Here is a 72089-nt window from a genome sequence, read left to right as displayed (position 1 = left end):
CATCCTCTCAATCAGGATAGAACAAGTACATAATTTGTTGAGAATTCTTTTGCACTAGAGATTGATCTTTTCTCCCATGTATTAATTTATTAAATAATTTGTTAGAATGGACTTGTGATTTTTAATTTATACTGTGGATGGATCCCGGCCTGCAGTATCCATCTCAGCTGTGGATGTTCGTCAACATGTGAGAAAAACATACACAGAGACAATGAGGTCCTGTGGAGGAATAGGAATAGCAGGGCCACTCCTCACGTGGGGAGCGCACCGCTTGGCCACCCTCCCTGTAGGGAAGAGCGCCCCATTCCCCCTGCAGAGAGGCTTTTTATTGGTTTCATTTGAATAAGAATTCAGATAAAAGCTCATTACTCATTGCTAGGAAGTAAGGATCAAACAATAGATAACAAGGAAGTCTGAGGGCCTATTTTGAGTCAGGGTCAAAGAGCTGTAAAACTTTGAGGAACAAACTTACTTCTTCCTTGGACCCTTATCATTCAACTGAGAGCATTCTAAACAAAGCAGGTTTCATAGGATTTTACATATTCTTTCTTAGGCCTGATCACCCGGGGACTCCGCCCTTTTCAGCACAGAGCTGCACCACCCTGTCATTGTTGCAGGCTTAGGTGAAGCAAGGGAACTAAGGCAACCAAGAGATAAGAAGATTTTCTCCCAGACTTGAGGACTCAGGTTATGTCAAAGCCGAGGAGCGAGGGTCCATCACCCCCTTTTGCTGTAGCCCCCAAAGACCCCTCTTGGGGGCCTCCCACGTGATCGTGCCTGTCTTAGATCGTCCCCCCTTGGGGAATATTACCCATCATTGACTAACTGACCAAGCTTTGGAGTTCAGTTATGAATGAAGCAGCAGAAGCAGTGCTCCTGCCAGAGAGATAAGCTTTTATCTCCTTGCTGGCTTATGGTTCCAAGGGCGTTCCCTTAGCCTTAGCCTAGGCAGGGGTTACAGCTTCTGATACCAGGCAGGGCAGTTCCCAACATAATACTATTGGTTTTAAATCAATACTACTGCACTGATTTTTGTTGATCAAATCATTAAAAATTTGGTCATTTGAGAGCTCTCTCAGTTGACTCCTATGTCCCTTTGACAAATGCCCATCCATGTAGGTGAGTTTTTTAAATCCTTACAGAAGTGATTTAAAGAAGTGATTATTTTTTTAAATTACTTTCAAGAAATAATTTTATGTCTATTTTATATGGATATTTATTTTTTAAATACACACAGAGAAACACAAGGATAATTTTTATTATTAATAATGTTTATTTTAACCAGGAATTAAAAAGATGGATTATCAATTATGAGATAAAGCATTTTCTTTATCAAACTTTAAAACTTTTACTCACAGGGGTATAAAAGACAGCAGGAGACTTAACTTGGGGGTGGTGAACCCACGATATAGTGCACAGATGATTGTGTTGTGCAACGGTGCACCTGAAACCTGTATAATTTTATTAACCAGTGTCACCCAAAAAATTCAATGAAAAAGGAAAAGGTATAAATATTTTATTTCTCTAGCAAGAATAGAAAGTCCCCAACTATGTTACATAATGCTGAAGGGCCATTATTGTGGTACATGATACAAATTTTTAATGGCTATAATTTTTGTCTATGTGTGAATGAATACTCTTAAAGATAGAATGAAAAGAGTATTATTTCAAGGTTGCAAATAATTTTGCCCTATATCACCTGTAAGCTACAGAGTCAAAGAATGCAATCATTGCTTATGTTCTTAAGGGTTTTGAATTCTAAACTTTAAAAGTTTGACACAAGAGAATTAAACAATTCAGAGGCTAGGCTCATAATTAACTCATGTACAGTAGATAAGAGTAATCACTAATTAAATTTAATGGCTAGTTTAATTTCTCATAACAAGATATGAAAGCTAATATCAGGGTAAATACTTTTATATTGTTAATGTTAAATTCATTAATTAATTAGCTTATTTTTTATTTAATTTATGGGGATGACATTGGTTAATAAAATTATCTAGGTTTCAGATTTATAGCTTTAAAGTGCATCATCTATATTCTGTATTGTGTGTTCACCACCCAAGTCAAGTCTCCTTCTATCACCATTTATCTCCCCTTCACCCTCTTCTACCTCCCCCTATTCTCCTTTCCTCTGGCAGTCACCATACTATTGTCTGTGTCAATGATTCTTTTTTTTTTTTTTACCTTAATGGTTAGTTTAACCATTAAGTAAAAAGTAGAGGTCTTTTTCTTCACCTCTACTTCCCAGTCATTGTTATGAAATTCTAATTTAATCTAGTTGTTTTATTGTAATGAACAACTTAAAAATAGTGTTTTAAATAATTAAGAACACAGATTAGTCAATCAATTACAACTGTCAGCACATAGTTAGTAATCAATTACAACTGGCAGCACATATTTAGTAATACGCTCATATGGATATAAAGTAGTTACATTCTTCTGAATTACACATCTGACATCAGTCATTATCACTCAAATATTTGCAGAGTGTTCTGAGTATTCAGTACATGGTAGAAATAATGTTCATTGGTTCAAAAAGCAGTAAGTACAGTGCACATGGTTACTTTCCTGAAAGAAGCACATATTCTTTGAGTGTGATAGGAACTTTGTATATTTTGTTTGCTGTGAGAGTTTATGTCAGTATAAGTGCAGTCTCATTCCTAAAAAAATGATCAATTAAACCACTATTTTAGCTTCTCTGCATTCTACTGTATTCTCCCTTCAAACCTACGATTATTCCCTAATTTGAATATTTATTGCTATACTATTTAGATAGTGTTACCAAGTGCTCGAATTTCCTGTAAATTTCAAAATTAATTTTCTCTTTTCACCATAAATCATCATGGGCAGAGAAGTCCAGTATTTTGGATTTCTAGTAAACCACTTATGTAGGGTTTGCAGATGATTAAACCTAGTTCAAGCACTTACTTTGTGATCTTTACTAAATTATTTAACCTTTCAACAGTCCAAATTGCGTTACCTGTTAAATGGCCTAATTAGGAGTTTTGTAAGGATTAAATGTTGTACTCTCTGTGAAACACATAGTGCAACGCCAGAAACCTTCCCTGTAAAACTCTCAATGGGAGGTCAGTCCTGTACAGAAAGTGTGTGATAAATGGTAGTTACTGTTATTATCAGCATCATTATTATTCAAAACATTGTGCTCAGATGCTCACAGCTAGACATAATATACAATTCTTTAGGAAGAGCATTTCTCAAGTTTTGATTGAGACTACATGATTACCTATACCACAATGAAAATGAAAGAGATTTTATTTCATTTATAGATTGCTTTAGAAACCTAAATTCAAAGGCTGAGAGAAGGAGTGATGGGTTGCCAAGTAAAATGTTAAAATTTGTAGAAGACTTTCAATCTCTAATATGAGTCATGGCAGATTTACAATACTTGAGTTCAACCCAGCAGATAGAAATAGGGAGACAAAAGTAGTCCAAGGAAAATGCATAATTTTTTACATGTTCCATATCTGAAAAACACTAGACAGATGTGTGTTCTTGAAAGAAGCCATTTTATGGGCTAATATATAAAATATGACCTTTATATCTACAGCTTAATATACAAACTAAAGAGCTCAAAAGATGCTATCCTAATCAAAATGTATGGATATTTTCTAGGTAATATATTAGGATTGAAGCTCTAAAATTGAATAATAGTTTCATGGACAATGGATACAATGAGGAAACTTACCTATTTAAACATTGCTAGGTACGGATCTAGTTTAGAGGTGGATGGGATCTTACAAATCACTTTATAGGGGAAAGCTGGTAGCTGCTTAGAGTCTTACAAATCTGGTTAGACTTCCCATGCTAGTCCCACTGCCGTTATTTGATATTTTTCTTTGGTATTTATAAAATAAATTTAGTAATCAGACATTTAGAGACATAGAAAATAAAAATTTAGAAAACAAATGATTAAACTACACAAACTTTTTAGAGAAAAGAAACATGAAGAAAATAAACCTGGAGTAGAATTTTGAAAGAGAAAAGAAGATAGAGTGTGATAGGAAGTAATTCCAAAGGAAGAAACCCCAAACACCTTACTAAGTGGTGTAGGTGCATAGAGGTTGGTTATACGTCTGTCTTGAAGAGCTGACTGTATAAGCAAGAGTGAAACAGGTAAGGTAATAGTGGAATAAAAGGTCAAGCACCTTGAAGCAAGAATCAAAAGATGAGACTTGCGGAGAAACACTATTGGCAGCTACTTCAGGATAAATGAGGAAGAAGGTCATGTTGCTTTGAGGGAAATATTTTCAGTTGCTGAGGGTCGAATAAATTGGATAGGAGAGAGGTTTAAGACAGGTATCTACCTAGAAGGCAGTCTCAGTAACCCTTGCACAGGTAAATTAAATCCCGATGAAGACTCTGGCAGTGTGAATAATGAGTGGCTTTCAGGAATGCCCCAAAGGGCAAAGTGACAAGATAGTGATTGACTGAATGACCAACTAAAAGAGTAGAGTGAGAAATCAAACGTGATTGTAGTCCTGTGGCTCTCAGGACTGCTGGTACGAGAGAGTTTCTTCGAGAAGTATACTTAACTGAGAGCTCTGTTTTTGTCATGAGCCGTATCTAACAGACTCTGATAAACATAAGGTGCTAGAGGCTTCTGGAAATGTGGGTAGATTTACCAGGAGAATACAAACATGTTAGAAAATGGTAGAAAATGATGAGGCTGCAGATTTTATAATTTTTTTTTAAAGATTTTATTTATTTATTTCTAGAGAGGGAAGGGAGGGGGGAAGAGAGGAAGAGAGAGAGAGAGAGAGAGAGAGAGAGACATCAATGTGTGGTTGCTGGGGGTTCTGGCCTGCAACCCAGGAATGTTCCCTGGCTGGGAATAGAACCTGGGATGCTTTGGTTCCCAGCCCACGCTCAATCCACTGAGCTACGCCAGCCAGGGCTGAGGCTGCAGATTTTAATATACAAGATGACATTATACCCACAAACCCAACTTCATGTATGATAAATTACCTTCTGGAGAATAGATTTATTTTTCTTTTTTGGTCAACTCAGATTTCTATGGCTGCTCAAAATATTTGTTGATTAAGATCAGTATAATTCTTGATTTCCATATAAAATTTTCATCAAACCAGCAAGTAATTAGTGTGAATAAGATGTGTGAAATGTGTGTGTGTGTGTGTGTGTGTGTGTGTGTGTGTTATAAAAAAAACTAAAGGAAAGGATTAGTTTTTAAGAGAGGGTAAAATTCTCTCTCCTAATTACCAACTAGGCAGTTTTCTCCATAAAACAAATCTGCCTATTGACTAAAATGGCCGTGAATTTCCTTCTCACTCATAAGTTAGGTGAACTAAAACTCAACTTAGACTTTCTCAGGATCAATACTATTTTTCTAGGACATACTGTACATATATTTCACAGCTTACACAATTTTTTTTTATTTAATGGGAAAAAAGTTTATAGGCACATTTTTAAAGACATTATGAAGGAAATTAATATAAAAAGTAAGATTATTCAGGAATTTCAATAAGAGTCAAGGAAATGCATATTCTGTACTTTACTCTTCCAGGTACGTCTTCTTTCTCTTTCAGTGTGCCTGCTGCATTGCAAACGAGAAATGAGGTGATAAAGACAGCAATTTTGATCTTCATTTTTAGAGACCTCTGTGTAAAGGAAATTGAAAGAGCAGTCCTTGGAAAGGAAGTGCATTAATTTCGAATAGTTATTGATTTTGGAAATCAACATAGAGCTAATATTAAAATTATATTCCATTTGACATGCCAATTAAAATATTACACTGTCTTCTTTTCTAACATTTTGATAAAATTATAATAATCCTACAATGCAAAAAATGTTTATATCTTTGAAATTGTTTTCAATATTTTACAGGGAAAAAAAACCTCCTTTATTTTGATATATATTTCTTTATAAATTACATGAAATAATAATTAGTTACATCAAAATCTATCAGTTATATCTAAATATAAATTGGTTATATTTAAATCTCTTATCTTGTTAATCATAAATTAATGTAGTTATAGCATAGAATCATCTGAAACTTGTAACTCAATTTAAAGGCAGTAAAAAGGAAAAAACTATCAGACATCTTAATATATCAGTTTTTGTACCTTTTTTAAAACAGCAGCTCTATTAGGTAAGCACCACAGCTTTCACTAGCCAGCCCCCTCTTTACTGCTACAGCTCTCAGTGGACATTTGTGATGCTAAAAATTACAATTTCGTCCCCTTTCCATTTCACCCCTAAGCATGATAATTCTTGCTTTTTCCTTAACCCTGCATACATTTGTACCAAGTAGTCTCCTCTATCATTGAACCTGCCTGGATCCAATTGAAAGAGTGGTTGGTACCAGAAATAGCCTCAGAAAATACACCCTTCACACAATCTTCTGGTACAAGATTTCACACATATTTAAGATATACATGGATAACCTCCTTGCCAGGGGATTTTCAGCACTAGAAATACATGCCACTCTATAGTCATTTTGTTTTCCAAAATTATGACTTTCTAACATAAATATCATAAATCCTTTTGTGCAGACTTGTTTTTGAGAAATCGTAAATAAATCCCCTTTCCTCAAAACACAAATCTTCATCAAATCTGTCACATCACCAAGTAGGCTAATGAGCAGCTACTATTGATATGTTAGAAATGCTCTATTTTGAGTTTTGATGGGTAAGAAAGCATAAGATAATGACATCTAAATAAACAAATATCCAAGTTTTAAAATGGAGGAAGTTCAATGCAGAAAATAAAAACTGTTACATGAAAATATCGACGTGCATAAATGATACATCTGTTTCTCTTTATAAGTATTATGGCTTGAGCTATCTTCTTTAGATTTCACATGTAGATGATTTATTTATTCTTTAAAAATTAGTTTAAATCTAATGCTCTTCCTGATGATAAGACATTCGGCTAAATGAGGGTAGGAGAAAAAACAGAGCTCAGAGGCAGGTTTGTGGGCGAGATAAGCAGCGTTAAGGTGCTCTGGCAGATAAGCTGACAGCAGATGCATGCGTGTTAGAAGAAGAAGGATGGTTCATGACAGCTGAGCAGCAGAGATGAACGAGGGAAACATGGTTTTAACCAATGGCAAACTGGAAGGAATCTATTTCCTCTTTTCTCAAATGCCATAATTAGCTTTATGTACTCCTGATTAGAAGGACAAAGTAGGTAAAAAATAAAGTAAGGCAAAAGTAAAGTTTAAAGTGCTGTTAAAAGTTAAAAGAAAGAGAAGTAATCAGTCTAAAGAAAAATCTAAAAACATAAAGTATTTTTCATATAATATTTTAGAAATGGATTCTGTTTAAGTCATAATTTAAATCTCAGTAGAAACATAAGTACAGAAAAAAAGTTTAAAAAAAATGCAACTGAAAAATGTGAGTATATGCGAAGAGTCATTATATGGCTCTCCCACCACTCATGATGAAGGCTGGCCAAGGGGCTCCTGGCCAGAACAAATGTGTATTGTTTTGGAAATGGATTGTAACTCCCTTCTTATCTCCTTTTGGGAACAGCTTCTGGTTCTGTGACTGATTCTTGACCTTTCCTTCTGCACATACACACTTAGGCAATGTAGCTCTGGGCTATACATAGGTTTGTGCAACCTGGACCCAGGCTGCCTTTGTCTGGGACGCCTTTTAATGAGCCTCAGAATAGAGGAGGCATGGTCTCTCCCACATCAGCCTGCTGCTGTTGGTGCACTCCCCTGCAACGTGAGCAATAAACAGTGTGTCCGCATCAGCTAGTCTGCCGGTGGTTTTTCTCCAAACATCATAAACACTTAAGCAGCTCTCTGGTTTGGAGTTCCTGTGCTGCAATACATAATGTAGATATATAAATGTACATGCACATACATATATTTTACATATATGCATGCATACATATGTATATGTGTGTATGTACCTATATACTAAACAACAATTGTCATCAGGGGATCTGACTTAAAGTTCTAGCATCCCTTTATATTTTTATGTCCCACAAGAGTGCTATTTATGATCTTGATTCATGATTTTATGTGTAACCCAAACAAAACTATCTTCTTCCTCTTTTGTTAAATCTCAGCATATCTTCACATTAAAAAAAAAAAAGTGCCTTCCTGCAAAAGCATCGGAAAGCCATGGAAGCCTCTACTGAAGCTTTTGTCAGAACATCAAGGAGGAGACGGCAGCACATCACACTGTGCTGTGCTATGCTATTACAATTGTTCCTGCTCTTGCATACTTCTTTAAAAGTGTAAGTAAATGTTTCTTCTCACTAAGGTTCTACTCATTGAGGAAGACTTTTAAATTTCTCTCATTTCTCTTTCTTCTCACCTTACTTATCCTTAGTTAGACTTGTAACTTATTTCAGATCTCCTTGCTTTTTCCATACCTTTGCCTCTATTTTTCTATCACTTGTTCTCATATATAAAGCATAACCTCTCAGTTACACAAATTTTGTTTATCTATCCATTATGCTGCCCTATGAAATGAAAACTTAATACCTTAAAGCAATAAATTATATTCTCTTTGGAAAATGATATTCTGTTGTTATTACTATATAATTAACATCTCTAAAACTTAGTTGATTGAAACAACAATCATTTAATTGTACCTTGTGTGAATTAATATTTCTGGACAGAAAGTGTCTGGGTGATTGATTCTAAGGTTTCATGTAATGTCAAGTGGAGGACACTTAGAAGTATTCAGCTGGTGTCTGCTCCAGTCTTAAAGGTCCAGAAAGTCTTTCCATACATATATGTGTCTTTTCAGTATCAATGGCCTAGACAGTTGGGCTTTGCTGGGATGCCTTTCCACTCCTTGTGATCCCAGGGCCTCTCCTTATATGACAGAAAGAGAATCAATTCCTTACATGACAACTCAGGACTCTAATACCATGTGTTTCTAGAGTGTCAAAGGGAAGCTTTAAGACTTCATATGACCTAACCTTGAAAATCCAAGAAAATTACTTCTGACACATTCTATTGGTCAGGAAAGTCACTAATGCCAACATGACTTAAAGCAAAGGGAATTAGACTCCAACTTTCAATGGAAGAAATTGCACAAAATTTTTTTAAATTACCAGAGAATATAGAGAAAAAATGGATTTAAATCCCTGTGCTTTAATATGTCTCATCTCTTTAACACAGTAAAAATTCTGCACAAACTGAAGATGCATGAAGCAAGGAAAATTATATAGCCTGTCTCACATGTCATCGAATAAACTGAAGCCACTGGAAAGGAAAATAAAATGTTGTTTTCCAACATGAACCAAATTATTTGCATAATTTAATTTAGTTTCATCTTTTTAAACCACTTTATAATTGACATACAAAATATTGTAAATATTTAATATATATAATATAATGAGTTGGGAGATAATATATAGTCTGGTGAAATCATCATTCAGTCTATGCCATAAACCTATTTGTTCCTCCCAAAAGTCTCCTTATGCCCTATTTATCATCATCATCATCATTGTCGTTGTTATTATTATTATTATTTTGTGAGAAGAATATTTAACACAAGGTCGACCCTCTTGGCAATCTTTTAAGTGTACAACATAGTATTTTTAATTATAGCCCTATACTGTACAGTAGATCTCTAGGACTTACCTTATAAAAATGAAATTTTATGTCCTTTACCTAATACCTTCCCCAGTCCTTGGCATGCATCATTCCACTTCCTGCTTCTATGTTTGAAGGTTACTCATACAAGTGGTTTTATGTGCATTTGTCCTTCTATGTCTGCTTTATTTCACTTAACATAATGTCCTCCAGGTTCACTCATGTTGTGGCACAGTAGGAGTTTCTTTTATTTTTAAATTAAATGATATTCTATTGTATGTATATATCACATAACACACCAAGGTAGACAACATCATATGTGTGTGTGTACATATATGATGTACATATATATTATATGTTTCACATATAAAAACTCTAAAAGAACTAAAATTCATAAGAAAGGCAATAAAAAGATCAAGTTGATTTCTTTGAATTAATGAAAATTAAGGTCAGTACACTGATCAATAGAAATATGTGAGCCCCATATATAATCGGAATTTCTTTAGTGGCCACAGTAACAAAAGCAAAAGTAAACAGATGAAATTAATTTAAATAATGTATTTTATTTAACTTGACACATTCAAGAATGTTATCCTTTCAATATGTTGTCAACATAAACAAGTTATAATAAACATTTTACTCTACATAAAAAGTCCTTGACATCCAGAGGATAGTTACACTTACAGCACATCTGCATTCAATCTTGCCATAATTATAGTGCTCATTAGCCACACATGCTTACACTGCTTATCTTAACAGACAATGCTGGTCTAGACTCTTGCTCCTGAATGTGATCCTCAAAATAGCAACTTTGACATCACCTGCAGTCTTCCTAGAAGTGTGGAACTTCAGACACTACCTCTGACATACTGGATCAAAACCTGCATTTAAATAAGATCTCCCAGTGACATTAAAATTTGAGGAGCATACATCATTACTCAAGCTGCTTGCTTCCTCAACCTGGAATAAGCTTCCCCCTCTCTACTACTTTGCTAAGGCTGTCCTGCCAAAATACCGTAAACTGGTAACTTAAACAACAGAAATTTATTTTCTCATGGTTCTAGTGGCTAGAAGTCCAAGATCAAGGAGTCAGTAGGTTTGGTTTTCTCCTGAGGCTTCCCTCCTTGCATGCAGATAGCCTCCCCTTCTTGCTATCCCCTCATGGGGCCTTCAAAATCTCTGTATGGTCACACCCCTGCTGCCTCTTCCTCCTCCTGTAAGGACACCAGTCTTTCTTTCTTTATTTTAATCTTTATTGTATTTTTTTCCCATTACCACTTAGTCCCTTTATACCCTCCCTCCCAGAAATCATGACACTGTTGTCCATATCCATGGATCTTCTTTTCCTTTTTGTTCAATCCCTCCACCCCCTGACCTCCCACCACCATCCACTAGCTGTCATCCTGCTCTGTATTTATGAGTCTGTCCCCATTTTCCTTGTGAGTTCAGTTTGTTCATTAGGGTCTACATATGAGTGAAATCATATGGTGTTTGTCTTTCTCTGACTGACTTATTTCACTTAGCATAATGTTCTCTGGGTCAGAATAGCTATCTTCAATAAATCTGCAAACAACAAGTGCTGACAAGGATATAAAGGAAGGGGAATCCTTTTTCACTGTTGGTGGAATTGCAGATTGGTGCAGCCACTGTGGAAAACAGTAGGCAGATGTCTAAAATAATTAAAAATTGATTTGCCTTTTGACTCAATGATCCCACTTCTGGGAATACATCCAAAAGAACTCAGAATACTAATTTGAAAGAACATAAGCACCCCATTGTTCATTGCGGTGTTATTTACAATTGCCAAGATATAGAAGCAGCCTAAGTGTCCGTCAGGATGAATGGATGAAAAAGCTGGGTACATTTACACAGTGGAATACTACTTGTTCATAAAAAAAAGAAAATCTTACCTTTTGCAAATGGACCCCAGTCTAAATTGAATGAAGTTTCATTATAATGGTCTCATTTTAGCTTAACTCCCCCTTTAAGGGCAGTATGGTCAAATACAGTCACATTCTGAGCTTATGGGGTTTAGGACTTCAACATATGAATATTGGAGGAAACAATTTCATGTCTTCATAGACATCTACTCACCTCTGACCACTTCATTTCTCAGATCATTTCTTTTCTTTCTCAATCTCACCAAGGCCTCACTCCTCTCATAAAACCAAACTTCTTATCACAATTAGAATATTCTATCATATTTTATAATATTCTGCTACAGTTTAACCTCCTCCGCCAAACCCTGTAACATGAGGGGAAAGAAATGGCTTCTTTTAATACTATCCTTAGAACAAATTGCAATGCCTGGCATGTGAAATAGGAATAATACAAACATAATTGAATGAGTGAATAAATAAATGAAAAAAATAGTTAACAAAACCTAGAACAGCATTAGATAATTAGCTTCAAGTGTTAGTTAAAAAACAATTACTAAAAAAAATTACTCTTAGCATTTGACCTCATTTCTTCCTTTTCTGGCTATTTGAAGGAAGTCATCCCAATTTCTTAGCAAAAAATTTTCAAGCCCATGTACAACTGAATTTATCAATGCTTTTTGCTATTTTCCTTTGAAGAAGGGTCCTCTGTCTTATCTAAATTCAAATCTTTTACATATGCTATGGATCCATCTGTCTCAGCTACTCAGGATAATATTCTTTTAATTATTCTCTCTCTCTCCTATAGTTTCAACTCTTCTCTATTTTTCTCTATCCTAAAATGTTCAAGTATCTTACATCTTTAGAAAAAAATCTTTCTGGGCTAGCTCTAACTACATTACCCTTCCCGTGATCCTTCAGGGATGAAACTACATTCATGATCTCCAGTCCTCAATTGATCCTCACACTTGAGGAAAGAAGTCTTTCACTAACACAATTCTGGAAGAAAACATCCATTTTCTACGTGTCATTAAATCAAATGAGCAACTTTTAAACTCACTTAACTTTTAACAACATTTAACACTGACTTGATTCCACATTCTTGACAAGTACCACACCCTGTGTCCCTAGTGGAATTAAACTACTTTTCCTCCTACCCCTCCACCTGTTCTTTCACATTAACTTAGCCAGGTCTCCTTCCTCTGCCCATCCATTGAATACATGTGATCTTAGTCTGTGTTTTTCCATGTGACATGTTATTTCAGGGCAACTTTATTAACTCCCCTATCCACTTATTATCTGCAGTTTCACTCTGCCTAAGGGACATAACTGCCTAGGGACATTTCCTCTTGTAAAACCCACAGAATCATTAATTCATTATTTTTTCCCTTAACTTCCATTCAGTTGTATTTATATTTCCTATGTGTTTTCTGAATTGTATAAAAACACTATATATTCACTCAGTTGCAGTAACAGAAGCCTAGGGATCATTTTTTTTAAATTCTACTCCTTTTTTTTATTCCTCAAGTCTCATCACTGGTTTGCTAAACAGATTTCAATTTCTAATGCAGACCAGTCTTAGCTGGCAAACTGCTGTTTAGCTTGTCTTATTTTTTTTCCTATTGCCCTCTAATCTACTCTAGGTGAAATACTAAAAGATCAAATGATTGAAAAAGCCATGGTGTTCTGCCAAATAAGACCAACTGTAGATTGATCTATCTATCTATCAATCAATCATCTATCTGCCCACTAGGCAGACATCTAAGATGGCCCTCAAGATTCCCATACCAGTTGTATATGCCTTGTATAATTCCCTCCCCTTGAGTATGAGTGATACCTATAATTTTTTTGAATAAAATAAGAAAAATAGAATATGACTCCATGGTTACATTATATGGCAGGCATAACTAAAGTCCTTAATCTGTTTGCTATAGGTTTATAAAAGGGATATTACCTTGAATAGGCTTCACCTAATCAGGTGCCCTATCAGAGACACTCTCTTGATGACCAAGAAGAAGCAAACATCTATGAGCTAAAACAGAGAGGGATGCCTGCAGCAGGTGATTGCCTCAGTCCTACAAATTCGAGCAGCTCAATTTTACCAAAAACCTGCATGACCTTAGAAGATCACTAGCTCCAAGACGTTGGTCATAGCCTGACCAACATCTTGATTTGTTGTGTGAGACATAAATCAGAGGTCCCAGTGAAGTGGTGCCTGGGCTAACTTTTGGAAACCATGAAGTAATATATCGTTTTAAGAGGCTGAGTTATTTAACACTTTTCTTTAAAATATTTCAGTGGGGTCTCAGGGTCCCAAAAATAAAATCTTTAATATGGTTTATAAGACTCCTCATGTCCCTCTCTCCAACCTTCCACCCTTCTCTCTCACCAGCCTCTTTCTTGCTGTATAGGAGTCAGTTATTTAAGGCTTCTTTCAAACATTCACCTGAGGCAGACTCTCTTTTGCCTTCATGTTTTTACATCCATCCAATCAACTCTACCACCTCACTGCTACCACTCTGATAAAATGCCACAGTCGTCTTTCATCCTGAATTGCTGCAGTACCCTCCTCACTGGTCTCCTGCCCTTGCTCCCTGCCCTCCCATGACACCCTTTGCCTGACAGCACAGTTAGACTACAACTGTCAAAGCAGTAAGCCCGATAAGGATTCTTCTCTGCTCAGAACTTCACAAATTCTCCCGGTTCTCTTTAGTTTTTACTTTGGTAGAAACTAAAGTCTTCAAAATAGCTTCAAAGGCTTTGCGTAGTCGGAACTCAAATCACATTTCCTTCCTTTCCCACTAGTTCACTTGGCTCTAGCCTGACTGTTTTTTTTTCTTCTTCTTCTTTTTATTCTCCGGCTTGTTCTACCTGAGAGCACTGGTGTCCTTTCTCCCTACAATGTTCTTCCCCTAGGGAGACACGTAGCTTGTCCTCTCACCACTGCCTGGTCCCTCAACTGGCAACTTATCAGTGTGTGGCCAGTATGTTATTTAGAGTAACAGCCTTGCCCAGCAGGTCTTAACTCCCTTTTCTGATTTTTTCCAACATAACATTAATCATGGTCTCTGTATACGTGCATTGTTGGTTTTGTTTTGTTTTTTTTTTTTTTGTACATCTGGCTACTGGAGTATAAATTCTTATGAAGACATGCACTTTTGTCCCCTTCACTACTGTCTCCCCAGTACCTACCTAGAACAGTGATTGGGACATAGTAGAAAGTGAATAAATACTTGTAAAGTAATTGGTTGTAAAAATAACAGTTTGTTTTTCTAACACAATATCCTTGGCCTTCTCCCTTCCCCCATCGACTCCTAAGCACACTCACTTTTATCCTTCCTAATGAGCTCACATGTGTTCCTTTCACTCTCAGAACAGATTTTGTGTCTCTACAAAACATTTTCATAGAATCTTGTATGTAACCCAATTGCAGTAATAATGATATTTAACTACTAATGCTATTTAATGACTTAGTTTTAATTGCTGAATGTGCATTTTAAAATACAGGGAAGATATTGTATTCATTACTTTATTTCTTGTCTTTAATATATTACCTGTGACATATTATGTGCTGTATCAGTGTTTGTTATAAGCAGTAAGGTGTATAGCATATAATATGTATAAGCTAACCAGTGAATCTCTTTTCTTTCCTCCAGTTCTTACTTTCACTCCATTTTGCCTAGTAGAATGCCAACAATGTAACCAGTTCTAAATGAATATTTGTTGTTTGAGCCATCAATTGATATGGAGATCTTTGACGTGTACTTATCTACATAAAACTAATGCTTTCACGTATTCACCGCTGGGAAACACTAAGTGACTGCCTCAAGTGTAACAGTAACACCTGAGAGTCAGAAAATGAGCACTTGGGGAGAACAGCCAAACTAAGCATGAAGCAATCAGGCAGAGCCACAGACTTCAGCCCTGTGCGGAGATAACTAGATGTCTTCTTGTTCAAAAGATTATATAAAAATTAACACTTAATGAATTAACTATACCTTTGGCAGAATATTTGTATGAAATGAATGCTTCCCAGTTCAATCACAGGTTTTTTGAGATTTGAACACTACATATGTGTTTAAGAATATGCATATACATAGTCTTTAAATATATGTATAATGTTTCTCAATAAAATTGTTCAACAAAATTATTGAATCATGAATTATGACCTTAGGACAATATAGCTTTCTTTTAAAATGGTTTTTAAATTCTATTTTCTCTTTAGATATTTTTACAAGTGAGTGACTGTTTTGGTTACTTAATGAAATCCTATTTCAAAAAATTTTAATAAAAATTTCCACTTCATTTGAAACAAACATGGTATGTCTACTTATAAACACTTTGCCACACGTTCCCCTTATTTGTAAAGTGGTGAAGCACAGGACTGTTGGCTGGAGCTCCCTTTCTGCACCTCCGACCTCTGTCACAGAGTTTTGTATTAACATCTAACATACAACAGAATAGATTATTTTCTGCTGTATAAATTCTTTATCATGGATCTATTCAGACCCCTTCAAACCTCACATCAATTCAAATAAACCATTTAGCCAATATTAACTTTTTAATAAATCACTTAAATAATTAATGTTTTCTATTTTTACTGCTCTTTCTACCATTTTTATCCAATAGTTAAAATATTTAATTCAGAAACTCAAAAATAAATGACTTATTAGTAGATATGTGAAGACAAAGAATATATTGCTTAATGAAAAGTACTTTACATAGTCCAGCTTTTCAAACAGAAGTAATTTATAGATACTTATGCTTAGTATACACATTGCAATTTTATAAACTTGCCTATAATATATTATACACTCATATTTAGTGGAATGCTATTTTCCAGCATCCATTGCTAGCTTCATTTTGTGGAGCAGGATTTATTTATTCCAATGCTGTCAGTTTCATAATAGTTGTTGTGTGTCATTTGTAGGCATCCATCCAATATAATGACAGATTTTGAAGAAACAGGACATAAGAATAAATGGCCATGTTAAGAGAAGGTAAATGTAGCAAATTCCCCTTCTAGATTCTCTTAATCATAGTTAAAGCTTCATTTTCTATGTAATTTATTTCATCTGTCATTAGGCTCTATGAATGAAAGAGTCATAAATGAAACCATACATGCTTCTTTCCCTCCTTAATGAGAAACATTTAATGAGGAAAAAGTAATGTTGTGGCTTTGGATTAAAAAACAGGCTTCTAAGAATGGGAAAATGAGTGACTTTGTTGTATTTTCATTTGTTTTTTCACACCTTTTCAATTACATAGTCCCTTCTAAACCTGATGAGAGCCCACGTGTTTCCATTGAAGTATGTGAATTGCTGTTTACTGCATAACACACCGAAAACGTGAGTCCCACCACCCCAGCTGAAAGGAGAAAGTGGACAGCGTGAGGACACTAAAGGCAAAACCTACCGAGAGGTGCAGACACGGTGGCTCTAGGCTGACAGTGCGCATCTGCCAACATTCACGAATGGTAAATCCTCCTTCGAGGATTGTTATTGTAGGGTCACACAGGACCTCACTAGAAAGTTAAGAAACATAACAAGGAAAACATCTCCAACATTCCACTTTGCATGATAAAATATTTTCATTCATTCAGCTCAAGAGAAAACTGATTAGCATTTTGACTTTGGAATGGCTTGAGGCCCTAGGTCAAAAGAACACTCTTCACTAATGTCAGCTATTTTACAGGTCTTATTACTAATGTTTAATCCTTGCTTAAAATTATGATACAACCTTATTACCTGAAATTGTGATTTATAAATGATAGCAGTGTAAAAGTGTCACTAATTCATAATTTTCGAGAGTATATAGCTCGTTGAAATTTTCTCTGCTATGTTTTATGAAAGGGGAAAAACTCAAGCCCTTCAATTAATAGCCTGCCCTGGAAAACCATCTTTCTAGAAGAGTACTGAAAAGACTTAAGGATAGCCAATAATAGACTGACATCCTGTTTTATTTCAAAAGGAATCATTTGCTATTAATAATGGTAAGCAGGGTTTGGGGACATTTTATGGGAGCATTATTCCTCTATCTTGTCATTTAGCTTTATGTTATAAAGAGGAGGGTGATGGGGTGAACCAAGCTCACAGGCCATGCATAACATTATAGAATGTGAAGAGTATATGACATTTCATTACAGAAGTCATTTCCTTTTGTCTTCGAGTTATAGGAAAGTCATGGCCATCTGAAGAATGATTGTAAAGTTATCATTTGACTTCATAGTTTTTATAAAACTATATACATGTGTTAACATTAGTGTCTATAATCACATCATACAATGGAAATTTAGATGGAAATATTTAAAGCATTCTGTTCCATTTTAAAAATTAAATGTATACATAGATTTTAATTTTGTTTACATATTTAGGAATATTATGGTCAATTTTTTTATATTTGACATTACTGATGGCTGGTAAAAATCATTAGAGCTACACTAAACATATTCTCCTCTTCCCCTACTTGAATTCTCTCCCTCCCAGCAGTAGACAAAACTTCTAGAACACTAAGGAGCATCACAACAACAAAGAATCAGGATTTAGCACCTTTGGATGGACAATAGAATTATAGGTAATATTTGGATAGCATGCCTTCAATAACAAAGTCTCTAAACAAAATAGCAAGAGATTATTTCACTAATATTTTATGAGGTTTAATATGAGAAAATTTATCATATTTAATATTATAAAAATAGTTATGTGAGACAGTCATTCATTCCAAAAAAGTGATGAAGAGAAATTGTTCATTTTGGTAGGCTATGAGTAATGCAGCTTTCACTTAAGCTATCTTCTCACATTATAGTAGATAATGACAAATAAAAAACACATTTAGGTAGTACTTTAATCAGACACATGATAGGTAGAATTACTTGTTTTAAGGAAGAAAAAAAAATAGGATCCTGACATAGAAAGTATGTATGGAGGATGTGGCTGTGTTTATGGAATATCTTCTCAACAAAATATTTGGCTGAAATCTCAATGATGACAGTAGAATATGCCAGCAGTCACTAAGGGGAAGCATTCCATGCAGGAAGAACAGTAAAGGATACTTTTCTGTTGCCACCCTTACTCAGGGCTGAGATTCCAGGGTTTCATCACGCATTTGCAGTTTCTCAGCACTATCAGCTCTTTAACATCTCCCTAAATATTGATCATTTGGGCCTTATAGACTTTCTAATCATCAATCTTAAAACTCAAGAAAGCTGAATTTTTTTATGTTTTTCTGTACTCTAAGTTTTAACTACTAGTACTTAACTAAGCTGAAGCATTTGAACTCAGCTATAGTTAAGAAACAAAAAAATACAAGATGTCTGAACATTCAGAATTGTTTTGCCTTGAAATGTCTCCAGCAGTGAGTAGACAGTAGAACAACACTTGAGGTTTTCTGCTTTCTCTGATTTTATTTAATATTAAACCTCATGCTTAATATTATATTTCAAAATAACCACCAAGAAAAATCCCAATGGGAAAATTATCATAACTTTATAAAATGAGAATACATGTCATGAGGAATCTTAGAATGGGTTCATGGTTACTTAGCATCACAACATCTAAATCAGAAAATCTCATCCCAGAGGGTGTATCAAATAATGAGTCTGATCTGGGTTCAGTCTTGAAGCCCATTACATGCCCTTTATTAATAACTGCATTTGCACTATCCACAAAGTCCTTAAAGGAAGTGGACTAGAAATCAGTGTTTCTCAGCGGACACAATGTTGGTCTTTGGGAATGAGGGGGTTGTTGTGCAGAAATGTCCCTCTTACAGTGTTAAGGATACCTGACTCTCACTCAATAAGTGTCATTGCCATTACCCAGTCATTGTGATAAACAGAAAAATGAAATGTTTCCACACATTTAAAAATGTCTATTGGACTAGATAATAATTTCTTAAACTCTGTTCTGGATAATAATCTACTGTGTGGCATTAATTTGTGTTACAAAAAGGAAATGTGTTCATAGGTCAAGCATTATGCTTGTCACATGCTGTATCAAATCATAAAACAGAGTGATTTTGTAGGCATTTTCCAGAACTTAATATGTTAACGACAACTGCACATTTCAAAAGGATGGGGATGGGGCAAAGTGTTTATAAAGTATCCTATGCTGATGACCAAAAAAACGTTTTTTCAAAAGTCACTTAGGGGGAATGAACTAAATCATCTTTCAAATTCTTACAGTATGTTAACTATATAGCTGAAAATTTTATTTATCTTATTTTTCTTTTTAATTATATTTTATTGATTATGCTATTATGTCCTGATTTCCCCCCTTTGCTCTCCTCCAACCAACACCCCCCCACTCCCTCAAGCAATCCCCACACCATTGTTCATGTCCATGGGTCATGCGTATAAGTTCTTTGGCTTCTCCATTTCCTACATTGTACTTTACATCCCCATGGTCATTTTGTGACTATCTATTTGTACTTCTTAATCTCTTCACCTCTACACCCATTCCCCCAAATTCTTTTCCATTCTGGCAACCATCAAAATACTCTCCATATCCATGATTCTGTCTCTGTTCTTCTTGTTTGCTTAGTTTGTTTTTTAGATTCAATTGTTGATAGATATGTATTTTTTGCCATTTTATTGCTCATAGTTTTCATTTCCTCTTTCTTAAGTAAGTCCCTTTAACGTTTCATGTAATAGTGGTTTGGTGATGATGAACTCCTTTGTTTTTTTTGTTGTTTGGCAAGCTCTTTATCTGCCCTTCAATTCTAAATGATAGCTTTGCTGGACAGAGAAATCTTGGCTGTAGGTTCCTGCTTTTCATGACCTTGAATATTTTTTGCCAATCCCTTCTAGCCTGCAAAGTTTCTTTTGACAAATCAGCTGACAGTCTTATGGGAACTCCTCTGTAAGTGACTAACTACTTTTCTCTTGCTGCTTTAAAGATTCTCTTTCTCTTTATCTTTAACCTTTGGCACTTTAATTATGATGTGACTAGGTGTGTTCTTCTTTAGGTCCAACTTGTTTGGGACACTCTATGCTTGCTAGATTTGCATGTCTATTTCCTTCACCAAATTAGGGAAGTTTTCTTTTACTATTTTTTTCAAATAAACTTTCAACTTCTTGCTTTTTTTCTTCTCCTTTTGGCACCTTTATGATGTGAATGTTGGTCGACTTGAAGAAATCCCAGAAGCTGCTTATATTATACTTATTTTTTAATTAGTTTTTCTTCTTGTTGTTCTGATTGATTGTTTACTGCTTCATTATGTTCCAAATCATTATTTGATTCTTGGTTTCATCCACTGTTGTTTCCCTATAAATTGTTCTTTATTTCAATTAGTGAATCGTTCATTTCTGACTGAATTTTTTTATGCTGTTGAGGTCCTCTGTAAGTTCCTTGACCATCCTTATAACCAGCATTTTGAATTCTTCATCAGATAAATTGCTTATCTCCATTTTGTTTAGTTCTTTTTCTAGAATTTTGATCTATTATTTCATTTGAGCTATGTTTCTTTGTTTCATCATTTTGGTAGCCTCCCTGTGTTTGTTTCTATGTATTAGGTAGAGCAAGTTTGACTCTTTGTCTTGGTAGTGTGGCCTAATGTAGTAGGTATCCTATAGGGTCCAGTGGCATAGCCTAGACTATCACCCAAGCTGGGTATTCAAGATGTGCATTTTGTGTGGGCTGAATACACCCTCCTCTTGTAGTTGAGCCTTGGTTGCTGCTGGCAGATCAATGGGAGGGATTTACCTAGGCCAGTCAAGGACAAGGATTGGCTGGGACTCCTGACCTCCAACCTCTTCCCTCCATGGAGGATAAAAGCTGGGAAGGGACAGGGTGGTGGTGCTCTGATGTAGTTTGTATCTGTCCACTGGATGTGATGGGCCTTGGGTGTCCTGGGTGGTGCAGGCCAAAATCAAACCCCACTTGTGTTTTGCCCAGGGCCATGCTCTCTGAGCTATAAAGCAATCTTAGATGGTTGCTACTTCTGCTGGGCTTGAGGATTCCCAGGAGAAGCTAAGCTCTGAATTGAGGCTGGCTGCTGTTAGTGCCAGGCCTGGGGCTCACTGAGGCTAGGTCTTACTTGTTTGAGAAGATTTAGGAAGTTGTGAAGCATGATCCAAGACCAGCCATTCATATGGAAAAGCAACTTAGGTGGTACCATAATTGGGTGAGTTAGAGTCTCTGGGGGTTACCAAGGCAGGTCAGACAGTGTTAGCCAGGTTGATGGAGTCATCTCAGATATGGCACCCACTTGCTGGCTCTGTGGGGGAAGTATCTAGAAAAGGGACAATAGCCTCTGCTCGCCTTGCTGACAGACACTTCAGTTTATCCCTGTATACCACTGGTGCCTTTCAAGCTGCTACTCCAGTGCTGGAACTCAGAGGGAGTGAGTTTATGTAGGTAAGTCTCAGTGTGGGTTCTTTAAGATGAACTCCAGAAGTTTCGTCCACCAACCCAATTGCTGCTGGTTTTTTACTTATCTTCCTGGCATTGGAATCTTGGTCTGGAGGGCATGGTGTGGGGCTGGGACTCTTTGCTCCTGAGATATCCCTCCCTAATTTTCATCTACCACACATGGGCAGGAGACCAGCCAGCTCCACATCTGTGCCCCTCCTTCTGGTCTGGATGGATGTGATTTCTTTAATTTCATAGTTGTCAGACTTCCATTCAACTTGATTACTGATGATTATGAGTGATGGTTGTTCTATATTTTAGTTGTAATTTTTGATGCACTTGTGAAAAGAGATGAACCTTGTCTGCCTATGCCACCATCTTGACCAGAAGTCTCTATTTATCTTATTTCTAGATATTAGATTTGAAAAACTGACTTTTTTCTCTTTTCCTGAAGAAAAGAAAGTAAATATGCAAATATTTTATGTATAAAAAGTCAAATAAATAATTAAATGATAATATGAATTGTTCTACATTCAGAGTAGAATGGTTACATAATGTGTCATTCTCTATATTAAACATTTTTTATGCATTTTCTTTTGATAACAACTTTATACACAATTATCTTTAATCTACTACTGGGAAATTGGAGACAGAGAGAGATCACTTGTGCTATTGTGGAGTAGGCTAGTTGTTGTGGAAATGATCCAAAATTCAGTCGTTCAAATAAAATAGAAATCTATTTCTCCTTAATGTCACAGGCAAAATTAAGATGAGTAAATCATGGGTCAAAATCACCCAGGAAATCAGTTTTCTTCCACCTTATTTCTCTGCAGTGTCCTACTGTTTCTTTTATTGCATGGTTGAAGCTAGATCATCAATACCATATCTATATTCCAGCCAAGGAAGTGGCAAATGCTGAAAGGAGAGCAAGCCTTAAAGTGAAAGTGACCTAAGTGTTTGAGATATTAGGTATTGGCATGAAGGTCTCAAAAAGGTAGCTACTAGATTTGTTCCATGCTAACACTTGGTTAGGCAAGGGAGAAGTTCTGTAACCAGAAGGAATAAAGGGAAGTGGGTACTAGAAGGAAATATTCAATTGCTGCCAGAAAGAGAATGGGAGGGAGAGTGAGAGAGAGAGAGAACGAGATAGACAGTAAGACCCAGAAACAGAGGAAGAGTGAGAGGTAGATACAGAGGAAAAAAGAGAGAGGCAAAGAGACAGAGAGAGATGTATTATTTCTTTTGAAATATAGCATTCCTCAGAGACTTCTGGTCAAGATGGAGGCATAGATAGATACACCTTGCTTCCTAGCACAACCAAAATGAGGACAACAACCAATTTTAAAACAAAAAGTGACCAGAACTGCCAGAATATCAACCTGTGTTGAAGTTTGACAAACAAGGATTTAGAGAAGATACATTCATCCAGATGGGTAGGAGGGGTAGAGACGGGCAGCTGGGGTACAGAAGATCCATGACAAAGCAGCAGCTGGCAGACTGGGTGGTCCCACACTAGTGCATGGATAAACTGGGAGGAACAACTGGGGAGCAAGGCAGGCCATATAATCCAGGGTTCCATGAGGAACTAACAGCCCAAAACTTTTGCTGCTAAAACCTGTGGGGGCTGTGGTGCCAGGAGAACCTCCCAGTGTCACAGGAGAGTCTATGGGAGAGATCCATGGGGTTCTAGAATGTATACAAACCCACCTACTCAGGAATCAGCAACAGAAAGATACAATTCACTTGTGGGTAGAAAGGGAAGTAACTCAAAATGAGGTGAGAGCTGATCAAGCAGCATTGGTCCATATGTGACCCCACCCCCATATATAGTACCACAATTCAGCAAAGTGGGTTCCCCCACCCACTTCAAATACCTAAGGCTTACAACATAAGAGGTGCACTGAGAAAAAGAAATATGGCCCAAATGAAAGAACAGATAAAAACTCTAGAAAAAAAGAACAGAACTAAGCAATGAAGAGATAGCCAACCTCTCAGATGCAGAGTTCAAAACACTGGCAATTAGGATGCCCACAGAAATGATTGAGTATGGATGCAAAATAAAGGAAGAAGTGAAGGCTATACAAAGTGAAAAAAGAGAAACATAATATACACAGAACCAACAGTGAAGGGAAGGAAACTGAGACTCGGATCAATGATTTGGAACAGAAGGAAGAAATAAACATTCAACTGTAACAGAACAAAGAAACAAGAATTTGAAAAAATGAAGACAGGTTTAGGAGCCTCTATGAAAACTTTACTGTTTTAAATGTTTTATATATTTTTAGAGAGGGGAAAGGAAGGAAAAAGAATTGGATAAAAACATCAATGTGTGGTTGCATCTTGCATGCCCCCTACTGGGGACCTGGCCTGTGATGCAGGCATGTGCCCTAGACTGGGAACTGAACCAGAGACCCTTTGGCTCACAGGCCAGCACTCAGTCCACTGAGCTACACAGACCAGAGCATAACTTTAAGTGTTCCAAAATCTGAATCATAAGGATGCCTGAAGAAGAAGAGGAAGAGCAAGAAACCGAAAACTTATTTGAAAAAATAATGAAGCAAAACTTCCCCAATCTAGTGAAGGAAATAGATATGCAAGTCCAGAAAACTCAGAATCCCAAAGAAGTTGGACCAAAGAAGGAACACACCAAGACACAGCACAATTAAATTACCCAAGATTAAAGACAAGAAGAAAATCTTAAAAGCAGCAAGAGAAAAGGAGATAGTTACCTACAAAGGAGTTCCCATAAGACTCTGAGTGATTTCTCAAAAGAAATCTTACAGGCAAGAAGGGGATGGAAAGAAATATTCAAAGTGATGAAAAGCAAGGACCTACAACCTAGATTACTCTATCCAACAAAGTTATCATTTAGAATGGAAGGGCAGATAAAGTGTTTCCCAGATAAGATCAAGTTAAAGAAGTTCATCATCACTAAGCCCTTATTACATTAAATGCTAAAGGAACTTATATAGGAAAAAGAAGATCAAAATTATGAACAGTAAAATGACAACAAATTCACAACTATCAACATGTGAACCTAAAAAAAAAAAAAAACGAAAACAAGCTAAGCAACAGGAACAGAATTACAAATGTAGATTGCATGGAGGTTCATTAGCAGAGAGGGGGGCAAGAATGGGGGGAAGGTACAAGGAATAAGAAGCATAATTGGTAGGCACAAAATAGATACAGGGAAGTTAAGAGTGGTATAAGAAATGGAGAGGCCAAAGAACTTATATGCACAATCCATGGACATGAACTAAGGAGGCAGAATGCTGAAGAGATTGGGGGTAGAGGGTGGAAGGGGATCAAGGGGAGAAAAAATGGGACAACTATAATAGCTAATCAATAAAATATACTAAAAAAAGAAATATAACATCCCTCTATATGTACACCAAAATGCACAACAACAATAACAAACATTCATAAAAGATTTACTTTGTGCTGTTCAATGTTTTAAATACTTCACATACATACATAAACTAATTTAAATCTCACAACAGCTCTATGGGGTGTGTACTCTTATTACTGCCACTTCACAAACAACAGGACTGAAACAGAGACTCAGTGACTTGTGCACAGGCACACACTAGTAAGTAGTGATGTAGAGTTCTCACACTATCTCAGCCTGGAGGCTATCTGCCTCCAGGACCTGTGCTCTCAGTGTCTAGCTCTGCTGCTTCTCTGTGTCCATTTTTCCATGAATACAAGTGTTCTTTACAAAATTTTGTCATTTCTATATTCTTTACTATGTAGTAATTTAAATTAATGATGGTTTTGTTTTAAAAAGTGGGAAAATGAGCATTCTAGTATGTAATAATTTATTTGTATTGCATAGAAATAGTGAAGAATAAGACTTAACTTATCTAGATGACAATACACCGTATTAAACACCATACCATGATATTTCACCATGATTGTTTCAAAATTCAATGCAATTTGTTTTTGCTTAGAAAAAATCATCATTTGTAACATTTCTGTTGTGATAGACTGTGCTTATCAACATTATAAACACATCTAAGACCTTAGATAGTCTCAAAACAGATATAATCCTTTAGATTCTAAGTAGAGCATTAATATGTAGTTATTTTGGATACCTTGAAAAGCCATGAACAGTTGATAGTGCTGGCCAGGAACTCAATTGATTAGAGCATAATCCTGATAGCCAAAGTTGTGAGTTCAGTCCCTGGTCAGGGCACATTCAAGAAGCAATCAAAGTGGAACAACAAATCAATGCCTCTCTCTCTCTCTCTCTCTCTCTCTGTCTTTTTTTATGTCTCTCTCTCTCTGTCTCTCTCTCTCTGTCTCTCTCTCTCTCTCTCTCTCTCTCTCTCTCTCTGTCTCTCTTGCCCCCTTCTCTATTTCCTTTCTCTAAGATCAATAAATAAAAAATTTTAAAAATAAGCCATTCATAACTTAAGGGAAATATAACCAAAACCACTGGAGTATGTTGAATTCTATACAGAAAGTATTTAAATATTAGCCAGACAAAAAATTTATAACTGCATAGTACATTTCTGCTAATCGTAAGTAAACAGAAAGTCTAACAAACCTAAATTTTGAGTGATCCTGTCACACAATGTTATGGGATAGTATCAGAAGGACATACAGATTTTATTTTCCTTTCTTCCTAAATTTGGGTACTTTTTTTTTTCTTTTTTCTTTTACTTTTTTTATTGTTTTTCAAGTACAGATTTCTGCTCCCCCCCAACCTCTTCCAACCATCCCTAGGTACTTTTTCTTAATTTCATTTCTTTTTTTAGTGATAATGGTTTGCTCATAACAATGAAGCTTTATTATCATAACTAAAAATAATCTTTTGTTAAACATATATTTTGTCTTCATCTGAGATGAAGAAAAGTAAAAGTGCCAAATTAAATGAATTATAAATTTTTTAACAAATGAGAATTGACCTGATAGAAAACCGATATCAGCTTCCCAAAATTAGCAAGATAATATGTATTTAGGTTTTTCTAAATGGCTGTGATTTCTCATGATGTTATGTTTTCATAAAGGTGGCTTTTTAAACATGTTTTAAAGGTGGCTTTTTAGACGTATTTAAAGCCTTTTCCAGGCATTTTTTTCTATAAAAAATTCACATATAAGAAAAATACCTTATAAAATGTGTTCTGACCATCAACTGATGAGTAGATAAAAGCTTTGGCACATTTACACAATGGAATACTACATGGCCATAAAAAAGAAGGAAATCTTACCTTTTGCAACAGCATGGGTGCCTGGGAGATTATGCTAAGTGAAATAAGCCAGTCAGAGAAAAACAAATACTATATGATCTCACTTCTCTATGGAATCCAATAAACAAAAATAACCTAGGGAACAAAATAGACACAGAGGCATAGACACATGGAACAGACTGACAGCTGTCTGAGGGGAGGGAAAAGGGGGCGCTTGATGAAAGAAATGGAAGGAATTAGCCAAAGAGCATATACGTATAACCCATGGAAATAGACAACTGTGTGGTGACGGCCAGAGGGAACGGGGATTAGGGTAAATGGGGGTTAAGGGATGGGCACATATGCAAAAGTGTCAACAATAAAAATAAAGAAAAAATTTCAAATAAACCTGTTTTCCACACAAAGAAGTTTCTGATCTAGATTATGCATGAAAATATTTCATTATAATATATTAAAGGCTATGAGTAGTATTCTAGGGAACCTGGTAAAAATATCCCTACAAAATCGCAAAAGAGAGAAGTCTCTAAGGACCAGTAAGAACAGGTCTAACTAGTGAGAGAAGTCTCTAATAACTAGTGGCAGCAAGAATGAGAAGTGAAATTCTACCAGTAGAGATGCAGGAGCTGGTTAAAATAAGGTTTCAGGGAGATCAAAAGCAAAATGTGGAAAAACAAAAGGAGATATCCTAGGACTTTCAGTTATTTGACCTGAAGATAAACATTTACCAAAAAATCTAGGATGAAGGTTGAGGCAGTTTGTGCTTCATCTTAAAAGTTAGTGAGTCTGTGTTTCTGCAGAAAACTAGACAAGTATGTCTCACCACTTAGAGACAACAGTGTACATATTTTATCATTTCTCTACAGAATACCTATGACTGAGATTATCTCAGTTATTTTTTATTTTTATATTTTCTGTCTTTGATGTTTTTTTTTCCTATAACCATACAAAGAATCTCATACATGATGGCCTGTGTTTAAAAATATAATTTTCAAGTGTGACCTAGCATTCTGCTAAGAACACTGGGAATTCTAACTGAACGTATTTGAAAGTCAATATAGTTGACAAGTGAGATCCACTGAAGATTTTCTGCTAAAGAAGATGGTATAATCAAATAGTACTTAGGGTAGCCACTCTGGTCAGTGGAATGGATTAGAATAAAGAGATTAGGGAAGTGGTTGAAACAGAAGGTCTTAAATGTAATGAAAAAGAAGCAGTTATGTTCAATTGGAGGAGAAGGAAATTGACATAAAAAAGAACATTAAATTGATATTAAATTATAATTTCATTCCATCATGATTTGTTTACTTTTCCTGAATCAAATCAGCAACAAGTTACTGGTAATAAAACTTTTATATATTATTTTGCCAAGTGTTTACTACTTTTTTTAATATGGTCTTTCTTTATAATTCTGCAGAGTATCCAGAAGCAACATTACTTAAATTATTAATAGTCAACATTAAAATAGAGAACTGATGAAAATGCAAATACTCAAATTTAAAATACCACAGCAATAAAAATATCCTTCTCCTGTTTAATAAATTTGCAAATGTGAAATAGTGAAATATTAGAGAATGGCACCTTTGTTCAACCATTGGACAAGTCATAAAAATATATAATACTTATTCTGGACTCATTAATTATTAACAAAAAATAATGAGTAATCAGTGATTGTGCAAGTAATGTATTACTCTAATTTTATTCATATTGAAACAAGAGGCCAGCAGTGCTATATGGAAACATATAAGACAGAGTGAAATAATGTTTGTTAGATGTTATTGACAGGAATATTATAATACTCCATGATCTATGGTATGTACTGTAGATATATTTATCCTTAACTATAGCAGTTAATATGAGGTGTAGTGTTTAACAAATTTACATATTCAAATGATCTATAGGTGTATAAGAAACTAATGTGACCTCAGATAATAATTTTAAAATCTAAGCTAAAAGTACCAGGTATAGGGTATAATATTACATAATGATCTTACATAATCATATTTCATAACTTATGTCAATGTTTCTCAGTTAGAGGCTATAACTTTCTCCTTGTTTTTCCCCACTCCCACTCAGGACACAGCTGGCAATGTCTAGGACATTTTTGATCATGATGCAGTTGGGGGCTGGGGATTGCTATCAGCAACCACCAGGCTGAAGCCAGGAGGTTTAGCCGCTGAATATCCTACAATGTAAAGGACATAGCATCCCTGGCTAACGTAGCTCAATGGATTGAGCGCAGGCTGCGAACCAAAAGTGTTGCAGGTTCGATTCCCAGTCAGGGCACATGCCTGGGTTGCAGGCCACGGCCCCTAGCAACCGCACATTGATGTTTCTCTCTCTCTCTCTCTTTCTCCCTCCCTTCCCTCTCTAAAAATAAATAAATAAAATCTTAAAAAAAAGGACATAGCCCTTCTATACCAAAAAAGAATTATCTGTCTCAAAATATCAATAATAGGGTTGAGAAACCAGGACTTATAGCAATGATTTATAATGTAAACTGTAAAAAAACAAACTTACTTAATTCAATGCATTATATGATTATATTTTGATGGGTGGAAAAGAGATCATGAAAATAAAAAACCATTCTTTATGCATAAGATTTCACCTTATTTCATTTGACAGTGTTTTTTTAGTGTATACATAAGGATACAGTGACTGATAATATTCATTCTGTGTTTATGTGCAAGCTAAAATTCAGTAAAAACACTCTCCTACTCAGTCTGAATGTATACAAATACTTTTTAAAATGTTATTTCAAAATGAGAATTTCTCTCTATATGCCAACAAGAGAAATTTCATTAACCAGTTCTTAGTACAAAAATGAAGTCATTACCAAAGAGCAAAGAAAGCTTACATTTAAAATAAGAATGGTCCTCTTTTGCAAGATGGCATGGCTCCATTTTTCATCAGTTTAGTATCATACAAAAGGCTACAAACCTGAAAATGCTGAACATAGAGTTTTGAAATTATTAGGTCAGAATTCCCTTATTGCTATAGATCTATCCTTAATTGTCTTTCCTTAAAGGAAATTTCAGTTTTGGTATGTAGTTTTGTTTCTTTTCATGTATATTTCATACTTTCTACCCACACATTTCCTATATCTTAGGGGAGAGTTATAGGAAAGTGTAGAATAAATTTAGTATGCCATCACCAGAATAATGATAAGCAGTAAGGCACAATAAAATGAGTGCTATTGGCTAGATCTGTAACTGATAGAAGTTCATTCCATTATTTCTGATTTAGAGTCAATCATGCAAAATATTGTAGTTTGGTTGCTAGGATTTTCAAAAATGTTTTAAAATATGTGTCCAGCAGTCTTTTGATGATGGTAATAAAAGATAACAGATGATTATGAGAAGAGATAACAGAGGGGGCAGATCTTTTAAGGATGAAACACAAAGAATATTTATTCTTATAGTATTCTGTAGAATGAAGTACAAAGCAAAGTAATAAACTCTCTACTCAGTATAGTCTGAGAAATCTGTAAGGGACAAAAATCAAGCAATAAGAATGAAACGCTGGTAGTGATGGTCTGTGAGATAAGCATCCCACACTTGGCACTGCTTAAAGCCACCAGGACTGCCCTTTCCAGACTGGGGCACTAGAATTAACAAGGAACACAGAGAGCTTAGAAAGTCTTTTGGGAACAATGACAAATACTAAAGTATAAACAGTACACAAAAGTGTTAATGTGGCTAAGGTTGAAGAGTATAATAAAATGTTACTATGATATGGGTAAAATACTTATTTTTACACATTACTGGTAAGAATATGAGTTGACACAGCCATCTAGAGAAATATTCTGGTAGCACAAATCAAAATTTAAAAGAATACATCTTAAAAGTTGTTTGTTGACTGAACCCTAATTGTGACAGTCTCCAGGATAAATTTGGGGTTATATATGACATACATATTAATTAGATACATATATTTAATTATATATACATATTATAGATCAAGAAAAAGAAATACTTATATGTACAAAATTATAATTTAATCTACTATATGTACAGATGCATTGACTAAGCAAAGCCTCCCAGAGAAGTTGTTTTTAATTTTTAATACTTCATAAACATCTGAAATTTATTTCTATCTTACTACAATGTAGTCATTTGGAATAATTACTGTGAAATAATATCAGTATTTTTTTTACAAATGTATTATTAGTCCCCTCTAATTTAAAGTTTTCCTTTACTATTATTAATTTCAAGATAAGTTTTAAAAAGACTGAAAATAAAGAGAAATTCCCACTTATTATTAAGATAAGTATTTTGGTGAGAATACTTCTGTATCACAAATATTTTCTAATACTGCTATGAATATAATCCATCTGTATGAAAATCAAAAAAGTGGTACTTGCAGGAACATAATAGTAGTATAGTAACATATTGGTATAAACTAGTCGATAACAAACAACCTTTCAACAAATTAATTCTGCAAATACTTGTTGAGCTAAAATGTATGCAGTATTAATCTCCACTGGCTAAAATCATAGAGTTTATGATTTTCATGAAAAAGAGATAAATATCAAAGAATTAAAATTATATATTATATGTAGTTATACATAAATTATATATAATTATATATAATTATGTATAACTACATGTAATATATAATTTTAATTCTTTGAGTAAAATTTTAATTATTTAATTAAAATTATATATAGCTACATGTAATGTAATTTTAATTCTTTGATTATAATTATATATAGATATATACTTATTTTATATAGTGATAAGAGTTATAGGGATTAAAAATAAGGAAAGTGGGATTGTCAGTTTATAGGATTATGGCAATGAGTGGGAGATTTTAAATAAGGCAGTCAAGTAAGGAATTACATAAGCATTGATATTTCAGTAAAGATCTGAAGAAGATTGCAGTAGGCTGAACATGCCCTCTCCCCAAAAGATATGATGTCCTAATCCTTGGAAACCATGAATTTTACCTTATGTAGCTAAATGGAAGAAAGAAAAGGTCTTTGCAGGTATGATTAAATTAAGGATTTTGAGATGGCAAGATTATGCTGCATTATCTTGTTAGACCTTATATGCTAAACTCACTCATGTATCCCTTTAAAGTGAGAGTGGAAGATGTTTTACCCATAAACAGAATAGGGGAAAGCGAGGTGATCACAGAGGCAGAGACTGGTGTGAGGTGGCTACAAACCAAGGAATGCCGGTAGACCCCAGAAAGCTAGAGGAAGCAAAGAATGCATCTGCCCTCAGAACTCCCAAAGGAAGTGCAGTCCTGTCAATGCTTTGAGTTCTTCCCAGTGATACTGGTTTCAGACTTCTGGACTCCAGAACTGTGAGAAAATAAATGTGTATTTTTAGCCACTAAACTTGTGGTAATTAGGGCAGCTCTGGGGAACTCACACATGGGTGCAAGCAGAGATTTCTGAAGAAAGTTTGTAGGGTAAATAACAAGAGCCACATTTTGGGTATGTTAAGTGATTAAGTCTACTAGACATTTGAAGTAGGAATGTGGAAAAAAGAGCCAGGAAAAGTTCAGAGGAGAGTTCTCAGTCATGTAGGTAAATTTGGGGATTACAAGACAGTTGTTTGTAGCAAAGACCAGATGACTGAGATATTCAGAAAGAAAAGTCATGTCATAGAGCGCTGGACTTTCCAGAATTGGAGATTAGAAATATAAAAAGGAACCAGAAAAGAAGGTTGAAAAAAGAGTGCACAGGATGGCAAGAGGAAAATCAGGCAAGAATTGTGCCCTGAAAGTTGATGAAGACAGTGTTTTAGGGAACACTGCACCATCAACTGAATTAAAAGCTTAGGGACAGGTTAAGACATGGAGTCTGGAATTACTTTGCCTTTAGCCACTAGCAGATCATTGATAAACTTTTTAAGAATAGTTTCAGTGGACCAATGATAGCAAATATCTGGACTAGGTTCACTAAAAATTTAAGGAAAGAAATTGATGATTACAAATGCAGTCAACAAATTCAAATAACATCCTTTTAAATTACATGGATTTCTTCCTTTATTTACTGAGTTTAATCTATACATAAAAAAAATGAGGCTAACAATAACCAAATATGGTGATATCATGTCCAAACGAAATTAGCCATGCAAATATTTGCCCGTAAAGTCTTAAGCCCAAACTGAGCATGGTGCAAATCTATTATGTTTTTAGGCATAGTATTTTCTTCATTTCCAATGCAATCACACTATAAGGTAGTCAGTTAGTATAGATAAGTGAAATAACTCTTAGTGATGTCACTGTGTAGATCACTTAGCCTATTTTCCTGGGAATATGTGTGGATTTTACACTATAAGTGCTTATACTATAAAAGTTCATAGTTATCCATTTATTTTTATGGTTTCTCCTCTTTTATTTTGTTCAGCATTGTAATAAATATTTAAGTTAAAGTCAGAAAACTATAAACTCAATGAGAGGAGAAATCCTATTTATCTTACTCACCATAACACTCCCACTCTGTAGAACAGTGTCTGCAATGTGGTAAATGCTCAATAAACACTTAACGAATGAAAAACTGAAGTCGTTGAAAGATGATTCATTTATTTTTAAGGGTTTTGGGGTTTTTTTTGTTAATTTAAATGGCCCCGTGGCCTTAGATCTCAAAGCCTCAGATTTTCTGCTTTTAAAGTGGAAACAATTCCACTTACCTTACAAGACTGCTGCGGGAATTTAGGGAGGCAATAATAAGAAAGCATCTTACCATTATAAAAATATTCAAGTACATTATTCTGTAAAGAGCAAAATGACCATAATCTCCACTGGGGCACCTTCATGACATTGTCAAAACTGTTTATGTACCACCTGCTTCTTTCAACTTCCTGCCTTAAGGTTTCTTCAACAAAAATATCTAAATCTTCAATAGTGTTTTATACCACCCACTGAGCCCATTCATTTTGCCTGTGTGGGTTTATTTCACTGTAGATTATTCTATCATTGGGGTCTCAGAAAGGATTTTAATGAATTCATATACCTCAAGTGGCATCCTGTATTTGAGGTCCCACACTCTTTATTCTTGTAATATTATCGAGTAATGAGTTGTGTAGCCTAAACTTTGCCATCTTACATGCTATGGATCTGGTTTTACTCTTGTGAAATAATAAAAAAAAATCTCTGCTTTATCTAATTTGTTACTTGTATTTTCTCATTACACTTGTCACACAGAACTACTTTTATTGTACTATATCTAATAAACTCTAAAATGATTGGAAATTATATTTACATACATAATGTCTTACATAATTGTTGGCTATTAGTAAACATTTAATAAATATTTGTTAAGTAAAAATACATTCATTAGTGGATTTGTCCTCAGAACATACCTTTATAGTTGCTAAAGATATTACTATTGACATTTTGTAAATGATTCATCAGAAGCACAAGCTAATCATTTACCAGAGTAAGGTAATAGCAAAATTCATATCCAAAAATCCTAGTCCAGTCCTCATATAACTGAATAAAACTACGGTTTCCTCTGGAGATATAAAAAATTATCTCTTAAAGATTGAATCATTCAGTGTCTGCTTTCCATGTACTTGATAGAAAATGTCTCATTTGTACAGAAAACATAAGTCAAGTTCATGCAGTACAGTTATTAGTGATTTTTGAGATACAGTAATGCTATATCCCAAGGGTGACAACTATTCCAAAGCCACATTATTATTACTTTACTTATGACAAGAAGTTAGCAAAGAACAAGTTGCTGTGCAAAATGTCTCATTCCTTGATAGCTGAGGATATTAATTCATGAGCTACAGGCAAGTACATTGATCTTTCTAGCCATGCAGAAATAAAATGTCATGTAGAACAACTACTTCTTCATTGCTATTCCAGCATAGTTTTTCCCCTCCCTTGAGATTTTTTTTTACATTAAGAATAAAAATGTACCCACGCTTTTCTGAGGAAATAGGGCAAATACAGCCACAAGTTTGGAGGTGCTCAGTTTCATTAGTGTCCTGTTTGATGAGCAATGCAGTGTGCCTCAGGTAATAAAACTACACTATGGTTACAAGTTCCCTGGAAACAGAATTTCTTTTCACCTCCTCTTGTATTAAATTAATGTCTCCTCATATTGACCCCAGAGACACCATGGCTGGGCTTGGATGGATGCCCAGTCATGCATATGTTGCAAATATGGATGAAAGGTTAAAACAGACAAGACCTCTCAACAAATCTTTTTGAGTTAAATTCCTAAATAATAGACTAGTGAATTAACATGCAGCCTGAATTTATTGTCTGAATTATACCCATTTTCACAGACAGACTCGATATTTACAAAATATTGTCCTGGCTGGTGTGGTTCAGTTGATTGAGAACTGACCTGCAGACCTAAAGTTTGCCAGTTTGATTCCCAGTCAGGGCACATGTCTGGGTTGTGGGTCAGGTCCCCAGCTGGGGGCCTGAGGGAGGCAACCAATCACTGTTTCTCTCACACATCACATCTCTGTCCCTCTCTTTCCCTTTCCTTTCCCCTCTCTTTAAAAATAAATTAGTAAAATGTTTTAAAAAAAGAAAAAGAAAATAGTGTGATAAATGGACAGGAGCACACACACACACAAACAAATGTATTTATTTTTCCCATAAACATTCCAGAACACCTGCCAAGTCTAAAACACTCTATTGAGCAATACAAAAGAAAGATGAGCTAGGAGAATATGATCCAATCACTAAGAAAATGCCAGATTAAGCAGGAGAAGAAAAATGCCATATATAAATACATATATATGTGATGTTCCTCTATATATATAACCAATATGGGTGTAAATAAAGAAAAATTTGGATTTCTGTCAATTCCTCATTTTATCAGTTTGGTCAATTACATGTCCTCCCCATATTAAGGCTGATAAAATCCAAACCCTTCCCTGGCTGGTGTAGCTCAGTGGATTGAGCGCGGGCTGGGAACCAAAGTGTCCCAGGTTCGATTCCCAGCTAGGGTACATGCCTGGGTTGCAGGCCATGACCCCCAGCAACCGCACATTGATGTTTCACTCTCTCTCTCTCTCTCTCTATCTCCCTCCCTTCCCTCTCTAAAAATAAATAAATAAAATCTTTTTTAAAAAATCAAAACCCTGCCTATTTAAAGGGTCTTGTGAGATTTAAATAACATTGTGTATAATGTCTGAAATACATTATCTGAAATAATTACTCAACATATAGAAATAAAATTATGGAATTAGACAAGTGCTATTTCAGGCCTGGCTTTGTCATCTTTTAGGATCTTTAAATATATTCAACATGTTATTTAACTTCTCTTAGCCTCAATTTTTTCATCTGTAAAACAGAGTCAAGATGCAATAACTCTTTCAAAGTAACCTTGTATTTACTTTTTGTCATAAAATGTTGCACACAAATTATGTTATTACACCTTTATTCTTCTTCATCTACTACTAGAATAAATGCTCCTGTTTTCAGGTATTGTGTCTTTGTCAGCAATGTACACCTACAGTCAATTACATAGTAATTGTTTGATATAATAGGGGTGGACAAAATTGGTTTATAGTTGCAAGTATATAAAACAGAATTTATTCTTGTATTACTGTATATTAATTATTGTATTATTTTCCATATGAATAATTGTAAACCTACTTTTGCCCTCCCCTGTATATATACTCAACCAATGGCTAACTTAATAGTATCTATCTCATAAAATTATTGTCTGTCTATGAAATGATGGAATGAAACAGAAAATATTCATAAAGGATGGTTTTGATTATTTCCCTATTTTGAATTCAAATCAATTTTGAGGCACACAAAGCAAAATGAATTTAAGAGAGAAAGAATTAATTTTAAATGAAGAAAAACAAACACACACAACTTTTTGCCTTATCTGAGTGTGTAAGGCTGTCCTAGAAAATAGAGAAAAATGGGATCCAAGGAGATTTTTATAGATGGGCACAGACAAACTCAGTGACTGAATTCTAGAAACCAAAGGGATTAGTAAAAGTGGCTAACCTATACTTACCGAGTTACCTCAAAGCATTGAAGTTTAGGGCTGTAATAATAAGTTAAAAAAAAGACAAGGATATGGTCAAAACATTGTAAAATGTTTTATTCATCATTTTTGCAGTTATTGACCAAGCAAACTCCTCTGCCTTAGGCAAAATTCTAGAAAGAGAGGGAAAAAAGTTAAAGTACTAACTTTATGCTTAAAAATGATTGATTGTAAATTTTATACTTTGTGTTTTTACCACAATTTTAAAAAAGTTAAGTTTAGAAAAAAATACTCTTTGAGTATATTATTTAAAGAAATATTAATTAAATGAAATTGGCCATAAAAAAACAAAGTTGATCTAGATGTACATGGTCATTGCTCTGGTGGAAACTTAAGATCACAGGAACAAATATAGACAAGAAAAGAAAACAATGCCAAACATTAAATGTTGTGATTCAGTATAAATGAGACAAGCAGTGAATGAAAAACTGAAGGCTTGGAGAAAGAGAAACTACACATCGGATAGAGTGGCCGCCTCTTTCTGAGATGGTGATATGTAAGGGGAATCTTATGAGAAAAAGAAGAGTATTGAGGCAAAAAGGAAACTGTATGTAAAAACCATGATATAGCAAAATCTTAACAGGATCGGAGAATTGAAGAGAGACCTATATCTTAAAAATAGAAAATGTGGGGATTTGTTGGAAAGGGCATAAATTAGAAAAGTTAACTTGGTCTCATTTATGCCAAACCTTCTACATACTTAATATGACCTATAAAATGTAAGGAAGAGAGGTAAACACTTGCTCTCATGGATCTCATTCTTATTACGGCACTTAGACAATACTTAACCAACAAACAGCCAAGAAAAGTCTATGTTATCCATAAAATTAAAATTATTTCATGTTATAAAGAGTGACTAAATAGATATTCAGGTTTAATAGTCAAGGAAGCCGTTTCTGAGTTGATAACATTTATGCTATAATTTGAATGACAAGAAGGAGATGGCAAGTCAGCATAAATAAAACAGCTATTAACTTGCTAAGATAGGAAAGACTAGATTTTTTGAAAAGTAAAATGGAGTCTAATGTGGTTGGATAATGGGAAGTAGTGGCAAGATTTAATTGTGAATAAGTAGTGAATAAGACAATATTGAATAGGAAAATGGGACCCAGATCATGTATGGCTTTGAAAGATAGGGAAAGCGGTTGAATTTTATTCTAAGTAAATGGTTGAATGAAAGTAAGTTAAAACAGAGATTTGAGCTCTAAGAATACAAGTCCCATTGAGATGCAATAAGTCCAAAGTATAAAGTAGGTAAGAGGAGACTAGCTACATATTAACCTTTGTAAAAACTTGATGGGAAGAAAAGTGAAATCTGAAATTGAGTTGAGAAGCATGTAAGATTATTTGTGTAATTTCTCCTTCCAAAATAATCTGCTGTTCCAGAGCAAATATGGGGTGACCTATTCTCTCAAGGTTTGATTTTGCTGGGAGAGTGGGTTAGAGAATGGGGAAAGAAATTAAGTATATTTCAGTACATTGAATGATAATAATAGCAATAATACATTATGAAATTCTAGCCTGACAAGTAAAAATCAGCCAGAAAGAGACTATGGATAATGAGAACCTAGTGGTTTCAATGGATTAAGCATTTTGATGTTATGACAATCAATTACTACAGTAAATGAGTTCAAATAGAGTACTGTGGTAGGAGAGTAAAGTTTTTAAATTGTTTAAATTATGCTGTTTCTGGTGACAAGATCCAAGACTTAACTACATAAGTATATGTGTAAGGTAAATTAGAAGGAAAGGTCACTATAGTAGAAGTGAAAAAACCAGAAGCTAAGATATTCATCTGAAAAGTGAATTCACCAAGAATAATACATTAAGGGCTAGGACTATTATATAAATGAGGAAGGATGACCAGGAGGTAAATACTTGACAGCAATTATTCAGAATTTTTATTATGAACATCACAATATTCAAATTATGTTATAACCATCATGTTCTCAAAGTTTGAGTCCATACATTAAAAGCTGAGAGTAGACCTGGCTAGTGCGGCTCAGAAGATTGTGCCAACCTGCAAACCAAAAGGTTGCTAGTTCGATTCCCTGTCAGTGCACATGCCTGGGCTATGGGCCAGGTCCCCAGTTGGTGGAAGGGGGGTGCTGCAAAAGGCCACTGATCTATGTATCTCTCTGTTTCTCTCCCTCTCTTTCTCCCTCCCTTACCCTCTCTCTAAAAGTAAATAAGTAAAATCTTTTTTAAAAAAGCTGACAGCAAACATTAGGTAATTTTTATGATTACACTAAGAATCTAATTAGAAGTTAAAAGTAAGTGTGTGATTACTAATACCAAGAGTAATTATTTTATTGTTATTTAGTGTTTATGCCAGGGTAATTGTTGTATTGAATATAAAGGTTGTTTAAAACTATAGATACTAACAACAGGATGGTGGTTACTAGTGAAGAGAAAGGGTGGGAAGAGGATGAAGAAGGTAAAGGAAGTCAAATACACAGTGAGGGAAAGTGATTATGTTTCAGGTAGTGAGCACACAATGGAGTATAAAGACGCTGTAGTATAAAATTGTACAGATGAAATTTACAAAGCTATTAACCAATGTTGTCCCAATTTTTAAAAACAAAGTTGTTCATGGCACTCTTACCTTTTCCTTAGCTGTTAAGAGAGTTTAATTGAAAAAATTAAACTGAACAAAAAATATTATCTGCATTAAACAAATTCCCAAAGATCTTTCCTGCAACTTCACACTAAGGCTTCCTTAGCTTAGAAGCACTATGTACTCCTTGGTAGAGAAGTTACCATGTGACATTCTTAGAGAGGGTAATGAATGATAACTCTTAGGCTATAACTTATTAATTTGGACTTCATCCAATGATACCCTTAATTTAAAGGACAGTTTATTTGGGGAGAATCAAATCTATCAACTTCCAGGAATTTAACTGTTTTGTATATGAGCTTTTTCATCATGAGATTTTTCTTATCCTAAAGAAGACACAGTTGAAAAGCATATTGCTACTTTCACGTCCCCAATAGGACATGAAATGAGAACTTTCTTTATTCCCAACCAAATATTAAGCTCTAAGTCACTATATTCTGGAGGGGCATACAAATAATAGCTTTTCATCACTGGAGCAATAACAGTGAGACCATTGCATGTGGATTTAAACTTAAATTCAACTAGTAATTTAAAAAAGCCACTAAATGTTAGGTTCCTTTTTCCTCTGATAGCAATAATAATACTCTGTCATCCTACTCCCAGGGAAGCTGAAGTGAATTAAAATTACTATACACACAGAACTTAACACATGGACTTGTATTATTGTTTTATTGGTAATAACAAAACTTCATCACAAGGTATTGTCATGCAAGTCCTTGTAATTATCATTCCTTACCACAAAGCTGAAAAAGGAGTCTCACTCTAACAGTGTATACACTGGTTTAGGGAACAAAATTGATCTTTCTGGTATTCCATATTAATGCCTCATATCCTTGAAATAATATAGAAATTCCTCTACTTTATAAAAATTACAAGTCAGAACATTTCCTAATGTGGTTGAAACTGAATGACTGAATTGAAACTGGGATTTTTCCTTTATCTGTGGAAAGAGGGAAGAGATCATTGACCAACGCCATGATTCTGGTTTTCAGCTGTCAGGTGATAAACATACCAAGTTTTACTTTTACAAGCTAGAAACAAAGTTATTGTTTAGACAAGCCTGCATAGGTTTTGGATTTTTTTTTTGTATTTAATAAGTAACATGAGGTAGAAAATGCAAAATAGGCAATATTTTGCTTAAAAAATTCTATTGTTTTGTGCATTGTATTTAGGCTCAATTTTGTTTGAAAATCATTGAATGTTTAAAATAAAAATACTATGCTTAAGGATACACTGCAGTATAATAGCACTGCCATACTCAATCTAGCCAACATAAATAGCCAAAATAACTAAGGCTCAAATATAGTATAAACTGTTATAGATAAAAGATTTCTCAATTATAGTTTTGTCTTGTGGAGCACAAAAGAAGAGAAAAAGAGAAGAGGAAGAAGAAGAGAAAGAAGAAGAAGAAGGAGGAGGAGGAGGAGAAGGGGAAGGAGGAGGAGGAGAAGGAGAAGAACAACAACAAGGAGGAAGAAGAAGAGGAGGAGGAGAGGGGAGGAGGAGATGGAGAGGGAGGGGGAAGGAGAAGGAGAGGAAAGGAGGATTAGAAGGAGGAGCGGAAGAGGGAGGGGGAGGAGAGGAAAGAGGACAAGGAAGGAGAAAGGAGGGAAGAAATGGAAAGAAAAAGGAAGAAGGAATAGGAAAGGAGGGAGGAAAAAATGTGGCTCAGTGATGCATGTGATCCATCTTTCTACTAGATAGTCTTACAATTTGATGCTGAAGTGCTAGAAACAGATATTAAATAGGAACAGGAAGTAATTTGGGATTTGATATAAGATTTTATCTTTAAGGGGAAAAAACAAGCTTTAAAAAGTGATACATTAATTGGATTTTCCCTGAAACACTAGCACATGTAAAACTCTCCAAAAACATGGTTATTATAATATTAACAGTTTTATCTAAGACATTATTATATTTCTTCTTACATATGATAGAAACAAATTAAGTCAATTGAGTGAGACCTGTATCTATCCTGAACAGTAAGACTTGCCTGAAGCCAAATGAACACATTATCCTGTAAGAATAAGGATGACATCAGTTAGAAAAGAGGATGATCAGTCTTTTATGCACAGAGTTAAAAATAATTGGAATCCAATGTTATTTGCACCCATTAACTAACCTGGAGAGAAGGAAGCTTAACTTGTGTATTATAAATTCTTTGGTAAGCCATCACTTGTTTTCTGTATGGGAGGGTGGGGGCAGGGGGATAATGATTATGGACCACCTTACTATGATTTGTCTGGTGGTATACATCTAGTAAGAGGGTGACAATAGCATCTTCTAATTGACGTGAATATTCCAACTTCCATGAGAATAATATTTCTCACTGAGAGTTAATAGATTTAGCATTCTGGATGTGTGTGTGGTATGTGGATAATGCTCTTCTTTGAGTTCTCTTGTGTGAGTTTGCTAAATGTCTTTTATCAAGGCCTCATCCTATTGCATTATGAAGACTTTTTGTCATATTGGAAAAGGTTTGAGTAAAATGTAAAAGTCTATGTTAAGATCATGCTAGCAACAACACTGTAGCCCATTTTTTAAATTGAATAGGTGATTGAAAACCTTCTTTAAACTTTAAAGCAAAATCCTATGAAAAATATTATGAGATTAGGATGTTTCTTATTATCACAAGTTGGGGCAGTACAATAATTTTGTGATATTTTTTCTGTAGGCCACTACAAATAGATTAATTGCCTCCAAATAACAGAACTATTACAAAGATAGTAGGTCTTAATTTCTAATGCAATTAAGTTGATAATAAATTTAGAATAGTAAATGGGTTCTAATATACACTCAAAGAATATTCAATATTTTGTATTTCCATTTTTGGTGTGTCACAACCTTCAAGACTCCGCAACTACAGTAAGTTGGTTGTAGATTGTTCTTTGATTTATCCATCCAACATCCTGAGGCCTCCTATACACGGCACTATTGGTGTTCAGCTGACATCACCAGGGCTGGCCTTGGGTGAGATGAGAGAATTATTTGCTGTAGACACAGATGTTAAGCAGCCACCAAAATCCTCAAATAGCCAAGATGAATAATATCTAATAAAAGTTTTAAAATAAATAAATTTAATGGAAATATTCACAATGAACAAAATATCAAATATGCACAGTATCAATATTACTGATTTCTCCTTTAACCTCAGGCTCCAGTATGGCTAAACACAGACAGCATAATTCAAAATTACTTATTACATTATTTCAAACTCTGGCTAACTTAAATTGCATTAAAAGAATGTATTAGGTGGCTGAAGGAATTGTTAGAAATTTAAAGAACTAGACTCTGAACATGGGTATAAAGCAAAGGTTTTAGGCAGCAAGAAAAGTACCACTGTAACAGTTTGATCATCATGTGATTACTTTCCTTTTTCCTATTGGATACTTTATTACTACACTCTGCAATAAATAATTTTAAAGCCTCCCTGCATTTTTGCATCAGGCCTCAGGATTTAAGGTATTGGATGGAAACAGAAGCTCTGTAGATCCCAGCACTGATGCAGGTGTCTTGTTTTTTAGAGACTAAATTGAGCTAAATCTTGCTTCCTGTCAAAATGCACAAAATGGAGGATCCCATTGAAATAAGAAATATATTCAGTTGTGGGATATTAATAACATGGCTGATGTCGGTTACATTCATTATCATCTGGAGCCCTGGAGTGTATGTAAGTGAAATCCCATTACTGCCAGTTAATCAAGTGGAAGAATAAAAATACAGGCACAAATAAATAGATAAGTGGTATTCTAAGAGCATGAATAGCCTTTAAGCTTGTCGTGTAGATTTGTAACTCTGTAATAATGTCAAAAACTTCATCTATAACAAGAAAAAAATAATTTAAACTAATAAGAAAACAAAAATGTTCCTGGCTGGTGTGGCTTCATGGATTGAGTGCCAGCCTACAAACCACAGTGTTTCAGTTCAATTGCCAGTCAGGTCACATGCCTGGGTTGCCGGCCAGGTCCCCAGGCAACAGGGACCTGTGCATGCAACGGGCAACCACACGTTGACAGTTCTCTCCCTCTCTCTCCATCCCTTCCCCTCTGGCTAAAAATAAATAAATACAATCTTTAAAAAATATTCTTGGAACAGTAATAGGTCATTTTATGGGTATTAAAAATTAGGATTACTCATGTGGTGCTCAAAGAAACTTTGCTTACTAGTGAAAACCCAAATAAACTCAAGGGACTCTAGATAAAGAATCAATAGAAAATACTAACTTTTGTCCACTTATTAGAGAGGTACTACATAGGCCACTCAGAAATGTGTATGTGTATGAAGCAGACTATGAAAAGGCAACCCCTTGACAGTGCAATGTAGGTAAATCTTCTTCCCCAAAACAAACATGGCAGACATTACCCCCAAAGTCAATTCAAGGCCCTTGATATTGTTGAAAGGACATCAATGAGTCAGATGCATTTATTGATGAAAAACTCTTATAACCTTGTGGGGAAAAAAGTTGGGTCTGCAGCCTTCTCACCTGCTCTCCTGCAGTCACCTGAATTCCACTGTTGCCGTAGTGTCATGGTCTTACTGTAAAAATCGTTATGTTGCAGCCAGAGGGACAGCCTTGATTTGGGGTAGAAAGCAAAAACTCATGACTGTCAGGCTTTCCAATAAAAGTAGAAAATACAGCAGGAAATGAGGAAAATATCTGCAGTTCTGTCAGCCTAAAGTTGCTGTCCATGTTTGGGTGAAGAGTGAAATCATCCAATTGGAAAATACTAAAAATGAGACAGCCCCAAAAGTGTTGTAGTTAACCATGTCTGCTTCACTGAGGAAGTGTATTCATGCATGGGAAACCTTAAGAGAGTTCAGCGGAAAGTGAAAGTCAAAGCACCCTCAAGATCTGGCTGAATTTGGAGTGGCTTCCCAGCCTACAGACAGATGTATCAGCAGAGGGTGTAAACTTTACAAGTTCATGGTGCTTGAGTGCAGCCTACACCAAACCATCAGCTAAATATTAAGCTATGCAGGCACAGGATACTCCTTAGTATATTAAACTTGGAAAAAAGAAAAATAAAATAAGAAATATAAATTTGAGCATAGAATCAGTGACTAGTACAAAGAAAACATGTTCCAGAGATAAATACCAGGCAAGTTAAATATAAATCGTAATCCAGATTTGACACAATATAACCAATCCAATCCAAAATATCCAAATGTCAACAAAAACAATGCATACAACCAAACAAAAGCCCCAGGAAATTGTGACTTATAGTCAGAGAGAAAAAAAATAGTCAGTAGAATCTACTTCTGAGTCCAGATGTTGGATTTAGAAAGTAAGTACTTCAGTGAAACTACTATAAATATATTCTAAGAATTATAGGAACTGTGTAAACATTGAAAAGAAAATATGATGACACAACAAATGGAGTATCTCAGTAAAAAAATGAAACTTAAAAAAATTCTAAAATTGGAAAGTTTAATATTAAATGAAAAATTCACTAGATAGGTTGAAAAGCAAACTTGAGGGGGCAGAAGAAAGAATCAGTGAACTGAAAATAGAAATTATCTTATTTGAAGAATAGAGAGAAAAAATATTAAAGAAAAATGACAGACTCAGAGACCTCTGGGAAAGTAGCAAACCTGAGAGTATTTTAATAATGGGAGTCTGCACTTAAAATGAATATATTTTATGGTATGTACATTTTATTCCATAATGTTTATTTTTTATATCTCTAAGAATTTTTTTGTCTTTTCTGCAAATAACATTTATATTATTAATATTCTATATTTATTGCCTATTTTATGCTGAAGAAATATGTTGAGAGAGTGATGAAAAGATAGACATAATCTTTATGAAATTAGGGTGTGAGGTAAATATTAGGATGACCTGGGGCAAGAAGATTTCTTTATCAGAAAGAATGAATAAAAGATTCTTTTTTTTAAAGATTTTATTTACTTATTTTTAGAGAAGGAAGGGAGGGAGATAGAGAGAGAGAAACATCAATGTGTGGTTGCTGGGGGTCATGGCCTGTAACCCAGGCATGTACCCTGACTGGGAATCGAACCTGCGACACTTTGGTTGGCAGCCCGCGCTCAATCCACTGAGCTGTGACAGCCAGGGCCCCTAGATTCTTAATAAACTACAATATAAACTTTGATTTTATGCTTCAGTTACTTTCTTCATATAGGCACAGAACGTGCACAGACCTGGTTTTGCATAAAACTACCCCTCAAAATGAAGTTTTTATTTTTTTTTAGTTATTTTATGGTTGTTCAATTATAGTTATCTTCATTTCCTCCCAACTACTCCCCCTCACCCCAGCCAAACCCACCTCCCTCCCTTGCTTCCACGCTCCCCTTTGGTTTTGTCCATGTGTCCTTTATAGTAGTTCCTGAACACCCTTCCCCCTATTGTCCCCTCCCCCTCCCCTCTGGCTATTGTTGGATTGTTCTTAATTTCAATGCCTCTGGGTATATTTTGTTTGCTTTTTTTCTTTTGTTGATTATGTTCCAGTTAAAGGTGAGAACATATGGTATTTGTCCCTCACTGCCTGTCTTATTTCACTTAGCATAATGCTCTCCAGTTCCATCCACGCTGTTGCAAAGGTAGGAACTGCTTCTTTCTCTCCGCTGTATAGTATTCCATTGTGTAAATGTACCACAGTTTTTTGATCCACTCATTTACTAATGGGCACTTAGGTTGCTTCTAACACTTGGCTTGTAAATTGTGTTGCTATGAATACTGGGGTGCATAGGTTCTTTTGGATTGGTGTTTCAGGGCTATTAGGATATAGTTCCAGCAGTGGAATTGCCTGGTCAAAAGGCAGTTCCATTTTTACTTTTCTGAGGATATTTCATACTGTTTTCCACAGTGGCTGCACCACTGTATATTCCCACCAACTGTGCACTAAGGTTCTCTTTTCTCCACCCCCTCTCCAACATTTGTTGTTTTTTGATTTGTTTATGATGGCCATCCTGACTGGTGTGAAGTGGTATCTCATTGTGGTTTTAAGTTGCATCTCTCTGATGGCTAGTGATGCTGAGCATCTTTTCATATGCCCCTGGGCCCTCTGTATGTCCTCCTTGGAGAAGTGTCTGTTCAAGTCTTTTGCCCATTTTTTAAATTAGGTTTTTTTGTCTTGGAGTGGAGTCATGTGAGTTCTTTATATATTTTGGAGATCAAACCTTTGTTCAAGGTATCATTGGCAAATATGTTTTCTCAAGTAGTTGGTTCTCTTTTCATTTTAATGCTGTTTTCTTTAGCCATGCAGAAGCTTTTTAATTTGATGAGGTCCCATTTGTTTATTCTTTTCTTTATGTCCCTTGCTTTAGGGGACATATCAATGAAGATGTTGCTGCATGAAGTGTCTGAGATTTTCCTGTCTATGTTCTCCTCTAGGACTTTTATGGTGTCATGACTTATATTTAAGTCTTTTTTCCACCTTGAATTTATTTTTGTGTGTGGTGTAAGTTGCTGATCAAGTTTTATTTCTTTGCATGCAGCTGTCCAGATCTGTGAAGAAAGGATTGGGGCACTCTCTTCTTGGGAGAGTGGCCGGGATGGCATGGCTACCCTCTCAAGGGGAGAACACCTCCGATCTCCCAACACCATTTGTTGAAGAGGCTATTTTTACTCTATTTTATGCTTCTTCCTGCTTTGTCAAATATTAATTGGTCATAGAGACTTTGATTTATTTCTGGGCTCTCTGTTCTGTTCCATTGGTTTATGTGTCTGTATTTTATTGTATTTTATTATATTTTATTTTTTTATTATTGATTGACTTTTAAGAGAGAGAAGAAGGTCGCAGAGAAATGGGGAGGGAGAGAGAGAAGGAAAGAGAAACATGTTTGCTGTTCCACTTATTTATGCATTCATTGACTGACTCTTGTATGGGCTCTGACCAGGAATTGAATCCTCAACCTTGGTATATGGGGACAACACTCTAACCAACTGAGCTACCCATCCAGGGCCAGGTGGGGTTTTTTTTTGGGGGGGTCAGTTTAAAAACAAAGGCTAATTCTATAACCACTGCCAGTTCTCTAGTCTCAGTCTTCAGCATGACTATCCTGATTTGTTGCCACAGCCTTCAAACTATTTGTTCATCTGCTTGTCTCATTCTTCTATGTTTGATATCATACAAGTCCTTGCCAAGCATTCTAGCTAATACCGCTTATTTTCACCTTCAAACTCTGTTGTTCAAACTCTACTGAGGTTGTCTTTCAATCCTTGGAAATATGCTTCAGGGCCTTTGCACCACTGTTTCTCTGCTGAGTGTACTATACACTATCATAACTTCCTCTTAGTTAATGCCTACTTCATACTACAGATTTCACCACAAATACCACAGTTTTTAAATTAGTCAAGAATATTTTTGCTCCACCTTGCCTGGGTAGCTCAGTTGGCTAGAGGGTCATCCCAATATGCCAAGGTGGCAGGTTCAATCCTTGATCTGGGCATATACCTGGGTTGTGGGTTCCATCCCCAGTTCAGGCACATGCGAGAGGCAACCAATCTATGTTTCTTTCTAGTATCATTGTTTCTCTTTCTGTCTCTCATTGTACCTTCCTCCTCTTTCCTCCTCTTTCCTCCTCTCTCTCTAAAAAGCAATGAAAAAGTGCCCTCAGATAGGATGGAAGAGAGAGAGACAGAGAGAGAGAGAGAGAGAGAGAGAAGAGTAAATTAATGACTGTTTCTCCCTCTCTGTCTCTCTCCAAAATCAATAAATAAAAAAAATAAAACTAAGAATATTTTTGCTTCATGAGACGTGACAGTGATTAGAAGTCACTGTGAAATGACCAGAGTTGTGTTATAAGTGATTACTATAATAGGTTTAGCATTTAGCAATGCCTTTGATTCTCTCTGTTTATCACCTCAGTGTAACAGTATGGTTCTTGCAACTCAGCCTCAGATCATTTTATAATCCCAAGGCAGGGACAGAAAGGAGGTGGAGAGCTTGGTAGAATTTTTTTTTCCTTTATAACGTAGATAAGAATATTTCTCATAAAACTCCCAACAAGCAACTCATTTTACCTCATTCAACAGAATTCAACAAATGATTACCCCAAATGCAAGGTAATAAACAAAGTAAATTTCTGGCAAAGAGGAATATGCGTCATCATCTAACTGGGTATTTTGCCACCCAGAACAAATTCAAGTTCTCTCATTAGAGATGGGAGAAATAGCTATGAGTTGGCAACTAACTGTGTCTGCCATCAGTTATCAGCATACATCTGTTTTTATAGTAATTTAATTTCTGTGTGCCTTCCCCATGAGACTCTAAGCTCTGCAAGGTCAGAGACTTGCTTTTCTCACCTTTCCCCCAGTATATAACAGTATAAAAATAAAATACAAATGATCTCCTGAATATAGTCGTTGCAAAAATATAAATTTCACACAGGAATACTAATGAACTTGAAAACAATATGCTTAAACCAATGATTTTTTTTTTTTTAAACTGGGAGTATCCCCTGGGGGGATGGTTGGCAATGTCATGAAACAATTTTTTTAAATTTTATTTTAATCATTGTTCAAGTACAGTTTTCTGTCCTTTACTCCCATCGCAGCCCACCCACCCATTCCTCCCCACCTCCCTAGTTTTTGTACATGTGCCCTTTATACTTGTTCCTATAAATCCTTCCACCAGAGGGGAGAGGAAGGGGAATTTCAGGGGAGAATGGGAAGAGTTTTCAGGAAACAATTTTGATCATCACAATGGAGAAAGACAGGCTGCTGACGTCTAGCGGCAGAGGACAGGAATTCTGCTAAAGATGCTACTATGCATAGGCAACCCCCACAGAAAGAACTGCTTTATTCAAGCCGACACATCAGATTGACTCTGACAACAGCACCCAAATAGAAAGCCCCACCTTGAACTTATTTCACTTAATTCATAATATTTTGGAAAAATTGAAAAACAGTTCCAGGAACCACTTATTTTCCCTTCATACCATCCTGTTACCTATCTGTTTCTGATGGAAAGAAAAAGACAAAATATTTGTTGACTACAAAACGATATGGAATGGATACGACATTGCTGCTTCTGATTGAGGTTAGGGAGTTCAGGACCGGCAGGTATTTGTATGACAGGTATTTGTGCAAACAGGCATTTCATGCTTTTGTAAACACTTCCTCACGTATTATTGACTGTATTTGGAAACCTCTGTTCAAGACAAAAATGAGTCTCTTTTCTATCCACAGAAAGCCTGCCTAAGCTCTATTTTCTATTCCAGAAGTCAAGCATAACAGGAAGAACAGAACTAATACTAGCACTTTTGTCTTGTGATAACTATTAATTAATATAGTATGGATAATATTTATTCATATTAACCAGTAAGAATAAATATCATTTCCAACTAATAAAGCAATTTTAAGACAGAAGGCCTTGTAAGACTAAACAGCTTGCCAGAAATATATGCAGAATACTTTAAAATGGATTTTATTCATGCTTGTGATTCCAACTCAGTCTCTCTGATTGTGTTAGCTTCCTATGACTGCTGTAGCAAACAACCACAATGGGGTGGCTTAAAGCAGCTGAGATTTATTTTTACATCATTCTGGAGGCCACAAGTCTGAAATCAAGGTGTCAGCAGAGCTGCACTTCTTCTGGAGGCTCTAGGAGAGAACCCATCTCTGCCTTACCAGCTTCCGGTGTCCATCAGCATTTCTTTCCTTGGCTGTGGCCACATGACCCCAGTCTCTGCCTTTGTGTTCATATCACCTTTCTCCTCTGAGTGTTCTCTGTACGTGTCTTATAAGGATACTTATCACTGGATTCTGGACACACTCTGATAATCCTGGGTGATTTTATCTCAAGATCCTTAACTTAATGAGATCTTCAAATAGCCTTTTTCCAAATAAGGTAACATTCATAGATTCTAGTGATTTGATGTATATATTTTTGGGAGAGTCATTTTTCACCTTACCACACTAACCATTTGAAATTTTTCTTAAATTTTGAATAATGGTTTTTGAAAGATTCCATAGTTTAATCATATGATCCATAGCAAAGATAGTTGTGATTTGTAATGGGGTTCACACAGGTCTGTACCTATATTAACTCTTAGTTGCATGTCTCTACTATAAGTTGTATTGCTATAGAGGTATTTTCCCCTTGTGTTATTTTAGCTGGAAAATACCTTGTTTATTTACTGTTAATGTCATCTGGATTATCCTTTCATATTAACAATATTACAAAGTATTAAGATCTAATATACATCACCGTTTTCCAACGCTGAAGCCTATTCTGGAAACATATATCCTGGCTTGTGAGCTTACAAATGTTCTCTGATTTCCTAATCTCTATTATTGCTAAAAACTACAGTATCTTTGGCTACTACCAAATATGTTTCCTCTGCCACTCTGACCACATGCAAAAGATTAAACTAATTAACATCATAGGTAAATATCTTAATTCTCAAAAGTATTTCAAAGGAAAGAAAATAAGTATTTTATGTGTGAAAACTATGATATGACCAGTTATGTGTTTTTGGAATTTCATTTTTTAAAAAGCCATCACCAACTTGAGACAAACCTGGGCTGTCTAAGATAGCCTGGGCGGTTAAGAGAAGCTTCCTGAGGCTATTTCTACAGTTGCAAAGCAACCATGTGGAATGGGGCAGGGTTCCCCATCAACGGGGAGGGGTAGCAGAGTGGCTGGATGTAAAGTGTTAAACCATGTAAGATGAGAGAGGGATTGGTTAATAGGGCTTTTTCATAGGTGGTCAGCCTTGCATATAGAGGAGCTGTGTCTTATAAGCCTGTAAGAGAACAGAAACAACTTGAGCATCATAGAAGTAAATGGCAGCCTAATATAATAAGGTCAATGGCTTTGTCAATTAGGGTGGAAGCAGTGGCTAGTATGTACAGCCATGGGGGCGTGTCTGAGGCCACAGTGTCTGATTGACATGAGACAGAAGTTACATATCTGAAAATAAAAGGTTGTCCTAGAAAACCTACAGTAATGTTATTATTTTCATGACAACAAAGGAGAAAATGTTTGTCAAAATTGGAGGAGCCAAGAACCAGGAATGTGGGCAATGCTAATTTTAAGTCTTTAAAGGAGGTCATTGCCAATTCCGAGAGCCAAGAAATAAGACCTGAGGTAGCTTCTGGGATGAGAGCACATAGAGGTTTGTTTAGCAAGGGCTGCAAAATTAGGAGTCCATTGGCAACAATAGCAGCTTTCCCTAGAAATCAACATGGCTATTTTCAACAGGGGAATGAACAAGATTGACTCAAGGCATTTTGGGGTGAGTGTTGAGTGCCCTGAGATATCTTACATTCTGGGTAGGAAACAGTTGTCCAAACCCACTGAAGTTTATACCAGGAGGCTTTCTGGCCTTGTTTAGCCACTGCCTTTAGGAGAATTGGAGAATCTATAAGAATATCTTGCTCAGTTTGGTTAGCAAGTAAGAGATCATCAACACAATGAAAATCAGTGGAGACTTGGATAAAGAACAAAGTCTAAGCCAGTTTTAAGAACTTGGGAACATACTGGGGGTAGAGGGACACTCACAATATCCCTGAAGTATGCAAGTCCATGTTGTCTTCTTCTAAGCATCAAGGTAAAGAGAAAAGGGGAGCCCAGTGTAATGGAGTTAGAAAGCTGAACAAGAGTCAATTATTGTAAATCAGGCTATGTCAGCAGTAACTGAGATGAGAATAGTGGTTGGACTAGGGACTAGAGTCTGATAAGGAATTACAACAGCACGTGTGGCTCTTAGATCATATGAATAGAACACAAATGAATAGATTTGATTACTAACTGCACCAAATTTCTCTTCTTTCATTACTGACAAGATTTAGGTATTGCAAGGTGTGAAGTAAATATAAGAACACTCAGCTCACTATAGATTCAATACCATGCTCTGCTTCTTGAGGGAGAGGGCATTCGGGCTGATTAGTAACAAGTCAGGTTTATATTCCTTTTCCAGAAAATGTGCATGGCCTCCACACTCAGTAGCAATCCAGCCTCAATTACATGTGAAGCCCCAGGACTAAGTAGGACATCTTTTAAGGTTGAGTCTTCTTCAGAGGATTTTAAATTGACATAGGTCCCTCCTAAGGGAAAGAAGTAAGTCTGAGATTTGGTCTGAGGGCTGGGAAATAAAAATACCTTTCTCATTACATTGTATGGTGGTATTAAATTTACATCACAAGTGTCTACCTAAAAGGTTTGCTGATGAGGATCCAGGAACTAGAAGGGTAAGTAAGGGAGGTAAGTGGGTCCAAGAATCTTGTGCTTGCTTGAAATGTGGACTACAAAATAGGTTACCTGGAGACCCCAACAACTTGAACAGAATTAAAGGTGACAAGCATGGATAAATCCTCTCAATCCATGGAAGAGAAAGTTGCACTAGAGTCATTTAAGAAATACAGACCCAAAACTGTATTTTACATTTAATGGTGGGTTCTAGGATGCAATTGTGAATTGACTGCCCTCAATCGATGGGTCAGTTTTGTCCCATAAAGAGGGAAATAGACTCTCTGAGGGGGCTGGAATCTGGGAAGATTATATTTAAGCTTTGTTTTAAATGCAGAACAAATGTTTTTTTCATTGGCCTGGCCTTTTAGAATATCTGCAAACATCTTGTGATGAGAAGAGAAGGCTCTGCGGTTGGCAAAAAAAAAAGGTGGGTGTTGTTACTCTTAGAGTCTTATTTCTGTTTTTTAAATACTCAGTCTGCAAGGCAAGGGCTGCTAATTTCAGTATCTTTATCCCCTCTTTTCCTGCAAGCTATTTTCAAAGAATTAGAAAGCAGATTCAATAATAACACTGAGAGATTATTCTGTATAGTCACCAGTCCAGTTTGCACTTGTCTTTTTATATCGGGGGAAGATTTCTTCCTAAAGGGGAAATTAGAAGATTTCTATATTCTGGGGTTTCAGAGTACAATGCAGTGTGCCTTTGGAAGGTCTCTATAAAAGTGTTCTGCAAAGACCTTAGGATGTTCCTCTTCTTTCTGAGTGCATACTTTAACCTTAGACTCATTCGCTTTGGGGAAAAGACATCTACTATTACTTCTTGAATATTGATTTCCAGCTGATCCATTTCCTTGAATATTGGTTTCCAACTGACCATTTCCTAATCATTTGGAGGAGAGGCTGAGAGAAATTCTGACCATCCATTTCCTCTGCTAAGGGAGAAGAGTTTCCCCAGAGAGCTGTGTGGCTTATCTTATAAGGATACTATTTCATAGGTGGGAAGAACACCCTTTAGTAGCCAGTTGAGGCCACTATGAGTAGGGTTGCAAATGTCCACTAATCTTTCCAACTTTTATCTAAATTTGATAGAATATTTCAAAAGTGGGAGTAAAAGACTATGCAATTTAAAAGACTGTCTGCTGTCCAAAGGACTTGCATTCTTTGTGGTAGGGGTCCAGTATACATCTGCAGAGGGCATTCTGTTGAAAGGCCTGGAGCTGATGTGATTTGATTATACATACTGAGAAAGAAGGGGAAATTATAAGAGACAACAAAATGATTCCTGTCATATTGCCCCAGGGTGTTGACCAAAGTTACTTCCTGGCCATCGGCATTTATATAAGTAACCTGTGTACCCACACCTGGAGTGCTTTCTGTAATTTTTGAAGTAAAAGAGAAGAAAACAGTCTTTTGGGTGTTTAGGAATTTTCTAGGGAAGTCAAAGGATTTTCAGAGATTAATAGAATGTGTTGAGACAGCGCTGGATTTGGGGAGGGAATATGAGCCAGGGGTGCAGAGAACCAAATGATCATCTGAAAAACCAGGGGCAGGGAGTTGCGGGTAAATGACAGTGTATTGTGGGCATTTATTGTGGGTGTAGACAGAGGATGCAAAGGTCCTCTTGTTACAGAACACAACAAGGGGGGCCTGGGACGATATACTATTATCGAAAGAGGGCCCCGGGTCCGTTATGTCCGCCGCCCGAGGAAAGACGTCTCTCAATGCCAGAGATTTGTGAAAAGGAAAGGAAATGTTTATTTAATGCTATACAAACTTCAAGTAGTGACCCAATGCCTTTATCAAAAATCCCAAAGTCCCCCAAAACACCCACAAACAGACACAGTCCTTCCTTCCTTCCCCCTTTGCCCAGTCCAGAGTACCGTATCTCAGGAAAGGAAATAGAAGTCCATGGCTCAGGCAGTCCTCTGGTTCTTCCCAGTTAGTCCTCCATCTGGACTGGGAGACCTCCCTGGGTTCCTGGCACCCTCGGCTGAGTCGCCGGGATCTCTGCTAAAACCAGGTGGTGGTTCCCCTTCTAAAGCTGTGGGAGTCCCCACTCTGTCCAGGCCGTGTGGTTCTTTCTCTCAGGGATGCGGGGGTCTTCACTCTGCTAAAGCTGTGTGGCTCTCTCTCCAATGGCTGTGATCCTCTCTGCACCTCCACAGCCACATGGTTCTTTCCTCCCTCAGGGCTGCACATGGTTCTCTCCTCTCAATGGCTGCAGCATGGTTCTCCCTCTCAGGGCTGCACATGGTTCTCCTTCCTAAAGCAGCATGGTTCTCCCTCTCAGGGCTGTGCATGGTACACCTCCTTAATGGCTGCTGCCCTGCCTGCACTGCCACAGCTGCATGGTTCTCTTCTCAATGGCTGAGGTCCTTCCCACTCTGCAAAAGCCGCATGGTTCTCTCTAATGGCTGCCGCACCCGAGTTTAAATCCCCACGCCAAATCTTCCTCTGCAGCCCCATTTCCGACTCCTCCCACACTCGGCTTCACATGCCAGAACTCATATCCTTCCAGCTTTACTGGGCTGCCATCATGAGTCTGGGCAGGTGTGGCCCCATGTCCTGGAGCCAATCCTCTCTGAGCTCCCACACAGGCGCTGTAGCTTGAGGGACCTGCCCCCCCAGTTACGTCTTGGTGGGAGAAGTTACTTCCATTCCCCTGGCTCAGGGCTTGGCCACAGCTATTTAACATATCTAAGTGACCAGCCAAAGGCTATAGATATGTTAAATGACCACGCCAGAGGGTAGCTGCAAGGCTGTTGCTATGCAAAACAGCTCTCAATGGCCCTGCTCCATTTGTCCCTTCCCCCAACCCACACCCTGGGGTGGGGGGGGGGGATGGAGACATCTTAAAATCTCCTGGATACCTTAATTTCTGGACCCCATTTCAAATGCCCATTTGGGGTCCTCCCTCTTGGCTGCACCCTGTAACACTCTGGGAGCTTATGAATGATTCAACTTTCTAATGAAGCAGACTTATTATCCAATTTATCTCCCTATTTTATTAGACTTGGTGTCTGATTCCCTTTACTTCCTTCTTTATTAATATCTAGCTACCTGTTTCTACTAACTAAAGGATCCATCAGCCAGCGGTTAAAGAGTAGAATCTTCAAAGGGTACATCCATTCCAATAGTGACTCAATACAGGAAGGCTTTCCATTGAAAGACCTATAGGTAATGTTCCAGATTTAAAATATATTTTTACCATGAATGAAAAAGACATCCTGAGTGAGTGCAGCCTCCATAATCCAAGAAGACACCCAGAAAGACAGCCACAGATAACAAAGACCCTCACAGTCACCAGTAGTAAGAATGGTATTTGTGAAAACTTGTCCTTTGGTCTCCCACAAAAGTAAGATGGCTCCAATCACAGACCTAATCATCTGTGATACAGGGCACCTGATACTAATATGAGACTTTTCCAGCACTGACAGGACAATAAGGGTAGAGATGACAAAGGCCATTTATGAGCTGACCCTCACTAAGACAAACTCACCCAGAAATGACAAGGTCAGACAAAGAAAATGTTGCTAGTGTACCTTGTGTCTTAGGTTCAGAGTCTGATGTCTCGCCACCCAATACAGGCCCACAACCTGTACCCCAGCTGATAGAAGTCAGGTTACAAGCCAAGCACTCAGGATACAAAACAAGGTGAAAGAATCTCATCCAGTCGTTTTATTGATGATCCCCTACAAAGTTTATCCAAAAAGACTCCACCCTCCAGCGAGAATTCTAAACTCATCACTCTTTGAAGCCAACTCAAATGATAGGCTTGTAAGAGTCATGACTGTGCTCAGCCATATGATTGTCCTTGTGAAAAAGGGCACAAAATACAGACACAAAGGAAAATATTTTTAATAATATCTGAAAGTATTAAAATAAAGAATACTTGCCCTGGCTGGTGTGGCTCAGTGGATTGAGTGCTGGCCTATGGACTGAAAGGTTACAGGTTTGATTCAGTGCTTCTCTGCCTCTCCCCATCCTTTCCCCCCTCTCTAACAATAAACAAATAAAATATTTTTAAAAATAAGGACTACACAAAACAAAAAGCACAAGGCTCATATAACTTTTGCCAGCTTTTTCTCACAAAATTTTCTAGATTTTTTTTTTTTTTGCAAAATCTCAATTGTAGCCTCCTAAATGAGGAGGATGTCCCAGCCAATAATATCCTGTCCCTGTCACCGTAACTGTAGGAGGTAAAAAAAAATTCCTCTCTTTAGGTACTGTGGCTGGGACCTATGAATTAAACTTATAAAAGACAGATAAGGGGGAGAAAAGCAGACAGATCTTAAATATTTACGTGCACACAGGAGATTGTATAAGAAAAATGCAGACATGAAGAAGTAGTTAGTACCAAGAATGATAAAATTGTGAAGAAGTGACAAGATAAAAGGAAAAGAAGCTAAACTTCTAGAGGTGAGAAGTTATGGCAGAATGACTAAGAAATATATGGGGAAAGTAAAGGAAGATGAGGGTTATTTTAGTAGGTTGTTTTGTTTAGATCCATTTTATCATCGCCTCCCAGCCTCCAGTGACAAGAATGTTTTTTCCTCCCTAGTGCAGGAAGAGCACCTTTTGCATGGGAAATTTTGTGATTTGCTTTTATGTAGAAAGAGGGAGGTCTGAGAGTCCTGCTGGCAACCATAGATTTTCAAATGTCTTCAGCTCTTGCCAAAGTGGCATATTTTGGGGTAGCATGTTCTGAACCCCTTGTCAAATACACACATTCTGAGTACTATTGAAGATTTTTTTCAGAGTGAATAACTCAAAAGGTTAATTTGAGTTTCATAGACAAGATTGCACCTAAAAAGGCAGAAAAGTTTGCTCTGGTTTGTTAGCTTCCAAGCAGATATTTTTATAAGAAAGGGTAAGTTTTTAAAGAACTGCGAGGGAGTTATGTGCCAAAATTCTGCTCATGTATAACAGGATTTATTCTAATACCTCCTACACACCACTTTTAAAATACACCCCTCTTTGCTTTACAAATTGTTGTTTTGAGAGGGACTGTGACTTGGTAAGAGGTACATATTTGTAAAACAAAAGGGTTGTTAGCAAGAGAAAGCCTTCATAAACGTGGCATTTTTAAGATAGATATAGAAATACATACCTTGATAATATAAGGGTTTCTTTGAAACAAATAAACTACACAAAACACTTAAAAAAGAAGATTCCAGATTTGATGTCAAAAAATCTTATTCACAGTGCCATTCTCTATTCACAGCTCCTATTTTCCTAATCCCTTTATGATATTATACTGGAATCGACTCTGATATACATAGTTTATAAGAATACCAGTACAATATGCTGAACACTAGAATTTGACCAAGAAAAAGAAACTATTTACATAAGTATGCCCAAGCAATCCATTTTTTGTTTGTTTTCTTTGGTTTTTTTTCAGAAGAATAATGGTGTCAGGAACTTTGGGGGTTTTGGTGAAGGGCCTTTGGTCAAAAGCTGCGGACATTTGATAGTTAAATCCAAGGAGGAGGCAGAAAGTGAGCGAAGACAAACAAGAGGAAATGATTATTTGATTGTGGCTGAAAGACTGGAGCAACAAAGCCGTGCAGATTAGCAAACCGAAACTGCCAGCACTCCTCTGAGCTGTAATTTCCTGAGAACAAAGAGGCATTAACTGGTTACTTTCAATACACAATGCCCACTAATTGCCAGTGATAAAAGTAAGCTCCTGCTTTTAATCCCCAAACCTCCTACTATATTTCTGTGAATACCACATTGAATTTACTCATTCCGTTTCTCCTATGTAAAGGTTCCCCTGGAAGTAGCATAGCTGTTTTGTGTGCTTCTATATTTATACATAGATGGTTATAATCAAAACAAGAAACAAATGAATTAGAAAACTTTTGTCAGTGTAAAGAGTTATTTACATTATAAGTTGTTGACCAATCATTTAAAATTATATACCCATGCATATCTTTTTTCTTTTTTTTTAATAAAAGCTTTATGGTTACACACCTGGTAGAATGCCACTATATGATGTAATCACTGCTTAATATTGGAAAACAATAACTACTAAGTTAGGGAGAGGAATTACATTTTTACATGGAGTTCTACTATGTTTCAGGATTCTGTACCTATGACTTATTCATGTTAATTAAAGAGTCCAACTGGTCTAAGTTGATCAATATACTTGGTTTTGGTAATAAAATTTGGAACTTAGTGAAGCAATACTAGTAAAAATAACAATTTTTAAGACTAAATATATACTCTAAAACTCTTCATGTGGTTACTACTTGTAAGTTAATATTTTATAATCAGTCCTGTTGTAGTCACTGAAGTCCATTCTCCCATTTATTCACTTTTCCCCTTTATTCCTTCAGATGTCAGATATTCTTTTTGTGTGTGTGTCTCTGATAAGCATCTTACAGTGTCTTCTTGTTTTATTTTCCAAACAGACACATCAGTTGTCAAATACTGGCAACCCCCAAAATCACCAACCTAATCTGTTGATAAAACAAAGCTGAGTTTGTTGCTTATTGGGTAAGGGAGAATGTCACCTCTGGAGATACTTGTTAGTGTCTGGAAAGGGAGAGAGAAAGGCAAGGTCTGAATTTATTGAGAATTTGAAGGTTGGCCCAAGGAAGATCTCTCAGTGGGAGAAAAAAGGTAGACTTAATTAGGATTGGGCAGGCAATCTTAATCAACAGTGGGTATGGTGGAAGCTACTATACAAGGAGACAATTTTAAAAGTAACAGATTAAAATGATGTAAAGACATGACCTGTCTGTTGATACTTTCCACTGAAGATTTGATGGAGCATTCTGTAAGCTCCTGTGCAGACAGAAAAGTGGGTATGTCTGAGTTCAGTGACTGAAGGTAACATCACAGGGTGATCAGATCATACATTCCCACTAGGTAGGTCACGGTGGTTATGTTACAGGGTGCAGCCAAGAGGGGGGACCCCAAATGGGCATTTGAAATGGAGTCCAGAACTTAAGGTGTCCAGGAGATTTTAGGAGATTTTAAAATGTCTCCCCCCACCCATGGTGTGGGTTGGGGGAAGGGACAAATGGAGCAAGGCCATTGAGAGCTGTTTTGCATAGCAACAGCCTTGCAGCTACCCTCTGGCGTGGTCATTTAACATATCTATAGCCTTTGGCTGGTTGCATGGATATGTTAAATAGCTGTGATCATCTCTGAGCCAGGGGAATGGAAGTAACTTCCTCACCAAGACGTGACTGGGGGCAGGTCCCCCAAGCTACAGTGCCTGCGTGGGAGCTCGGAGAAGATTGGCTCCAGGACATGGGGCCACACCTGCCCAGACTCATGATGGCAGCCCAGTAAAGCTGGAAGGATATGAATTCTGGCAAGTGAAGCCAGGTGTGGGAGGAGTCGGAAATGAGGCTGCAGAGGAAGATTGGCCGCGGGGATTTAAAACCCAGACTTGGTGGCCATTAGGAAAGAGAACCACGCGGCTTTGGCAGAGTGGGGACTCTCCCCTTCCCGCAGCCCTGAGGAGGAGAACCACGCAGCCTTGACAGAGTGGAGACTCCCGCATCCCAGAAAAAGAGAACCATGCTGCCTTGAGAAGGAGAGCCATGCACAGCCCGGAGGAGGAGAGAACCATGCTGCTTTAGGAAGGAGAACCACGCGCCCTTGACAGAGCGGGGACCCCCACAGCTTTAGAAGGGGGAACCACCACCTGGTTTTAGCAGAGATCCCGGCGACTCAGCCGAGGGTGCCGGGAACCCAGGGAGGTCTCCCAGTCGAGATGGAGTACTAACTGGGAAGAACCAGAGGACTGCCTGAGCCATGGACTTCGTTTTCCTTTCCTTAGATACGGTACTCTGGACTGGGCAAAGGGGAAGGAAGGAAGGACTGTGACTGTGTTTGTGGGTGTTTTAAGGGACTTTAGGATTTTTGATGAAGACATTAGGTCCCTACTTGAAGTCCGTATAGCATTAAATAAACATTTCCTTTCCTTTTCACAAATCTCTGGCATTGAGAGACGTCTTTCCTAGGGCGGCGGACAAAACGGACCCGGGGCCCTCTTTTAATAATAGTATATTGTCTCAGGCCCCCCTTGTTGTGTTCTGTAACAGTTTGTGCCATCTAGCCCTATAATTTCTTTAGAAAAGGTCTAAGCAAGCCCTGTCCATTGTTCTTGTGCATCTAGGTTAACACATCTTTGAAATGCCAGGAGTAATTCTGTTTTCCAACCCTTCAAAGGTGTAACCACCATCAAGGGAACACATAATCTGGTTAACTATCCTGTACTTTCTCCCACATTCACCCAATATTCCTGTTGTTCCCTCCTTAATTCCAAAGATAGAAAAAAAACCCCCGCAAAACTGTCAATCTCGGAGTATTTGAGATCTTGCTTCCTTGGCATGTTATCAGCTTGGCCCAAATAAACTCTTACAAAATTCTCTACAGATTTGGACATTTCTTGCTCTGACACCTGTCATGCACAATTAAGCTATTTCTTGGGCAAGAACCACAAAAAAAAGCAAAGCAATGCTAATGAATATGATGGAATTGCAAAGTCATGTATTTTTTCAGTACCCATGCTGGTGAGTTGGGTGAAGGTGTAAATGCTTGTGCTTCTTATAGTTAGCTTGTGCTTCTTCAGATTAGCACATGTGTGCACACTCATATGCACATACATACATAAGAGCCCAATCTGAGTCATTCCTAGCTGTGTCTTCCAATTAGAGCTACTATAATCTCAAAAATGATTAAAATTTACAATATGGATTATGTACATTAATGAAGAAGCTCTTGTTCCCCAAGAAGAGGCATTAGGCAAAATTTTATGTTCACTTTAATTGTAATTAACAACAGGAGACCTGTTTGCCTCTTAACCCTATGATACATATATATTCTGTACTGAGAAATTTTGCTAAGTGAATCAAAGGCTCAGTGATAATTTTAACTTTTAAACCCCTCCTTCCTATTGGTCCTGTGGCAGATGTGAGGAGAAATTTTACTGTGCCTTCCTAGGTTCTTTGCACTGGTCTAATAATTAAACCTACATGAAACAGATTAACAAGAGAAAAATAACCAAATGTATGGGAACCCCACAAACCTGAGAGATTCTGGGACAGAGAGTTAAAATGAGGTATGCAAGGCATTCTGAGCTAAGGATGAGGTAAGTTACCTTAGGAGCTCCAGAGGAGAGGATGATAAGAAAAGCAGATGGTGACCTAGCCGGGTGGCTCTGTTGGTTGCCCCGAAAGGTTGTGAGTTCAGTCCTTGGTCGGGGCACTAACCTAGGTTGCAGGTTTGATCCCTGTCAGGGTGTGTATGAGAGGCAACCAATTGATGTTTCACTCTCAAAATGATGTTTTTCTCTCTCTTCTCTCTCTCTTAAAAAAACCTCAATAAACATATATCCTCAAGTGAGGAAAAATAGTAAATGTTCAGTAATTAGTAGTTTGTTTTGCCATGTAGAAAGGTCAAATAAGCTATCTCAAATAATGTCTTATCAGGTGCAAGGCCCTTTAAATCCTTCTAGGTAATTAAGACAGGGCAGGGTTAGGGAGAGGACAGGAAGTTTCCCTTCAGCCCTCAGGGTCTCAGTCCACTTTAGCTCACATTACTCTGCACATCACAGAGGTGTACCTTAGGGGTGAGTTTTTCTGAATTTTTAGTTTTTAAACTCCACCTTTATATATGGAGTTGAGTTCAGTCTTTTTCCCCTATTACAATATCTTTGATCCCTGTTTCAATTATCTTGAATAAGTTCTTTCTTGCCTGTTTAACTCTGTCCTGTTCAATATTTCTGTGACATAGAAAAATTGCTTTGACATACCAGCAGGAGTGACTGACTTTTTCAGAGATGAGCATGTTCCAGCCAAAAACCCACATTCCCTTTTTTACCTAATATTTCTAGTCTATATAATTATAATATATAATATCATACATTAGTATCACTAAAATTTCCATAGCTGTGTGTGTGTGTGTGTGTGTGTGTGTGTGTATATATATATATATATATATATATATATATATATGATTTCCTTTTTTTATAAAAAGCAACATTCTCTTTCATACTGTCTGCAGATTTGAGGAATGTGACTAGAAACATTTAGAAACCCTAATATTTAAATTAATGTTAAAATGCTTTCCTCCCCTAAAGTCCAGGAACACATTACTTATGAGCATTTCCTAATCAAAACATGTCTTTCAATTTTTCATGATATATTTTAATCTTTGTACTTGAACCTATTCAATTTTTATGATTTCTCATGATAGTCTTAAAAATTATATTCCGTATTTTCAATTGATTCTGATATTTTTATATTTTATCTTAGCCAAAAGGCCAAGAAGCAATATTAATTCTGATATTTTTGCAATTTGTTTTATTTTGTTGTTTTTTCAAGAATATTTTTGTTTTTCTTGGTTTGTTATTATTTTTATACATTCATGTCCTCAGACTGCTTTTTTAATTGTAACTCTATAAATAAGTGTACAATTAATGACTTTATCTTTGTGTTTGTGTGCTTATGTGTATATATGTCTCTGTGTGTTTTTACATAGTGTTCCATTATTGTATAGGGTGTATGCATATTGCAGATAATTGCATATGTCAGCAAGGAACAAACTTTGCTCAAGGTTATTGTAGCTAGTCTAATAATCAAATAGACATGAGACAGATTAACAACAGAAAATAAACAAATTTAATACATACATATGTATGGGAACCCCACATACAAGAGAGAGTCAAAGACTCCACATGCAGGGGATGTTCAGAGATAGAAAGAGGGATCTAGGAATATAAGACATCCTGAGCTAGAGATGAGCTAATGCACCTTGGGGACTTCAAGGGATCATTGCAGAATGATAAGACCTGAGGTTTAGTAAATAAAAGTTTGCCCAGCCATATAGGTGAGTCAAGAAGAGATTATGGCTGATAATTTCTTACTATGGGCAATGTCCCTAATTTAACTTCTTCTAGCTAGTAAAAAGGATGGGCAGAAGTTTCTCTTGAGATTTAACATAAAATTGCCTTCAGCTCAAAACAATCTGCCTACCATACAGGCATATCTTTGGGTGGATTGTTTTGGCTCCCCACACATAGAATATACAGAAAATATGTTGGCTAAGTTAGGACATGGTTTTTAAAATTTAACTGATTTTGCCATGTTATTTTCCTAGAAAACTGTACCACTTGACATTATCGCTACCACTTTTTTTACCCTTTTTTATCCACATTAACTTTAACATTGGATTTTTACCACTGCAAAAGCAACAACAAACTGAAGTTACTTAATTAGTGGCTTTAAAATAAATCCCAATTTTGCCAGTTTAAATTTTGCTGGCTACTAATGGAAATTATTTACTTTTCCTGTTATTTATGTTAAAATATAATTACAAAAGGTAAATCTTGAATTTCAGGAAAATGTGTTTTTTTCTATGTGTAGAATTTCTGCATTTATAGGCATTAACTCTTATTCTGTCATTAATTGTTAAATGCTTTGGCTTTGAGTTTTGTATGACTTGATTTTTTTCATAAAAGGTTTATTTTTATGCACTCAACTATACTTTTTATGATCTGTAGTTTTAATGTCTTCTTTAAAAATCTTACTCCTAAATTATAATTTTTAAAATATTCACTTTACATTTTCTTTATTTTAATTGGGATTTAATTTTAAACTTCAAACATGATAAAGCTCTGAATTTGTTATCTGTTATGTAGAGAAACAATTGTACCAGTAATATCTAGCAATAACATCCACTCAACTCTTTCACTAAGTAAACTTCTCTTTAATTTTTATTTAGTATGACTATTTATTCCATGCAGTTCTTTATTTTCTAGAATTTTAATAACTTTTATATTTTAACCTTTGAATATTTCCTTCAATATTTTCCAATATAATTTTCTTCTGTATTTGCTTTGTGTCTTAAAACATTCCTTTAATTCTATCGAAACTGGGAAAGTCAGCATTCATGCTGCCTGTCACTACCAGCACCAGTAAGTAGAGACAGGGATTGAATCCTTATGGGTATTTTATTCAGTTGCTGGAGATATGAATGGTGGATATGTACCCTAAAAACCATCTTCACATCTCATCTCAAGCTGACATTTTTATAAGGAGAAGAGGGTAGATAAGGGGTTTGAAAAAAGATTATTCAGAAAAGAGCTGCAGATGTTCCTTCCCAGGAATACAGTGGCTTAGATACCATCTCAATCACTTGCAGACTCCCCGGGGCACAAAGGTTGAATTGCCTATCACCTCCTGGAGTCACATAGTCATGTGTTTTAGTTCCTGGAATAACAGCTTTCCACATGCATTCAACTATAACTACAGCTAAATCTTTAACTCTCTAGTGTTCCTCTTAGCATCTTCTGGGAAACAAGTTTTTCAACAACTGTCATCAACTTTTTCAGTATTTTTATTGAACTTTGTGTTATTATAAAATCATTCATTTTAATTTTAACCCTGTAACAATTTTATTTCTGTAGCTATGCACCCACTTTATGTATTATTTTAACAAGTGTCTCCTTATAATAAGCTTCCTAAGCATTGCTTTCTAGGATCAATACTCAAGTCCATCTGTTAGGCTCTTTCAAATAGCTTCAAATCATCTAGTGAAGCTAGCAAAGTTATTTTCTTTTTATGCGATGAATGGACTGAAAGTTATTGGACTTTTTCTTATGTCTTCGAATGAAGCTTTTTTGCCGTCTTAAGTTTCTCTAAGTACCAGAGTTACCTTCTCCCAATGCTAAGGACCAGAAATAACTTAGTCCAGCTCTTTTTTTTTTTATTTTATTCATTTATTTTTAGAGAGAGAGGAAGGGAAGGAGAAAGAGAGGGAGAGAAACATCAATGTGTGGTTGTTTCAATGACCTCTCGAGTGCCCCCTACTGGGGACCTGGCCCACAACCCAGGCATGTGCCTTGACTGCGAATCTAACTGGCAACCTTTTTGTTCTCAGCCCGTGCTCAACCCACTAAACTATACCAGCCAGGGCTCATTTTTCTTAATATATAAAATTAAATACAAAGTTACCTAGTTAACTTTTTTTATTCTCTAATTTAAGTGAATATAGCCGTGCAATAACAGCATGACAAAAAAGAGTAGGAAGTATTGAAGTAGGCTGAAAAAAAACCTTTTAAACTTTCCTTTGGTTTCTTTCTTCTGTCATCCCCCTCAATCCTCTATTCTTTCCTTCTCTCACAATAAGTGAGCAAAATGTGCAAAGTATGCAGTTTTGTTATGCTGCTTCCTAATCCATTTGCATTGTTTCTGTCTTTTTCAGATACAATGGCAGAATATTCAGTTCTTGGCTTTATAGTTTATTCTATGTTGCCAGGATTGAAATGCTTTAATATTAAAGTAGTTGTGCAATTTTTAAAAAGCTACCAAGATTGTATAGCCTGTATGTGGTAAATATATAGCCATCCTGAAACATGATTTTTAATAATTGCATAGTATAACCTACTCACCACTGCTTAGAGCAAATCAGACCTACCACCTCTGTTGAAAAAGTACACATTCAGTAGGTCAAGTAAGGGGCATCCATTAAATGATGCTTATTTATCTTTTATAATAACTTATTTTTATTTATTTCTTTTATCTAGAGACTTGGATTTTATTTTCTATAGCAGTGACCATATATCATAAAGATTTTTCAAACAACAAGATTCAGCTAATAAACTTAGTAGACTCTCAATCCTTCCAGACCTATATTAAAATAGGAAATTTGAACATGGAAAATGTGTACTAATAACACTAAACAAGATTCTTTTGTCCACAGACTCAAAGTGTTAAAATAATTTTGTTTATAGCTAAACAATAGGACATAGAATTTTAGTTCTGGAAGCAACCATTTATATAGTTAATATTACCATCCCTTTTTATGGCTAAAGAAACTGAAGCCTGGGGAAATATTTTGTCAAAGTGAAAAAGGTCTGGGATTTTGAAAGAAGAATGGAGCACATCTATTAATCTCTGCTCCTTTCTGACATCCAACTGATAAAAAGGGAATTTGTAATATAAAACAAAGTCTCAACTATCAGTGTCTTTATACAATACCATTGTACTTTAGATTACATAAAGTCCAACACAGATGTTGCTCATTGGGGGGAAGTTTTCATATAAATATTCATTTATTCTCCTTCCATCGTGTGGCTCTGTCATTCCTGGAGCCCAGAAGTCATTTGCTCCATCCTCTGCTTCAGGCAGCAGTTAGGGGAAGGAACCATGGGGAGATCCAATCCTCTTGACATCAGTGAGTGCTCTATGAATGTTAGTTGTTGTTCTCTCATGTATTATTATACATATTTTACACACACACGTATATTTAGAGTCCAAGTATTAATACTAAATTACTATTACTTATTTTATTTGTAGGATAAGTTTCTGTCTAGACCTGGCTATGGCCAACACATATTGAAAGAAATATGACCCCGAAAAGGTATATATTATACTTACTAGATGTTCAAATGCATAAAACGAAAAGGGATATGCCTCAACTACCAATTTCCACTATGTTAGGTTACTGTCACATCTCATGTTTCACTGTTTGAGGAGCTAACAAAGGGTGTAACATTTAAATCAACAGAAATAGAACCTTAAGGTAGTATCACAACAATCTTTATGCGTACATACAAGATTCCTCACATATCTTTTATGATTAAATTTTTGTTATTTTATTTTTAAACTGAAATAGGATGTGTTTTTATCTAATATGTAAAGTACTGGATTATTTCTCTTGAAAAAATAATGAAATGTATACATATGATAAGGCCAAATGAGAACAAAATGAACCAGTACTTAGAATTGTGCAAAATACGTTAAACAATCCACTTGCAATCCTTATTTTAAAGGTGAAGGCATGGAGACCCAGACACAGACATCACACAGTGATTAAGCAGTAAATTTACCCAGATTTTAGACAAAGTACTACATAATACAATCTTAGAAAAAAATCAGTAGTCGTAATTTATCAGAGTACATTTAATATCACCTAAAACTAATCTTAATCTACTTTGTCTTTTTGTGAATATTTAAAGTTGGAGGAATATTTTTTCATAACTGGAATTGCATTAAAATGTAGGTCTTATCAAAAATCCAGGATTTGAGGAAAGCATTCTTTTCCAACTTTCACAAATGTGCATGGTTACAAAGCAATTTTCTATAGTGCTCATTTTTTATGAAAATGTGAAATAGCAACACATGGTTTTGATTTCAGTGCTAGAACATAGTGGCCTATGATACTGTCGTCCAAATACAACTTGAAACTCAGTCCAAAAACTCACTAATACAGACTTGGCCCAAATCAAAGTTGTTGCCATTATTTCCCATCTAAAATGTTCTAATTGAGTACAGACACAGATTACTTTAAAGTCTACCAATTACTTTTTCAATGACTAAAGACTCATTTTGTTACTGAGATTAAGACTCAGCCTTTTTAACACTAACATCAGTATTTCTTACAATAATATTCAACTGCATTTACTTACTAATATTCCTCTTACCAACAATTTTAATCTTAGCCCTATTTTACTGCAGAAGAATGACAAAAAGGAAAATGTACTGCACAAATCTATCTAGACTTTTTCACTTGATCATACATAGTTCAAATATAACTGTAGCCACAAAAATTGAAAATGATATGATGTTAATTATTAAAGGTTTGAAGTGAAATATCACTCTTACCATTTTGTTTTATTTCCTAATACTTAACAATGTTGAAAAGAATAAAGAGACTTAGCTATTCTCTTACTCCACCTAAAAGGAATCCCTCTGTGCCCAAACAAAAGGTACTAGATGAAACCATGTGAAGAAAGTAGATGGATTTTGGTTGAGTCAGCGGACAGCTTTCACTGCTGTAAGAACTCTGTTCTGGCCCTCTGCCTCCCAATTGCTGAATCTAATCGTGGCTCTCAGGCACTAAATCCATCTCCTGCAATTTTAAAGATGGAGAACCGCATATATAATTGATAGCTTAACAACAAATGCAGGCCTTACAAACAGGTCCATCAGATGAAGAGATATTCCTGAGATTCTGTCAACATGCAGTTTATTGCATTCAGATGACTTTGTTTGTTGATGGGTTCTGAGAACCAAGGAAATGTTTAGGATTCAAAATTTAATCTTTTAAAATTATGAGTCAAGAAGGCAGAGTTATATAAATTTCTGAGTTATTCAGTGATAGCTAAGAGTTATGTTCAGAAGACAACTGTGGATAAAATTAAACATAGTATTATAAAAACTTGCAAGATTTAGATACGTGAATTTGTTTTAAATAATTGACAAAGAGCTAATAAAATAGAAATATGCCCAAATAATGAACTTAGAAACTTTTGCAGTCATCTCAACTACTTAAAAAAGAAAACATGGAATCAAAATATATAGAATTTGGGCAAATTGGAATGCTTTTCGTAAATATAATTTCAAGAGGAAAAAACAGAAAAGTTGATCCTTACATGCAGCACTTGCAAAAAAGTTATAAATATTCTTAAATGGATAAGATCCTTCCTTATAGAATGGGAAAAAAAGCATTGTGCAAATGACTTAAAAAGTAACAAATATTTTAACCTTGCATAATGTTTTTGCATGTGAATGTATATAGCTCTTTTAATAAAGAGCTACTTACATGGTACATACTCCTGGTACATTATGAAATTGAGCTTCAGGGCTAGATGTGGCTCCAGATAATTGCTAGTCTTTCTGCTTTCTTCAGAAAAGTTCATTTTTATTATTGCATCCTGAGATGAAGATTATACTGTTCTGAAATTCTAGAATGGAATTGCTACATTCCAAATGTACAATATGATGTTGATATTTTGTAGAAATAAGGATGCAGGGAAATGTTTAGGGTAACTAGAAAAATTAATTCCTGTTCATTTAAAATGGGAATAAAACCGAAGCCAATTAGAGAACTGAATATATATGGGATATTTCTTAATATCGCTATTGTATATCTTACTGGTAAATCTCCTCTATAATTTAAATCCCAGGTTATACAAACATATACTGAATATACTTTCCAAAAGCCAGAACAATTAAGAGAATATGAGATGTACAGCTAAGTACATTTTTTCCAGATATGCATTTATAAACTGCCTGTTGTTTACAAAATTAAATGAAGTGCTTCAGTACATAACCTTGTTAGTTTTCACAATATTTAAAGGTGATAAGAAAGGTGAAAATTATTGGTTCAGTGACATAAAGATACATATATTGGTTAGAAAATAAATAAAAACAATGTTGCTAATTTTTAGACCTTGCTGGTTTCAGATTCAACTAGAAATTTAGGTTATTTGGAGAGGATAGGTAAATGTTCTTGAGCTATGAACATATTTGAGATCATGAGATGGAAAGTGTGGTATAGAGGGTTAGATGAAAGAGTGCAAGTATTTTAGCCCAGAAATGGATGAACTTTAGGATCAATGATCTGCAGCCTTTAAAAAGGTAAGCAGCACATGGCAATGCTCAGTTATGCAAACATGCAGATCAAAGGTGTGTGGGAGCCTAGCTGATTACATTAGGGATTGGCTATAACTTTTCTTCCCTTTTTTCTCTCCCTTCCCTTCCCTTCCCTTCCCTTCCCTTCCCTTCCCTTCCCTTCCCTTCCCTTCCCTTCCCTTCCCTTCCCTTCCCTTCCCTTCCCTTCCCTTCCCTTCCCTTCCCTTCCCTTCCCTTCCCTTCCCTTCCCTTCCCTTCCCTTCCCTTCCCTTCCCTTCCCTTCCCTTCCCTTCCCTTCCTTCCCTTCCCTTCCCTTCCCTTCCCTTCCCTTCCCTTCCCTTCCCTTCCCTTCCCTTCCCTTCCCTTCCCTTCCCTTCCCTTCCCTTCCCTTCCCTTCCCTTCCCTTCCCTTCCCTTCCCTTCCTTTCCTACCTTTCTTAGATTCCACTTTATTTGGTGAAACTCAGAAACTAACCACCAATTCACATCCACCCACCTCCCTCTCTCTGAAGAAGTCAGTCCTCCAGAGACAAAAGGGCTGCGGCTTGGGGGTCATTCACTGTCTTCAGGTTTTGTACTCAGGCAGCCCATGGCCTGGTGGTCAGGTCACCAGACCCAAAGCTCTCAGAGGCAACAGAAGAAAGTAAAACGGAGCTCTTACTTCAAAGACAATGAACGCTTCTAGCCCCTCTTTCTTCTCTCCACAACCTCCCCACACCCCCAACCTAAATAAAAAGATAGCAGAGGACAATGCATGAATGAGACACATACACAGAGCTTCCTTTCTGCCAAAGAGCTGCAAAATCCCTCCCTGGAAGGAGAAACTGCAATGCCAGTCAGGGCTTGGTGGCCCAAGGTAATGGTTGGAATCATGTAAGACTGGTAAAAACCCAAGGAGAAAATTATTTCACCTTCGGACCATTCCCAGGTGTCCAGTGCACTGGTTTTAGTTCTAAGAAAACCCCATTTCCACACAGGTGCCTTCTGGGGCAGCTGGTTTAGGGAAAGTATTCCCATGGCCAACAAGTCAGTGGTGGGGAAGAGGAGGCAGGAGGGCAAAGCCTTCCAGGAGGGTCTGGGAAAGGGAATCCATGCCCTTGGCTAATGGATCTGCATTCTTCCTTCACAACCTTGATCAGGCTGTCTGCTGTGGCCTCCCACTTCATTCCACTGCCATCGTGGTACTGAAGGTTTAGAACATCATACCTCCTGCATCTTGCACCATCTGATGTCTAGGAAACTCAATCCAGTCTCCATCGATGAATCCAGTGGCCAGTTCTGTCTTTTGCTCAGTATGAAAGGATCTCCAGAAAGAGTGCTCAACCTTGCCCACACTTTTGGTGACTTTATTCAGTCAACTCTGCATGTCCAACAGGAGATTCTACCAACTCTCTGACAGTGAGGTCACCAGCCCAATCTATCGTGCCATAGACTGTGGGGAAGAGCACTGAGCCCTGTGGCAGGGTGGAAGTCTGGCCCAACATTTCCACCCAGCAGTAGTAGCAGTAGCGTTTAGTGGCATCCCTGCACTGTTGCAGCAGAGTGTGAGTCCCCCATAGAGAGGTCAAAGCTTACCCAGTTGCAAAGACATTGACAAAGACCCGGAAATTAGGGCGAAAGGTTTCTGAAGTAGGGCTGACTATGTAAGAGCAAAGATGGGGCAGGTGGATGAAATAGAAGCAAAGATCTTTAGATTAGGTCAATAGGATCCTCTTCTCTTTTTTTTTATCCTCGAGATTCTGTTACCTAGCAGGGTCTTAGTGCGTTAGTTCTACTCACATGGCTCAGTACCATAAGCAGATTCACAATGCAGTTGGATGAATGGTTACTATGAGGGAGCTCCAGAGCAGAAAAACCTTCATTATATAAATGATCGTATGTAAGCACCAGGGTACAGATGAAAAAGTTGTCATAACACCAAACTATTCACTAACAACTGACCACTTATGAAATTAATCGAACATTCTTCGATTAACATTTCTTCTCTCACGCAAC

The sequence above is a fragment of the Phyllostomus hastatus genome, unplaced genomic scaffold, assembly GCF_019186645.2.
Source record: "Phyllostomus hastatus isolate PE091 unplaced genomic scaffold, TTU_PhHast_1.1 phas_scaffold_93, whole genome shotgun sequence".
NCBI lineage: Eukaryota > Metazoa > Chordata > Mammalia > Chiroptera > Phyllostomidae > Phyllostomus > Phyllostomus hastatus.
Note: the sequence above shows the minus strand (reverse complement) of the source record.